The sequence below is a fragment of the Schistocerca americana genome, chromosome 2, assembly GCF_021461395.2.
Source record: "Schistocerca americana isolate TAMUIC-IGC-003095 chromosome 2, iqSchAmer2.1, whole genome shotgun sequence".
NCBI classification, from domain to species: Eukaryota; Metazoa; Arthropoda; class Insecta; order Orthoptera; family Acrididae; genus Schistocerca; species Schistocerca americana.
In genome coordinates this window covers 989,541,354-989,613,442 of record NC_060120.1, presented here as the reverse complement: position 1 = coordinate 989,613,442, position 72,089 = coordinate 989,541,354, and the positions used below count along the sequence as shown (strand labels likewise).

Genomic DNA, 72,089 nt, shown 5'->3' with positions numbered 1-72,089 from the left:
CAACTGCTAACTCCATTCGGCGATGGTATGCGCAGTTTAAAGCTTCTGGATGCCTCTGTAAGGGGAAATCAACGGGTCGGCCTGCAGTGAGCGAAGAAACGGTTAAACGCGTGCGGGCAAGTTTCACGCGTAGCCCGCGGAAGTCGACGAATAAAGCAAGCAGGGAGCTAAACGTACCACAGCCGACGGTTTGGAAAATCTTACGGAAAAGGCTAAAGCAGAAGCCTTACCGTTTACAACTGCTACAAGCCCTGACACCCGATGACAAAGTCAAATGCTTTGAATTTTCGGCGCGGTTGCAACAGCTCATGGAAGAGGATGCGTTCAGTGCGAAACTTGTTTTCAGTGATGAAGCAACATTTTTTCTTAATGGTGAAGTGAACAGACACAATGTGCGAATCTTGGCGGTAGAGAATCCTCACGCATTCGTGCGGCAAATTCGCAATTCACCAAAAGTTAACGTGTTTTGTGCAATCTCACAGTTTAAAGTTTACGGCCCCTTTTTCTACTGCGAAAAAAACGTTACAGGACACGTGTATCTGGACATGCTGGAAAATTGGCTCATGCCGCAACTGGAGACCGACAGCGCCGACTTCATCTTTCAACAGGATGGTGCTCCACCGCACTTCCATCATGATGTTCGGCATTTCTTAAACAGGAGATTGGAAGACCGATGGATCGGTCGTGGTGGAGATCATGATCAGCAATTCATGTCATGGCCTCCACGCTCTCCCGACTTAACCCCATGCCATTTCTTTCTGTGGGGTTAGGTGAAAGATTCAGTGTTTAAACTTCCTCTACCAAGAGACGTGCCTGAACTGCGAGCTCGCATCGACGATGCTTTCGAACTCATTGATGGGGACATGCTGCGCCGAGTGTGGGTGGAACTTGATTATCGGCTTGATGTCTGCCGAATCACTAAAGGGGCACATATCGAACGTTTGTGAATGCCTAAAAAAACTTTTTGAGTTTTTGTATGCGTGTGCAAAGCATTGTGAAAATATCTCAAATAATAAAGTTATTGTAGAGCTGTGAAATTGCTTCAATCATTTGTAATAACCCTGTAGATAAGACCTGCATGTTACCGTGTACATTGGTTTTGCTCAAGATTACGCGAGTCTTTATCGACTAGGGTGCCGTACATCACATCCAGCAAAATGACCACCTTACCGCCTTGATAGCCGATACCAATCATGCGTCTCACGGACTGTATGACTGAAGGAGCCAGAGACCTGCAGGTGAGCTGTTTGCTACATTTCTCACTACGTCGGGCCGGATACGGAGAACACACAGAATAGTTGCATGGGAACGTGTGTTTTTTTATGCATCATATGGGAACTCAACGAGAATCGAAAGAAACTAAGCACGTGTTGGTTGCACGTGTTCTCAAGTGCCAACTGCTAAGTGCCACCAAGTATTGTAAGGCTTGCTCACGAGATCGGAAACAACAGCATTACCACCAGTGTTCGGCACTTTTCAATAGACTGACAGACGTCACACTTTGTAACAGTATCGCCACTAGGAGATCTGACGTGGATGGAGCAAACCAGCATTTTCGGTGCCGTCTCCTCTAGTTCCCGCCGAGACTTCGCCACTATACTGCACTACCACACAATGACAGCTGCGAGAGTACGAGACGTCATTGCTGCTCCAGTTCGTACTGCCTTGCTGCGCGCACTGGAACTGGTAAGTGCAACTGTTTGCATCATGCTACCATCAGTCCGTTACCAATATGGATTCTATGAAGAGAACAAGACTGATCAACTGAAAGGTATCGTGAAGCCGCTCTGGCGCGATTAAGGAATTTTACGCGTGCTGTTCCTGCAGCCTTTTGCGATAGCTAAGCACTGATTACAATGAAATGCTTCCATTCATCCTGATTGATAAATAAAAAGCTCTTTGTACGCAGTAGCCTTCCTTAAAGAGAATTTTTACTTGCCGGAACTGAACGAGAATAGAAAGAAACTAAGCACATGTTGGTTGCACGTGTTCTCAAGGACCAACTTCTAAGTGCCACCAAGTATTGTAAGGCTTGCTCAGGATATTACCACCAGTGTTCGGAACTTTTTAATACGGTGACAGACATCGCGCTTTGTAACAATATCGCCACTAGCAGTTCTAACATTAGTGGAGCAAACCAACGTTTTCATTTAAATCGTAAAGTCATGTTAATAGTGCTGGCGTATAGTACTGGTGTGAACATCGGGATGTGATCTTCCTAATAAGAATTGTGCGGTCTCCTTGGTTGAGGAAAAATCTCGTTTATCTCTCGTCAAACACTTTTCCATATTCGAATTATGTGGTACTCTGCTTCTTTCTCGACTTGTTCGCAAGGTAATTAGTGTTTACTAAGCCGTCAGAACACAGACCGCACATTCCAACATCCACATGGAGCGTGCTTAGTTTCCGACGTCATAGCACCGAAAAGAAAAAGAAAAAAAAAGACGTTTGGGTGCCTTTCCTAGCGTGTAAAGCAACATGAAGCATGACAAACTCTGAACGTGAGTTTGAAAATAGACCATCGAGATGGACGAAAGCCACCCATTCTATCACATGCGCATCACCTGTTTTCAGTACTGAATTGAGAGACACAATGTAGACAGTCAGCTGAAGCCTATATTCGCTGGGTTCTATAACTTACATCCTATGACTATATGACGTTTAGAAGCATCAACGAACTGATCTCTCGAAATATAAGTGCAATTTGTTGTGATACAATGGCAGGAAACGACGTATTGGTTGTTCAAGAATTTTTGAATTATAGCTTGCGTGTCATGAAGATATTCCATTTGAAATTCCATTTGAAGGCAAATTCACTTTGAACGCCCATTAAAAACTCTTTTTATTGATATGATTTGCTTTAATTAAATGTCAGTTAATAAAATTTCTGCTATTAAAGCGTTTAGAAGGTATTAATATAAAGGACAAGATCGTATGTCGGTTGTTCAAGCATAGCGTAATGGGTAGAGATGAAGGTGAAGTGTTGCAAGTTTGCGTCTCATTCCAGCCAGTTATTCTATAACATTCAGTGTTACGCACTTTCTTGCCAATTTAATACATGTTTGTCCCATAATATTGGACGTTATGTACATATAAGTGCGCTCTCTCTCAGGATCGAGCTTTTGAACTGCCTTTATTAACAAGAGAGCTTGCACTACACTAATGAGCCAAAACATTGTGACCATCTGCTTAATAGCTTGTTTGTCCATCTCTGAAACGAAATACATCACTGATTGTGCATGTCAGTGATCCAACAGTTTGTCCTTTGGTTTTTGGATGTATGTGGCTTTAGATGTCTGCCCACAGATCATGTAATTCGCGTAAATGACGGGCCGCTGATTTGTGTTTGCGTTGATGGCACCCGACAGCGACCCAGATGGGTTCCATAGGATTTACATCAAGCATATATGGTCGCCGAGACATCAACGTGAGTTCATTATAATGCCCCTCAAACCACTGTAGTACAGTTATGGCTCCGAGACACGGACAATCACACTGCTGAAAGATGACATCGCCGTCGGGCAAGACATCCAGCATCAAGGGATGCAGGTAGTTAGCAGCTGTCAGCGTATCTTCGATTACTGCCACAGGTCCCATGCAAGCGCAGAAGATTGTCTCCTATAGCATAATACTACTTCCACTAACCCGCGCACGCGGCGGGCTGCACTCTTCAGCCGCGGTTCATCTCGAGGACGGTGTTGGTGGAGACCATCGACCTAGTGCAGCAAAAATATGGTTCATCCGAACAGCCGACCGTTTCCATTGATCGAAGGTCGAATCCCGATGGTCCCGTGCCCACTGCAATCATACTTGACGATGGGGCGTTGGGTCAACATCTGCACACGTAGCGGTGGTCTGCTGCAGAACTCCATGTTGAACAATGTACGATGAACGGTGTGGTCCGAGACATTTGTGCTTGCACCACCATTGTACTCTTTCGCCAGAGATGCCACAGATCACCATCTATCCTGCTTAACAGCGCATACAAGCCTTCGAGCCCCAAGTTCTGTGAAGAGTCGTGGGCGTCCAACCATTTAGCGTCTAGTGGTAGTTTCACTGTCTTTCTTACTCTTTCCATAGATGTTCACGACAGTAGCACGTGAACATTCCATCATGTCCACCCTTTACGGGATACTCGTTCAAAGGCTCTGCGTAACAATGATCTGCTCTTTGTCAAACTCGCTTACCTTAGCGGATTTCCCCACTTGCAGTCCATGTCTTCGCTAGTGTGATCCCTCGTCCGTGTATGCTCCTGTTACGTACAGCTGTTAGCTCATTAGGTGCAGTGGTCATAATGTGTTGACTGATCAGTATACGTGCAGAAAGACGTTTTGCATGTGCTTGCTTAGTCTTGTACTTCACATGTTCCAACGATTTTCCTAATAATACAAACAACGATCAAGTCAGAATGACCACAGAGTCCCACTAAAAAGTGAGAGTGGTGAAATAATTTTTATGTTAGGTGGATGACTGTTGTAAGTTCGTATCGTACTACATGTAATGGAACTTTTGTCAGCTGATGTCCCTAATGGCTGTACATGGAACTTTTCTTCCTAACTGAAATGAAATGTCGTGTGACGAGGGCTCCCCGTCGGGTAGACCGCTCGCCTGGTGCAAGTCTTTCGATTTGACGCCACTTCAGCGACTTACGCGTCGATGGGGATGAAATGATGATGATTAGGACAACACAAGATCCAGTCCCTGAGCGGAGAAAATCTCCGACCCAGCCGGGAATCGAACCCGGGCCCTTAGGATTGTCAGTCTGTCGCGCTGACCACACAGTTACCGGGGGCGGACTTCTTCCTAACTTATAACACGTTCGTGTATATTTATGTATAAAGTGACAATTATTGAACTATATGAAAAAAAACGTAAATTCGTAACAAACTACGGGGTGCACAACTTTATTCAACATGTAAACGACACTAAAGGTATTCGGAATTAGGTTACGACATGTTCGATATACCAGCTATAATTGGCGATGATGTGGCGCTGACGAATAGCGAAGTTCTGCAGGACCCTGTGTAGTGTCTGAACATTGATGCTGTCGATGACCTCCTCAGTGGCTACTTCCAGCTCAATACTGGTTTTGGCGTTATTGCTGCGCACCTTATCTTTAACGTAGCTCCACGAAAAGGAGTCGCATATGACCAGATCTGGAGAATATGGCGGACAATGGACGCCCATGCCAGTGGCCTCTGGATGCCCCGGAGACATAATGCAGTCCCCAAAGTACACCCTCTAGGACATCAAACAGTCTTCTTCTTCGATGAGATCGAGCTCAGTATTGCATGAACCACATCTTTTCGAAATTAGGGTCACATACCGTTGGATAGTCACCCTGCCATCAAGGAGTATCAGACCGATTATTCCGTGACTGCACATTGGACACCACACAGTCACCCGTTGAAGGTGAAGAGACTTCTGCATCGCGAAATGCGGATTCTCGGCCCTCCAAATGAGTTAATTTTGCTTTTTGACGAACCCATCAAAATGACAGCGCAAATTAATTCCCATTAAGCCCCGTGGCCAACCGTGCAGTTTGAACATCCTAACGCAAATCTTTCAGAAGTTATGACGATTTTATTTCATATAGTTCAATGATTGCCACCATGTACACGGTGAACAGAGCAACATCACTAGCATATGAGCAAGGGGGAAATCTGCGTTTTAATAAAGCCAACGTACGAATTTAACTGGCGTCCATTCAATAAACAAACTGTGTGATTTGCAGGCCATATACAGTCGGCAACCCCCGCTGGAGGGTGTTCCGATTGTGTACACGACAGTGAGACCCGCGTACATTATGCAAAAGTCGCAGCATTTCAGAGTATTCAGGAGCGCGATGAACTCGGCACCCTCAAAATTGGTGTTTAAATCCACGGTCCGTGTAACGACGATTTTAAACTAGACGGACAGCAGTTCTCTGCTGGCTCTTATCGTTTTCCAGGTTGTGGGAAAAACTTTCTTACCTGCCAATAGTCTCTGAAATCAGGAACTGAGTTCAATTACTAACAGGTGACATGTCCAAAACTGAAGATGATCCTTCTGATCACCTATCACATGGCATTAACCCAGAATATTTGCGCTCACTTGATCAACGGTAGCCCAGTACTTCATGGTTATGTAACTACGATTTGGAATGGAGCAATTTCCTCCACTTGCTGTAAAAGGTGCGCCAGAAAGATGGCGTATGTCGGAATCCTTACAGGATTTCGACCTGTGAACTGAGATCTCATAAAAACATTGGAGTGAAACAAACAAAACAAATGGGCCACTTATCCCATAATAATGCCAAAACGACATGTAAAGGGCCTTTGGCAGTGTATTGCATTGTCAGTATGGCAGTGAGATCTTTTCGTTAGAGGCTCGTTCCTTTCATTCAGCGTTTGGTTTATAAGCTGCCCTCCAATACTAAATTGGTGATCCCTTGATGCCTCAGAACATGTCCTACCAACCGATCGCTTCTTCTGGTCAAGTTGTGCCACAAACTTCTCTTCTCCCCAATCCTATACAATACTTCCCCATTAGTTATGTGATCTACCCATCTAATCTTCAGCATTCTTCTGTAGCACCACATTTCGAAAGCTTCTATTCTCTTCTTGTCCAAACTATTTATCGTCCATGTTTCACTTCCATACATGGCTACACTCCATACGAATACTTTCAGAAATGACTTCCTGACACTTAAATCAATACTGGATGTTAACAAATTTCTCTTCTTCAGAAACGCTTTCCTTGCCATTGCCAGCCTACATTTTATATCCTCTCTACTTCGACCATCATCAGTTATTTTGCTCCCCAAACAGCAAAACTCCTTTACTACTTTAAGTGCCTCATTTCCTAATCTAATTCCCTCAGCATCACCCGACTTAATTAGACTACATTCCATTATCCTTGTTTTGCTTTTGTTGATGTTCATCTTATATCCTCCTTTCAAGACACTGTCCATTCCATTCAACTGCTCTTCCAAGTCCTTTGCTGTCTCTGACAGAATTACAATGTCATCGGCGAACCTCAATGTTTTTATTTCTTCTCCATGAATTTTAATACCTACTCCGAATTTTTCTTTTGTTTCCTTTACTGCTTGCTCAATATACAGATTGAACAACATCGGGGAGAGGCTACAACCCTGTCTTACTCCCTTCCCAACCACTGCTTCCCTTTCATGTCCCTCGACTCTTATAACTGCCATCTGGTTTCTGTACAAATTGTAAATAGCCTTTCGCTCCCTGTATTTTACCCCTGCCACCTTTAGAATTTGAAAGAGAGTACTCCAGTCAACATTGTCAAAAGCTTTCTCTAAGTCTACAAATGCTAGAAACGTAGGTTTGCCTTTCCTTAATCTTTCTTCTAAGATAAGTCGTAAGGTCAGTATTGCCTCACGTGTTCCAGTGTTTCTACGGAATCCAAACTGATCTTCCCCGAGGTTGGCTTCTACTAGTTTTTCCATTCGTCTGTAAAGAATTCGTGTTAGTATTTTGCAGCTGTGACTTATTAAGCTGATAGTTCGGTAATTTTCACATCTGTCAACACCTGCTTTCTTTGGGATTGGAATTATTATATTCTTCTTGAAGTCTGAGGGTATTTCGCCTGTCTCATACATCTTCCTCACCAGATGGTAGAGTTTTGTCAGGACTGGCTCTCCCACGGCCGTCAGTAGTTCCAATGGAATATTGTCTACTCTGGGGGCCTTGTTTCGACTCAGGTCTTTCAGTGCTCTGTCAAACTCTTCACGCAGTATCATATCTCCCATTTCATCTTCATCTACATCCTCTTCCATTTCCATAATATTGTCCTCAAGTACATCGCCCTTGTATAGACGCTCTATATACTCCTTCCACCTTTCTGCTTTCCCTTCTTTGCTTAGAACTGGGTTTCCATCTGAGCTCTTGATATTCATACAAGTCGTTCTCTTATCTCCAAATGTCTCTTTAATTTTCCTGTAGGCGGTATCTATCTTACCCCTAGTGAGATAGGCCTCTACATCCTTACATTTGTCCTCTAGCCATCCCTGCTTAGCCATTTTGCACTTCCTGTCGATCTCATTTTTGAGACGTTTGTATTCCTTTTTGCCTGTTTCACTTACTGCATTTTTATATTTTCTCCTTTCATCAATTAAATTCAATATTTCTTCTGTTACCCAAGGATTTCTACTACCCCTCGTCTTTTTACCTACTTGATCCTCTGCTGCCTTCACTACTTCATCCCTCAAAGCTACCCATTCTTCTTCTACTGTATTTATTTCCCCCATTCCTGTCAATTGCTCCCTTATGCTCTCCCTGACTCTCTGTACAACCTCTGGTTCTTTTAGTTTATCCAGGTCCCATCTCCTTAAATTCCCACCTTTTTGCAGTTTCTTCAATTTTAATCTACAGGTCATAACCAATAGATTGTGGTCAGAGTCCACATCTGCCCCTGGAAATGTCTTACAATTTAAAACCTGGTCCCTAAATCTCTGTCTTATCATTATATAATCTATCTGATACCTTTTAGCACTTAGGAAACCTACTATCAGTAGGATATAAACAAAACACTTCTCCAAAGCTAAAATAAACATAAGCAAAGATGATCCTTTATAGATTCCACACACCAGCAGTTTGCCAATGTGAGCAATACATTTCAAAGACAACCAGTTTTCGAAAACTTTCCCAGTTCTTTTGTTAGATACTAGCAGAATGTATAGATGAAATAAAGGTGGCATGACAGCATACATGACAGTATCTCTAAAATTGACTATATAGCAGTTAATTTTCATTCTAAATGCAGAATTTAATAGCTGTAAGTATTTCTCCATCATTGAAAAGCATGCCAGCTGGTCCCGGTGGAGGTTCGAGTCCTCCCTCTGGCATGGGTGTGTGTCCTTAGGATAATTTAGGTTAAATAGTGTGTAAGCTTAGGGACTGATGACGTTGGCAGTTAAGTGCCATAAGATTTCACACACATTTGAACATTTGAAAAGCATACACTGCCCTTAATTTTCTTCTACATTGTTGGGGCCTTCCTTATGATAACATAATTGTCTTAGTCACTATCATCTGCTATTAAATAGTGTTCTTGAGAGTTTGATTAGAATGTTAACAAATCACTATATTTATAAATGTAATTTTGTTACACAATAGTATTTTACAACTGCATTTTCTGATTAGTTTTGGCTAGTTTAGACATATCTGAACTCATCAGCATTCTCATCTTTTTCTTTAAATGCATGCACAAACATAATATGTATTTTCTGGAACTTCACTCATAACTTACACTTTTTCACTTTACAAAACACTGTGTTTGTATTGCTACCATGTGTCCTGTCCTTGTTTAAGTTCTCTGTCCCTCATCACATCTGTGTGTGTATGTGTGTGTGTGTGTGTGTGTGTGTGTGTGTGTGTGTGTGTGACAGAGAGAGAGAGAGAGAGAGAGAGAGAGAGAGAGAGAGAGAGAGAGAGAGAGGGAATGGGTGGATGGGTGGGTAGGTCAGTTCACATGTGTGCACATGTGTATGTGTGTGTGGTTGGATGGGCCAGTGCATATGTATGTATATGTGAGTGTTTATCTGTTTGTATAGTCTTTTTGGTAGAGCTCCTTTAATGTGTTAGATAGTATGTCATGAGATAGTGTATCACAGTCATGTAGAACCTGTTTTCCTATTCCAAATGCCTTGCGAATGTGGAGATACTCTTCTATTTTGAATTTATATTACACACTGTGGCTAGAGTTTAGTATCTTTAAAACTGTATCTATTTTAGTTGGATGATGGTGGTCAGCAAATATACTATGGGAGATGTTACTTACCAGATCCCTGTGTTCTGAATATGTTTCTTTAAGGTTTCTGCAAGTTTACTCTATATATACTGACAGATAAGAATTGCATGTAAGTTCATATATCCCGTTCTACATAATTTATGTGAGTTTTCCCTATGTTCTGAGTTTTTCTCTGTTGTTTTGTCTATTCTTTATCCTACTTGAGATCTCTGTTTCTTCAGAATGTTGCCTATTCTGTAAATTTTTTTATGGAAGCTAGGTATGACACATTTAGTTTTGTGTGTCAGTTCTTGACCTGTTGGTCTTGACTATAGTCATTATATATGTGCTAGTTCTTCTGTTTTGCTGAGAACTGTCTTATGTGCAACTGGCCTGTTAATTCCCTGTTCAGTTACGTGCTATTTGTTTCTCTTTCGTGTGAATGTCATAAATATTCTCTACTACTATTTGTTTTATTGTATTTCATTCCAGAGTTTAGCTCTGTTTGTTTGTGGGTGTTCTGAAATCTGTGGAGCATGAATCTGAAGCTTGCTTGTTAGTGTGCCAAAGGGTAGTGATTGTGAATGGTGGTGCTAGTGGTTGTGGCTTTCCTGTGTATTGTGATCATGAGTGTGGTTTACTCTTTGTATGGAGAGATTCAGAAAATTTAGTTTTGTCTATTTCTGTCTGTTGTTTAGTTTACTTTTATGTGTGTGGTTCATCAAGTGGGCATATTATGTCATTGACACAACAGTACCAGCATACACCTCTTTAATGTTTGGTTTTACTGCGTGTCTGAAAAACTCATTCTCTAGGTTGTTTGTGGATATGTTGGCTAAGAGGTCACTAATCAGTTATCCCATTGGCAGTCTTTCATGTTGAATTATTAACTTGACAAGCAACCTTTCAGTACAGTAACATCATTTAACTGCACATGACATACTAACAGTATACAGTAATGCACAGAGAGTGATACTACCCAAAAAATGTAGAAAAAAGTTACTTTCTAATGACAACAGACAAAAACTGTTTTACGCCTTATTTTGTTAGGTTCATTACTTAAAACGAGTTGACAGTTCATAGAAAAGAATGAAAATGCCCACTGATGATGGCACAAATGTGCTGTCACACATTTGGAACAATATAGAGAATAGTTGTTTACACAACAAGTGGACAAGAAATCCAATAAACTAATTCTTGTTTTCCACATAATACCAGTTTAAGAAAGAGGATGTTAATGAATGATGACGTACCATCTTATGAGTGACAACCTATTATCACACCATGTAAGTATAACTTAAAAAAATCTCAGCTGTGAGCATGAAAATACGTCACATACCAGGTTTCGAATGATGCTTTACATGTGTCCAGAGGAGATTTCGGATTCACAAAGGGCGTAAAACAGGCAAATGAGCTAATGGAATATGTTTGTAATGCTTTATGTTCTAATTTCAGATTGCAGTTCAAATTCCAAAATGTAGCGTGAGCCAGTCTCGTCCTTACCAGTGCCATGAAGTGGACTATGCAGATCTTGTTTCTACACATCATAGCGGAAAATAAGGTTTCATGGCTGTCAGGGTCATGGACCTGAAGTTAGGTAGTTACTTAATTACTCGATACTGGCTGCCCTCGGGAGATTCCTTGCGGGAAAGGAAAGCCGACTCATTTACTGTGGGAATTGCACTGCTTTCGTAGATGCAAATAAAAAAATTCAACATTTTTTTCTGTAAGGATTTTACTGCTCCAAATGAGGCGAACAGTTCGATCTTTTCCAGCACCAGTTGGAATGTTATCTAATGCATACCCTTCACTTTGATGGACTGAGGGAAGTAGGAGTCAAATCAATGAGGTCATATCTCAAACACCTCACTAGCCATTGACAGATACGTACATGTTTACATATAAGGCCATTGAGCACTGCCTCTGATGACATAGATTCCCCTCTGCTCACAGTCAATGGTTTTTTCTCGTTGGGCAGCCCCTTTCTGCCCCTCTTGAACCACCTGTCCTTGGGATTCCCAGAAACAAGTGGGACAGGTGGCAACTTGTACAACAGCTCTAGTCAGTCCCTTTTCAAGGAGTTGACCCATGGAAACCAGCATCATACTTTCCTCTCATGGCATACAGGCTGAGTCTTATTGACCTTACTGTTAATGAGCACAATGAGAGGCATATAACAGAACTGTGTCCCTTCTGTAAGCAGATAAACAGTTATCTGTTCTCCCCCTATTTGTGTGGCAGTACTCAATGTACACATTTCCAAATTTCTATTAACAGCAAACAGATCTTAGCTCACTAATTTAACTTAAGAACTAGCTAATGTATTCTTGTGGACTGACTTATGTCAATAGGAATTATTTATCTACATTACAGTCCACCTTCATTGAAAGTACTTTTCTACTTTCATATGCATTAATATTGTGTACAGTAATATATTGATGGTTTGCTGTTTTTGTTGTCCATGGTTCTGAATTTACATATTTGGTGGGTTATTGTGTTTCACTTAATGCTCATGTCAACCTTCCAGCTGTTGGCAGTTACAGTGTTACATGATATTACTATTTCTATACTGAATTTTTCTCATATGCTGGTACTATTGATACTTGTGTAAATATTTTGTTGTTTTTGTCATATTACATCACCTTTATTTGTTGTTACACCAACTTTTCTGTAAAGGTTTCTGCAACTACCACTCATGAGCTGGCCTGTCTGTAAAATTAATTAGTTTCACTCATAATATTTACATTTAACTGAGGAAATGAGAAGATTCGTTTTAGAGTGAGAATATGTTCTCTCACTCCCCTTTTACCACTTCTAGTAACATCTAGTATTATATTTTGTAACTGGTCAGTTGGTACTGTCCACTATCAGTTGCTCCCCTAATTGTGTGCTACTACATGGAGCAGTCTGTCCTTTTGTTCAGCTAAGCCACATATTTCAGAGAGGCTGCAGTGAGCAGATGGGTGTCTCTGTGCAAGTAGCTTAGGACTATCACAGTGAGCAGATCTATTGTTTAGCACTGTCTTAGCACATTTATGGGCAAGCCGCAACTGTGATTCTTCTATAAATTACACCCCATTCTTTCAGATCATCTGAGTGGTAATAAGGGTATAGCTTTGTGTCCTCTCACTATATATACTCAGAATGTAAATGTACAACTGAAGGTGCCAAAGTTGTCTGGGAGAAAAGCTTGTGTTCAAACACATTAAGTCTGCTCAGTGGGAGCATATGTTTTACCATTACGAAAGCTGCTTAGTAAAGATTTTCATTGATTTACTAAGTAGCAATTTTCCATATGGTGCAGAACAGACCAGTTGTTCAAATTCTTCAGGATAACATGATGCCATTACAGCATTATTAAAATTAATATGCTATTAGGTGCAGTGAATAACAAGCAGCAAATGTACATTGTCAAACATACAAGATTTCACCTATCATGATACAATGCTTCCAGTTGTTGGTGACCAGTTTGTCAGTGTGTTAAATGGACCACATATATGGACAACTAGTAAAGTTTTACTCTGCATGGAAATCAAGGTACTACTGCACTGTGGCTTCACAACATGTAAGATATCCTTACAGTCACACTGCAATATTATTTTGTTTAATATCTTGTTCACAGACAAAGTCATGTATGATTTGTCCATTGGTAATTGGTTTCAAAACTATGGGTATGGTCATATATTATTATTGATCTCTGTTCTGCCTGCTGTCCTATGGCCAATATAAATGTGCAAAATTTGTCTTCTTTTGAGTTACTGTGTGTGTGTGTGTGTGTTTATCACATTAAAAAATACTCCATGCTACAGAGAAATGGATGATCTACTACTGCAGTAGAAAAAAATTCTTACACAGTTTCGTTTGTTTATGCATATTGCTGATTGTTTTATATCCATTACATAACAAAACCGCCAAGCAATTCTTATGATAAAAATCCAAACTTCAAGTATTTGACAGTAAATATAACTGTATTTATAAATGTAATCAAAAGTTTTAATTTACACCACCCATTATCTGGAAGTACGTAATTATGAGCAATAACTAATATTGCAACTCTGAGGATCTAATTTGGCCATTAATTTTTTTGACACTTCTGTTTCATCCAGACAACAGGAATAGTTACTGAAAGGAGTAGGTGTCATAAAGTAACCCTCTTAGGTACGTTGTTGAGGTGAATTGAAAAATCACATAAATACAGATTATTCTAAGTACAATAATTTAATAAATCCTTTTTGCCTTGCTTTGTACAGACTCATCTTACAACTTTATGTCAATGGCTTAATCTTACATATTACATATATCAAACTTTCACACAACTTCTACTGCAGAATTTTCATTTTTACTTCAGTTATTAACACAAACACCACTTTTTCAAAATATACTTCAGTCAGTCAGTTATCTTTACATGTTTGTGCAAACATAATTTTGACTAGCTCTGAATACTGTTCCATGACAGAATAAACATAAGCAGCTAAAAATTAAGCAATTTGTAATGTGGGATGCTAGAATGAAACCAGCTGTTACTAACAAGAAGGATAGAAATGTACTGTGCATAGAAATAGATTGTTAGATTAAATAAAATAATATTTCTAGTTCTTAAGTACTGGATGCAGCTACTCAGCATAAAATAACTGTACAAAAAAGTAGTTTTTACATACCCAATGCAGGTACCAGGCATAAAAGAATTTTGCAAAAAAAAAAAAAAAAAAAAAAAAAGAGAAATCTATTTCCTTAAGAAATAAGAGTCGAAAATAATACTTTCATGTTAGATTAAATGTTCAGCAATTTTTGTTTATATACTGTTGTTATATTGACCTTGAACAGTATTAATCACATGAAGATTTGCAGATCAGTAAATGAGGACTGGGGCTAACTGATTTTTGATAAAGTGATTAAAATTAATTCCAGCATACTTATAATGTTTTCATCTTAAGTAGTAATCTTTTAAAAGATGGCAAGGAATGTCTCTCATAAGCATATGTCTCTGTAAAGAGTCTGGCAGTATGGTTTGAAAGTGGTATAATCTCAAAAACTTACAGGTTAGCTAACATCATGTTGTGATGCTTACATCTACTCTTCACATTTATGATTTTAATTTCAAAATTTCTTTACTTTTAAAGACTATGTACATTGTTTATTTTCATTTTGCAACATGAGGTCTTTGTGAAATTGGAACTGTTGCATTCTGTACACTCAGCTAAAGAAATTTATCCTTGTAGTAATCAGTCATAGAAAGGAGCATCCATCATTGATATCCATTACACAAAAGTAAAATAATAAGCAAGGAATTAACAGAACAAAATAGTGGAATAATTCTGGATTGAAATCTAACATACTAGTCCTTCTCCTTTATAAGATAAATGTTGCATTGTTAGTTAAGGGGCATGATTATATCACTGTATCCACATCAGCCACAGAAAATTCTTAAATACACTAAGTACAACCATTATGGATCTGTACAGGAACTGGATGAATTCTTCTGATAGTATGTCCAATCAGTTTCATCAATACTCCATACCAACACATCTCAGAAAATTCTGTTTCTCTTTGTCAACTCTGTCACTGTGGTGCACATGAAATAAAATGAAAATCTGCCATGTGACTAGTTTCTATTGGGTTATACGCATCTACCGCACATGCACACACATACAAAATAACTGCCATCATTTCAGTTTTAATAGTAGAAAATATTTCAAACAACTATAATATTAGCAATGGGTATATATGTACGTCCCCTTAAAAAGTGAAAACAATTTCTCATCACTTTTCTACTTATACTTTATAAAAGGGGTATATAAGAATAAAAAAGTGAAAGAACAATTTTCCTCCACAATTTTTCATGATAAATAAATTCTACTGTATGATTAGAAATATCAAATCACTAGTAAATACCAGGTAGTCAATTATATCAAAATATGTATAAAAGATTTACTGGGAAGAGATAATTTAAGAAATATCTGTGATCATGCATTAAGCTCAAATACACATTCCTGTTGTGAGCAAATTTCATAGGTATCTTCAGAAATAAATGTCATTATTAGCAGCAATTGAAAACCACTACAAAAATATTAACATAACTTATTAAATTTTCGTGAAAATTACAAAATAATTCTTCAGTGGCTAATATCAAAAAACGTGCTGAACATATAAAAAATTATGTTACATTTCATTTACATGTTTCATAATATCAGTTTACCTGTACCTAGCTGAGGTAACATTACCTTCAAAAAAGGAAACTTTTCCCTGCAAAACCTTAGCAACTGCAAATAAACAAAATGTATATGAAATGCTGCAACACTGTCTGTTTCGAGTTAATGTGACAGTACGTGTGAACAGATTTTGGATTTTATATGCCCAGATTTATTCATTTTTGGTACTTCGTTTTTTGGCCATGTTATTTTTAAAATGGTATTTACCATTCTCAAATGCAAATCAACGAATGTAAAGCATACATTGGCAGTTTTAGAATATTCAAATGCCTTGAAAACAACAGAAATGTTTTTTTCTTTTATGGGTGAAAACATTAGTTGGAAGTGAATTCAGATTTTCGGTTAGGGTATAATAGAGACTACCTAGAATAGAAAGATAACCCATGTCGGTCACAGGTCATGACGGAAGGAGGACGCAGAGTAGCCTTCATGTTTATGGCTGAGTTGTTTCCCATTATTATAACTCGCGAAATGAAATCGGTAGCGTTCTGTAAATCAAGTAAGGTGTACATGATTTTGTAGTCTCTTTGTTGCCTACGTCCGTGGTCGACACATATCAAAAATGGTGCTACCTGATACCAACACCATTCAACTAAATTTGCCACAAGAATGGCTACTGTAGAACTATGACCGTTCTTTTATACTGTTACTTCTTACGCTCCCGAATGCAGTACACTTTTTGACATTAATTTGTTACATGTACACAGATAGGACCCCTGCAATAGGAGGAGAACGTATTTTGAAATGGTCTTTATGTTGGACAGGCGATGCACCTTGATACACAGTTCAAACTCTCAACAGCAGTCATCGAGGAGCTCCTTGCCTTCATCATACGATGTGACGAGCTCCAGTCAATGAGCCCAGGTTGCTGCTGAGCACACTCCTACAGGTACCGGACAATGGCTTCCATCGGCACTCGCTGACCCACGTCAGCCACAACGCAGAGGTGATGGTGCTCTACTTTGTTGCGAAGTTGTGCAAGATGAGAGGCTGGTCGTCCCGTTCCTGACCTGGAGAGCCGCTCATGTATCCAGGCGAGGGCGATTCGGACTTCTCTGGCACCGGGGTGATGTTGGCGTACTGCCCGCCGATGGTGCGAAGTGGGTGGCCAGCTTTATCGCCCTGCTGCAAACACACATCGAAGCTTAGTACCAGTGCATTTTCCGTATTAAGACGACACTAAAAACTTCAATAGGGTGACGATGGTAGTGGAAGTGGTGGTAATAGTAGCAGTGGTGATAATGAAAATGCTGGTGGCTATGGTATTTCTAACAGAGAATACAGTGGTATTTAGTCATGTTTGGTAAAATGTTGATGTATTATTAATTATTGTTACACAAAAAGGTTATTCGACTGCAATATGCAAATACACAATCGAAAAAAGTATGAAAACTCTCAACATAGCTGCTAAGGTTCAGTGACCGTGTCAGAATTATATTAGAACAAATAAGCCTTCGGTCACAAATATTAAGTCAAAATTGACCAGGTTTCGACGCTACTATGAGCGTCGTCTTCAGAATTAGACTAACTGTTCTAAAACATATTAAGTATATAATACATTAATAAAATTAAAGTTTGTACTGACTGGAAAAAGATGCAGTAGTTCCAAGTCACATATTAAAAAAGGCTAAGCCGGAAAGGCGACGTCATGAAAGTTGTAAGTAAGATGGCGAGCCACTAAGGGCTGCTCGTACTGTGAACAAGGGTTGCAACAAGACTGAGGTGCCCACGTTAGAAAGTGTGGGCATGGTGTTGCTACGAGCGCCATCTAGTAGCCGCAGGCGCTCGTAGCAACACCATGTTTACTAGCCCACACTATCTAACGTGGGCACCTCAGTCTTGTTGCAACCCTTGTTCACTAAAGTACGAGCAGCCCTTAGGGGCTCGCCATCTTTCTTACAACTATTCGTGACGTCGCCTTTCCGGCTTAGAATTTTTTTAATATGTGACTTGTAAGTACTGCATCTTTTTCCGGTCAGTACAAACTTTAATTTTATTAATGTATTATATACTTAGTATGTTTTAGAACAGTTAGTCTAATTCTCAAGACGACGCTCATAGTAGCGTCGAAACCTGGTCAATTTTGACTTAATAATTGTGACCGTGGGCTTATTTGTTCTAATACAAGTATGAAAGTTCACAATAATACAACAATTTACTAGGTGGTAGGTACATCAACACAAATTCTACCACACGCCCTGGCTGTTCACTATGATGAGAATGGGTAATCAGGCCACACTGCAAACGTACTGGAAGGGAGTAAGCTTATCCACTATGGATATCGTATAGTTCATGATAACTGCAGCCTGTCACTTTGTTTATTCGGATGAACTAGCTACAGAACCATTTCAGAGCCATCGTTAGATGACGTGTGCCTAAATTACGTCTCTATTTTCGTAGCGTAAAGCTAGATACTGGTTCCTTGACAAGACGATATGTAACGTTCTGAAGTGTCCACATCAGTGACAGTTATGTCACGTTATGTCGAAAAACGAATTTCTTCACTTACTGCAGCAATGAAAGCATGTGGATGCACATTAACTACTATAATATGAGAAAAAAAAGTTCAAATGGCTCTGAGCACTATGGAACTTAACATCTGAGGTCATCACTTCCCTAGACCTTAGAAGTACTTAAACCTAACTAACCTAAGGACATCACACACATCCATGCCCGAGGGAGGATTCTAACCTGCGACCGTAGCAGCCGCGCGGTTCTCGATTGAAGAGCCTAGAACCGCTCAGCCACAGCGGGCGCCTTCCAGTAATCCCTCGGGCAAGGGTGTGTGTGTGTTGTCCTTAGCGTAAGTTAAAGTTATATTAAGTAGTGTGTAAGCCTAGGGACCGATGACCTCAGCAGTTTGGTCCCATAGTAACTTACCACCAACCAACCAACAGAATTTCATTTCCGACACAGATTATCACGTAAATATCACACAAGGCGATATATTGAAATATTTCTCAAAGAGCCAGTACAAAGCACTTTTCTCCAAATGTAACTCCTGAAAGCCTATCTGAGTGTGAACGTGAAAAGTTTGGAAAACAAGTTTGTAGAAATAATTATCTGAAATGTGAATAGCCTCAATTCTTCAAACTTTTTGCTTTGCACGTTCTTCTTTGCTGATGAAAAGTCATCGCAGTCTGTCCTGTATTTTACAAGCTTAAATTCACATGTGTATCTATGGTGCATTACTTTTGGTCAAGATTTATTTCAATTTTGCCTTACCCCCAGTTATCCAGTTGAACTGAAATTCTGTTCCGTTAACTGTTGGAGACAGTGAAGTATCACAGTTACTTTCCGCGGAAATTTCAGGTCACAGCTCCATATTGTCGATGAACTATAATATTTGCTGTCAGATTTTACTAAAAATCGATATCCCACAGTTTTCAGAGCCACAGATAATGAACTACTAAGCGTGTGAAGATAAAAATTCATTACATATTATCTTTTCACAGTGTTGCATTGCGGTTTCCTTCGTTGATTTACTTGAAACTATTTGCAATCAGTTTACAGATATGTTATTAAGAGCTAAGCTATTAGGAGTAACCTTATTGCACACCCAATTATTTACATTTTTAACGAGAATTGCACAGCTACGCCGGCCATGGTGGCCGAGCGCTTCTAGGCACTACAGCCTGGAACCGCGAGATCTCTACGGTCGCAGGTTCGAATCCTGCCTCGGGCATGGATGTGTGTGATGTCCTTAGGTTAGTTAGGTTTAAGTAGTTCTAAGTTCTAGGAGACTGATGACCTCAGAAGTTAAGTCCCATAGTGCTCAGAGCCATTTGAACCATTTTGCACAGCTATGCCTCTCCATGGAAGGCCTTTGCGTCTCTGTGGTTTGAGCACCTCTGCACTAAATCATAGTATTTCATAGAATTTTAAAATTATGCATGTGGAGGGTTAAGCTTACACTCTCTTGCCATAAAATACAATGTACTATAGTTAGTGATAGATATCATTCCTGAAGTGCAAAGTTTCTAGTCACTGGAGAATGCGTTACACAGAGATAATTGAATGAAAGTCTAAGTAACTGTTAAAAGGTAGAACACTGACCGAAACCTCCTATCACTAAGCAAACGTGTAAGTCACTGTACCTCCCAGTGACACACGGCCTCCATGCAACAACAAAGTTGCTACCCCTGTGATTACGATATAATCTTACTCGCATCCTTCGAGTCCAATGTGTCATGGTATTCAATAGACTGCAACAAAATTCCGCCGATTTTTTTTTTTCAGAAAGATATGCAATATTGATTTCTCCAATTTTTTCCTTGTGGATCACAGCAGGAAAGCTAATTCTTTCCTCAGTAACACTGGATTGCTCCAAAAAAAGTTTCAGGGTTCCACAGAACTCTGCCTTATTACAGTAACTGATCTTGTGAAGAAGAAAGGAAGGAAGATTAGGAGTTATCGTCCTGCCAATTGATCTTGGAGGTAAATCTTATAAACACAGTAAAGGAGAACTGAGCTGCCCAGGAAGCACCTCCATCCCCGCCATCCCCCTGCCCACCACTGGGCAATCATAAAATGATAGCACTGAAGTTAGATTTGCATTGCATTCGCCTCCCGAAAAATTTCAGATGTGAAGCGTACAGACTTCCCTACGGACCAATAGTGAAGAAGGATTACTCAAGTTTTGGGGGTCACGACTTGTGGGGAGTAAATGGATGTTTGAACTACGACAAAATCTCAGAAGGTTATAGTACTATACGTAGCACACGAATGCATATCGACTTTACCTTCATGTCGCCGTCAAGTATCGACCGGTCGATTAGCTGATATTCCTTTCCAGACCTCGGCCTCAGCGTTGTTGTGGCTTGTCTTCCCAATCTAGAACAATAACAAAAGAATACATATATTTGCCAGCTGAAAAACGGCGGAATAGCAACTGATGAAGAGCAATGAAGTCATCATACGTACAGTAGAGCGTCCTGGACGTCAGAGGAGCTGTGAGAGGAGACCGACAGAGTCTCGATGTAGTCGGACATGTCAGATGTGCCGCTACTGGTACTGCGAGAGTCCATGTAGGGCGCAACCACGGCGCTCTCGCCGCCCGGACTCTGGAAGCCTGCACACAGAAGAGTTGCAACATTACATCTGCTGAACAACAACTGGTATAATTTACGTATTACTCAGTACAGTGATGTAAGGGCCATACAGTCGTTACGTAACTGATATGATTTCTTAAATTCGAGATTAATTCGTCACAAACTACAGCTGAAATCGTTAAAGTTTAAACTGTCACTTTCTGCAAGTGAAATGCACGAAAACGAATTTTATGCTGAATTTCGTACAATATTTTTGTTCTACATCTACATCTGCATGGATACTCTGCAAATCACATTTAAGTGCCTGGCAGAGGGTTCATCGAACCACCTTCCAAATCTTTATTATTCCAATCTCGTACACCGCGCGGAAAGAATGAACACCTATATCTTTCCGTACGAGCTCTGATTTCCCTTATTTTATCTTGGTGGTCATTCCTCCGTATGTAGGTCGGTGTCAACAAAATATTTTCGCATTCGGAGGAGAAAGTTGATGATTGGAATTTCGTGAGAAGATTCCGTAGCAACGAAAAACGTCTTTCTTTTAATGATGTCCAGCCCAAATCCTGTATCATTTCTGTGACACTCTCTCCCATATTCCGCGATAATACAAAACGTGCTGCCTTTCTTTGAACTTTTTCGATGTACTCCGTCAGTCCTATCTGGTAAGGATCCCACGCCGCGCAGTAGTATTCTAAAAGAGGACGCACAATTGTAGTGTAGGCATTCTCCTTAGTAGGTCTGTTACATTTTCTAAGTGTCCAGCCAATAAAACGCATTCTTTGGTTAGCCTTCCCCACAACATTTTCTGTGTGTTCCTTCCAATTTAAGTAGTTCGTAATTTAATAGCTAGGTATTTAGTTGAATTTACGACTTTTAGATTCCACTGATTTATCGTGTAACCGAAGTTTAACGAGTTCCTTTTAGCACTCATGTGGATGACCTCACACTGTTCGTTATTTAGTGCCAACTGCCACGTTTCGCACCATTCAGATATCTTTTCTAAATCGTTTTGCAATTTGTTTTGGTTTTCTGATGACTTTATTAGTCGATAAACGGCAGCGTCATCTGCAAGCAACCGAAGAGCGCTGCTCAGATTGTCTCAAAAATCGTTAATGTAGATGGAAATGAGCGTTTGGCGTCAGTGGCCGGGAGGCCCCTCGCGGGGCAGGTCCGGCCGCCATATCGCAGGTCTTATTACATTCGGCGCCACATTGGGCGACCTGCACGCCGGATGGGGATGAAATGATGATGAACACAACACAACACCCAGTCCCTGAGCGGAGAAAATCTCCGACCCAGCCGGGAATCGAACCCGGGCCCAGAGGACGGCAATCCGTCACGCTGACCACTCAGCTACTTTTTTTTTTTTTTTTTTTTTTTTTTTTTTTTTTTTTTTTTTTTTCTTTTTTTGTTTTTTTTTTTTTTTTTTTTTTTTTTTTTTTATTATTAAATTTAGGTCAGGGGGCAGAGTGGGCAGGGGTCGTACTTGGAGGCCTGGCCACGGTGTCCCCGTCTCCTGACAGGATAAGGGAGAGGCAGCAGGAAGGAAACATTGATATTGTAATTTTTTTTTTTTTTAGTAACAATAATATTTTATTTATTCATTTAATTTTAATGTCCCAAAAGAAAAATCATATATAAAAAAGAAGGGAAATAAATATAGGGCCGAAGTGACATCCTCGTCACTTCACTGGGAGTAAATCCTATCCCTCGATACAACGTAAACCTGGGACTCCCCACCGCTTCGGGGGGTTATGAAACATGCTGCCTAGAAAGTTCGCAAAATGCGTTTTATATTTAGAGTGGCGTCTGATGATTTCGTGTTGTTCTAGTAGATAATGCCAATAGTCCATGACCGATATCAAAGTCCGCGAGAGCACGTAGTGTGATGCGTGTCCTCCAATCCATCGGATTGCCGATGTTTTGTGTGAGGGGAAAAAGACAGGGTCAGGGAAAAATAAAGCGTCCGTCGTGATCGTGGATTCGTCGGTGCGTCGGAGGAGGGCCATGATGCGTTGCGTCAGCCGCCAAACATCCTTTGCCCCACCGCACTGCAGAGAATGTTCGTCGGTGTCCTGCATGCCACATATAAGGCAGAGCGGGGAATCTACCATGCGAATGTCGTACAATCGTTGGCGGTTGACTGTCTTGCGGTTGATTAGTGTATACCATGACGATCGCGCTGCTGTGGGGAGGAGAGGTGTGTGGACAGCTCGCCAAATCTGTCGCCAGTTTCGTGTTGGGTATTTAAGTTCGACAACATTCCTGCCATGATGACGCCGCAAGTATCGATATATCTCACGGGTAGTGGGGATTCTCGTTGAAGGTATCTGTGACTGAACATAACTGAAATCAACAAAAAATCGCGCGACATGAGAAAACGAGGGCGAGATGGTGCCTACTGCTACCGGTGGTTCAAAGGACGTGGGAAGAAGCACATCCAGGATGGCCGACGTGATGGCGTGTTGCCGCTGGTTCCAAGTTCGTAGCGTCGCTCGCAGGTATAGAGCTAGAGCCTTGTTCCGCACATCCGTGAGGTTAAGTCCTCCAGAGTGGTATGGGAGAGTTAAAGTCTCGTATTTGATCTTAAACAACATTCCTTGGCTGACATAGTATCCAAAGGCCGCCATTAATCTGTCAGCGAGACCATGTGGCATTGGCAGTACCTGTGCCAAGTGCGGCAGTCGCGAGGCCAGGTGAACATTAGTGTAGTCCACCCTTTGGAGCAGGTCGTGCGTTCGGAGTGAATTGTTGCGTATGTGCAGTCGTACGTTCTGGAGGAGACGTCGATAGCTCGCCGCCGCTGATTGCCGTAGCGATCGGGTGAACAAGACACCTAAGCATCGCAAGATGTCCACCGTCGTAAACGGACTTCGCAGAGCGTCCAGCCCTCGACCGATGTGCAGGATCTTGGTTTTATTCATGTTTACCTTGCTTCCCGCAGCAACTCCGTACGTAGTAAGAAGGGTAACCACCTTACTTACTTCGTTCTCCGACCGGACGAGTATCATCAAGTCGTCGGCATATGCACGACACGTGAAGGAGCTCGCACGGAGTCGGACGCCTGTTAGAGTCCGTCTAAGAGTCTGCATCAATGGTTCGAGCGCTATTGTAAACAGTATCATCGACAAGGGACATCCTTGCCTAACTGAGCTGCGAATATGAATCGTTCCTACCTCCCTGCCATTGACTCTCACCGTCGAAGAAGCGCCGCGAAGGAGGCGCATGAGGACGGTAATAAAATCCTGTGGTATCGCCATGCGTCGCATGGTCGAGTCAAGGAAATCATGGTTGATCCTGTCAAAGGCACGATCAAAATCCACCGATACGAACGCCGCTCGCATGCGACATGCTTCCGTCAGGGAAATTACGTCACGGTATTCGCCGAGGATAGAATGTATGTTGCTCCGAACCCCTAGACAAGCCTGGTCTGGTGCTATTGTTTTGGATATTACAATCTTGAGCCTTGCCGCCAACATGCGCGCAAAGATCTTATAGTCAGTATTGAGCATCGTGAGCGGTCTAAATTGATGGGCGCTGTCACTCGCTGTCGATTTCGGTATTGGTATAAGCAGTCCCGCCATGAACTGCGACGGAACATCCGTGTCAGGGCTCAATAACTCGTTATACATCAATACCAACTGGGACATCATTAAATCCGCAAATGCGCGGTAAAATTCGAGTGTCAACCCATCTGGCCCAGGGGATTTATGCACCGCACCCTTCGCGAGTGCGCCCCGGATGTCATCTTCCGTTATGGGTGCCAATAGCACCTCTGCATCCGGACCATCCACCTCCGTTTGCATCTGTCGCAAAATTTCTTCTTCTGTCCGATTGTCCGTCGGCGTCCCAGTGAAAAGGAGGCGGTAATGCTCCAGAAACTCAGCAGCAATGGCCTGTTGTGACGTCAAGGGCCGAGCATCGGCATCATGGAGGAATGTGATTAGGGATCGGCGATTACGCGCATGTCCCTTGGACACATGATGCATGCCAATACGTTCTCCATCGACGTTGTCCAAGCACCGAGCACGGATCGAAAGTCCCTCCAGTCGACGTCTCGTGATCGATAAAATGCAGGCCTGAATGCGATGGACTTCCGCTTGACGTTCGGGCGATGGGGCCCTGGAGGACAGGTCGCGGAGCACCATGTAGTAATAGTCAAGTGTATCTCGGACCCATTTCGCTTTTTCTTTGCCATACGTTATGAGAGCTCTTCGTATCGCCGGTTTTGCACACTGCAGCCACCACGAAAGAACCGTACGGTGCAGCGGCAGACGGCGAGTGCAAGTCTGCCATGTTTCTTCGATCCGCTGGCGACATTCGAGATCCGCCAATAAGGAGGAATTAAGTTTCCAGGAACTACGACTCCGCCAGACCCGCTGCCGTGGGAGGGTTAACGTGCATAAATACGCAAGGTGATCCGTAAAAGCTGTGGGCCAACGTTCAGCAGCCAACACGTGATCTCTTAATCCGTCAGAAACATAAATCCGATCCAGCCTGCTCGCCGAGTGGCTAGTAAAATACGTGTAGCCCTCTCGCTGCCCATGGATCTTTTCCCACGTGTCCATAAGGGCCATGTCCCGGCAGATCGTGTTCAATGCGTGGCAGGAGCTGAAATTAGGAGTTTGATCCTTCGGTGTGAGTACACAGTTAAAATCCCCCCCTACCAAGATGTGGTCATACCTCCCATGGAATAGGGGGGCAATCTCCTCCGAGTAGAATCGTGCACGCGCCTGTCGATTGTCAGATCCGGAGGGTGCATAGATGTTGACGATACGAATGCCGTTCACGGTCATAGCCAAACCCCGAGCCGAAGGAAGGTAATCGAGGTCACACATTGGAATCCCTTCCCGGACTAGTATCGCTGTGCCACGTCCTCCATCTGGAGTCGGCGCTAGATAAGTGTGGTATCCATGCACGTCGGGAAAAGCAGCATTGAAGGTTTCCTGCATCAGCAGAATATCAACGTCTGTGGCGTAAATCATGTCCCGGAGAAGTTGCATCTTTGCAAGCGAACGTGTGGTGTTAATGTTCACTGTGCCCACCTTATATGCTTGGTTCGTTGTCGTTGTCATGCTCGTGTCATGTCATTGAGAACTCCAAGGGCTTTAGTCTACTATTCGTGCTCAGAGGGGTGCCCGCCAACGGGCTGCCCTCCTTCGTTGTCGTTCTGTGGTGTGCATCCTGTAGGTGAGTGGTCATCATTTGGGGGTGGCAATTCCTGTAGGTCTTCGACTGGTTCCGCCCAGTCGCAGTGGTCATCCATCCGAGAAACGTCCTCTGATGTATTTCGACGTGGCTGCCGGGACATTGGTGTCCCTGACTCCTTCGTCGGCAGCGCTGGGTCAGTCGGTGTCAATGAAGAGGGACCATCTAAAAGGCAGGACATCCGGTCACCATCGGACGGAATCCTGTCAGCGTCCTCTGAAGACACGTGTTCTGTGTCAGACAGTTCTTCGGCTAGGATACCTTCCGTGTCCCCTAGGCTAGGGGGGGACGTGTCACCCGAACTATGGCGACGCTTTTTGCGACGCTTCGGCGATCGCTGTTTGCGTGCCCTGCCCTCTGCTGCCTCACTGTGATCGTCGGTCGTTCGTTGGTCCGTTGCCGGCGCCACCGTCTGGACCTCCACTTCCACGTCTCTTGCTACATGTGAGTTTTCGGAAGGTTCCTCCCTCAACTGTCGTGACATGGGTGCAGGGACATTCTCCGAGTCACCTCCATGCTCCCGTAACTCGGTCTGCCCTTGCATAAACACGTCCTTGTCACGCTCCGAACTTGGCAACACTTCCCGGCGGGCCACCGACACGTACGTCATCGGCAGTTGCGTGGGAACTTCTCGCTGTGACGCTTCTCCACGTGGCAGTTGCACGACGCGGCGTTGTATGCACTCCGAGCGGATATGTCCTTCTCCACCACAGCCAGAACAGGTGCGTGGCTGGCCATCGTAGATCACAATAGCTCGACATCCGCCAATGTATAAATAAGACGGGATATGTTTAGTAAGGACGATCCGCACCTGTCGCACGCCGTTTAGCACAGGATAGGTATTAAAACTAGCCCAGCGTTCAGGCGTATGACTAAGTACCGTTCCATATGGTCGCAGCGACTCAGTAACCATCGATTCTGGCACCTCAAACGGCAATTCAAAGATCCGAATGACCCTCACACCCAATCCTGAAGGAGCTACTGTTACATCGCTGATATGGCCATCAGAGTGTCGAAATTTAAATCCTCTTTGAGCAGCGGAGAGAGTTCTTTCACACGCAGCTTCATCGGTCATCTTTACGTACATTGTACTGCTTACAATGGACAGGTGTATTCCAATTATGTCTGCAGCAGGTAAACGAACTTCTTCCCTCAGAAAACGCTCTACTTCGAAAGCTTTGGGTCTGGCAAATTCGTTGTCGAACGTAAATTGGAGCGTAGTCTTTCGAAAATTGTGTGCCATGGCGATCGAGTCAGACAACAACACGCGCGAGTACCGGCGGTGTAAACACTTCCTCGTTCACGCGCGCCCGCGGCCGGGACAGCAGGTCCGTGCCGCGCCGCTGCCTAGAGCAGACTGCGTTACTGGGGCGGACGTTAATGTAGATAAGGAACAGCAAAGGGTCTATAACGCTACCTTGGGGAACGCCCGAAATCACTTCTGTTTTACTCGATGACTTTCCGTCAGTTACTACGAACTGTGACCTCTCTGACAGGAAATCACAAATCCAGTCATATAACTGGGACGATATTCCATAAGCACGCAATTTCACTACGAGCCGCTTGTGTGGTACAGTGTCAAAAGCCTTCCGGAAATCCAGAAATACGGAATCGATCTGAAATCCCTTGTCAATAGTACTCAACACTTCATGTGAATAAAGAGCTAGTTGTGTTTCACAGGAATGATGTTTTCTAAACCCATGTTGACTGTGTGTCAGTAGACCGTTTTCATCGAGGTAATTCATAATGTTCGAACACAATATATGTTCTAAAATCCTGCTTCATATCGATGTTAACGATATGGGCATGTAATTTAGTTGACTACTACTACTACCTTTCTTGAATATTGGTGTGACCTGTGCAACTTTCCAGTCTTTGGGTACGGATATTTCTTAGAGCGAACGGTTGTATATGATTGTTAAGTATGGAGCTGATGCATCAGCATACCCCGAAAGGAACCTAATTGGTGTACAGTCTGGACCAGAAGACTTGCTTTTATTAAGTGATTTAAGTTGCTTCACTACTCCGAGGATGTTTACTTTATGTTACTCATGTTGGCAGCTGGATTCGAATTCTGGAATATTTACTTCGTCTTCTTTTGTGAAGGCATTTCGGAAGGCTGTGTTTAGTAACTCTGCTTTGGCACCGCTGTCTTCGATAGTATCTCCATTGCTATCGTGCAGAGAAGGCATTCATTGTTTCTTGCCGCTAACATACTTCACATACGACCAGAATCTCTTTCGATTTTCTGCTAAGTTTCGAGACAAAGTTTCGTTGTGGAAACTGTTACAGGCATCTCGCATGGAAGTCCGCGCTAAATTTCGAGCTTCTGTAAAATATCGCCAATCTTGGGGATTTTGCGTCTGTTTGAATTTGGCATGTTTGTTTCGTTGTTTCTGCAAGAGTGTTCTAAACCGTTTTGTATACCAAGGAGGATCAGCTCCGTCAACTACATTACTACATAACTGTTAAAACTAATATTGGATACATTAATTAATTCTCGCTCTTTGTTCGACAGAAAACACACGTTTACTTTAATAGAGTGGTGTAAGGTAATTTTCTGCAAATAGTGTCCTTTGGCTTTTCGCACTTTCCGGTAACGGATGCTCCACTCATTTAGTCAGTTTTAGAGATCTTAAAAGATGTGTTGTTCAGAAAGGCCATGCTGCAGGGGCCGAAACAAATAACTGGAAGGGGCCTTGCCTGGTGAATATGGCGCGGGCGGGGTAAGACAACCAGTCTTGCGACCTGTGGTTTGGCATTGTCAAGAAGCGGAACTCCTTTGTCACGTCTCTGAGCTCATTGGAGGTGTTTGACTTTAACTGCACGATTGAAAGTGAAGAATTGTGCTTATAACCGTTCAGCATTCACGGTTGCAGCAGCTCACGGTACACCACACCGACTACGTCGCATTTTACCATTCACCTCAGAATTATCGCCTTTGAATCGTAGAAACAATGTCAGCACGTCGTTTCCGACAGAGCATGTTCTCCGTTAGCTTGCAGTAGCAAACGATGAATTTCCGCAGCAGATATCTCGAGACGAAAGCGGAAAAGTAATACATCCCAGACACACTATTCTGTAGGTTCAAAACATGACATGTTTGAGGCACTGAATAGGCATTTCCTTTTCAGTCCACTCTGAAGGTATATACTTTCTACTGTTAAAATTGGTCTAGTGTCCATGTCCGCTATGCTGAACTAAACGGCTATAGCCCATTCCTTGTCAACAGTGAGAATTAATTTAAGCTTCCAATAAATTAACATTCTTTCACTGCACCATTAATGTGCAACTACAAGACAAATATATACAGTACAATCAGATAAGAAATTATTTTGCGTACGTTTCTCCAGCAGAAACGCTATAACTTACTTAATGACACAGCACATTAGAAATGAACAAAGATTTAGTATCATCAAAACTATTCTACAGGAAGCTTTATTACCTTAAGCAGAGGAAAAGAAGAAGAATTATGCATTATTCGACAATATCTTAACCATCTTTGTTTTGCGCTGGACATTTTGTCGATACAACGATGAGCGGAAGATCGTGATAAAACACGTTTGATAGCAGAGATGGAAATCAGTTACAATAAGACTAAAGTATCGTGGATTAAATTTAATACCTCTCCGAAGTGCGTTATGAGGTAAGGACTAGGACACTGTTGATGGTCAGTTTTTTTTTTTTTTTTTTTTTTTTTTTGGCGTAATGTCAGTATTTCCTCAATGGAAAGCAGTTATTCCTACAGCTATGAACGATGCGAGTAAATAATACCTGCTGGATCTATCTAACGTTACTAGAGCTTTTCGAGTGGAGATCACAGCATATCCACAGGACACCTATGTGCAGCTATCGTCATCTTTCGGACTTCTGGAAACGTCTATTCATTGGTATGTGTCATATGGGAACAGATCTCTCAGACAGTGGTCTGTAGTACGTAGAGTGAATACGGAACGAGTGATGACGAGACAGACTCAGAACAACAGGCGTGGTAATAAAAATAGGCACTGATTATACTAGAAGCTCTACAGCACTATAGAATCGTAGCATTGTCAGACTGTCTCAGGTGAGACGGTGCAGGCAGACAGTCACCACGAACCATCGGCAACAGATTACTGGAAACTGGATTGAGATCTCGAGCTGCCATTCGTCGTTTACCACTGACACCACATCAAAGACTTGCATGGTGTAGAACCAGAGTCAACTGAGACACTGAATAACATTTCCTGGTATTCAGAGAAGACCCACCAACTTCAGCAGTCATGATGAGAGGAGCTATTAGATATTACAAAGGGACTGATTTGTTAATTGGTGAATGGGGACTGTCACCTGTTACCACACCTTTCATGAGCAGGATAAAAATGGTATTTTCCAGGAGTAGAATGCGAGACCCCACACTGCAGTTCTCACCAGAAACAGCGTGAAGAAAGTACACGTTCTTGACCACTCTGATAAGTTCCTTGATTTGTCACTCACAGATCATGTCTCGGATATGATTGTAAGACGCATATTTTCTTCTAGCGTCCAGCAAGCAAGGTGATAAAACATTTAGTTGAAGTATGGCAAGATATTTCTGAAGATGACGTATGGAGGCTGTTTATCCCAAACAACAAACATAGGAATGTAATTGCGTCCAGGGGTGTCAGACATACTGATTTTGATGATGATGGACATCAGTTCCGGATGAAAGTTTAATCATCTAAGAACAGTTATGAGCATCTATACAGAGTTTGATAAATACTGCAAAGTACTTCATTATTTAACTATTTTCATTTCCTGTAAAACAACGACGTTCCATTCCTGACACTGCATTTCCTCGATTTGATAAACATCACAGACTGACGAACAATACTAGAGACTTGGTTGAACGAAACATTCGTAATCTGTCCTCTGGGGAAGAATTACTTCCTCCTCAGTATTCTCTCAATGAAATTCAGCCTGTGATGTACCTTCCTAGTTTCATGTAGTTTCATGTGGTCGCTCGTTCCTTGATTGGAACTGGTAGAGATTTTACTATGTGGTAACACAAAAAAATTGTATAGTTTTATAGTGATATACAAACAATGGATTTGGATAAACTACTGTGCGAGGATTAGTTAATTTGATGACTACGGAAGGCATAGTTACCTCTAGCTTTCGGACATACTGGCACTTCAGCTTCCGCCGAAGAAGACTTGGCTGGAACTTTAATCTTTTGGAACTGGAAGGTGATGTCTCTGAGAGGATCCACTGACTTGGATCTCCTCGGTAACGAGGAGTGCAAGCAGTTGGTGACATAGCCAGGATGCCTAGCTAAGCTGTACTGGTGCTTCTTCGCTGACACGGACGTCGTCAGGGGCAGCTCAAATTCGGAAAAGTCACCTCCTCCTTGTTTCAGAGAACCGGTGGAGACGCCAGAATCATTGGAGCTGGACGAGTCGCGGTTATTTCCGGACTTGCAAGGGACGCTCGACGACCGACGAATGTGGACTGAAGCTGGTACCGCAGTGTGAGACCCCTTGGGTTGTTCCGATATTGGCAGCTCGCAGTTGTTAATGCTGGGTCGGCGAGAGCTGGGCACGGATTCATCGGAGCTCCCTGGCTGGCTTGCTGCAACTGCCTCTTCCTTTTGTCTGGATGAGACGCCATCAGGTTGCGGAGTTTCTTTGTGAACATCACATGCCGATGAGACTTCAGTCTCTGTAGTGGATATCATTTCAGTCTTTGGATCGCATTTATGGAACATAGCGTTCGCGCACACCCTCCTCACTGGAGCCGGTGACATCTTTGACTGAATAACGCTGTTCACGTCTTCTAGGGCCTCTGGGTTTCTCGAATCCGCGGAACTCGATCGTTTCCTGCAAACCACTTGGTGTGCCCGCTCGTCGGATTCGGCAAGCCGCTGCTTTAGGTACGGGCTCATCATCATGGCTGCGCCAGGTACTCTGTGGTACTCCAACTCCGACCTCTTACAGCATTTGTCCGCAGACTGAGTTATTGGGCTGGCCAGACTGGGGATGCTAGCGGACTTTTCACTGGACAAGTTGCACATGCCTCTATGGTGAGCGCGCTTGAGCAGATCATTCTTTGCAGCAGTGGATCCGCTAGGTACTGGAGACATCGGGAGATAACCCGGATGGTTTCTACCTGCTGATCCGGTGCTCGGTCCCGCTGAACCGTTCTTTGCAGGTTCCATCATCAGGTAATCGTCTTGCGCGTTAGCACTTGCTGCTTCTGCACTCTCGGTCAGTGCTGAAATACGGCAGTCTCCGTCACTTCCCGCACTCATTGGGCCAGACAGGAAAGCGTGACACTCGTGGCCACACTTACTGCACACCATGATCTCGTGAGTGCCGTAGTGTGTCGTGAATTCCCCCGAGGAGGGCTCTTCACACTTCTGTGAACATGTGGCGCCAGAAATTCCACTATCTGAGGCGTCCTGATTCATACCTGCCCTCATCAGCACGTCTTTGGCATTCTCGTAGTACTCCAGTGACTGGGCAAAGTCAATATTTTCATAATTCGTATCCATCTGGCAGAATTCGTCTCCAGCTGTCTGTTGCTCGCCAGCAGTAGAACACTTCGAACTCTCTCCCTCTATATCGACATTCACGTAGTTCGACTGGGAAGAATTCTGTTCTGCGTCTTCCGCTGTCACTCGGGGACATGTACAAGCCCCCTGGCTGCAGGATGGTAAGTGTTTCCTGCTCTTCTTGGACTTATCCACAGTCGCGTAGATAGCTATCTCTCCGCTCGTGTTGACAACTGGCATCTTGCCCTCGCCACTCAGTTTCACCTTCTGTATAGGAACGCCAGTGTTCTCAATGCCGTTGCCACGCCTGCAGTAGGGCAACATCATTAGGTTCTCCGCCCAACACATCACTTTCTGGCAAGGGCAGTTGGCAGGAGCGCTCTCTGACGGATCTTCGTGTTCCATGACGAGTTTGGTCGTCTCGACCAAAGACGTGACCAGGACAGACTTCTTGGACAACTTGATAACGCAACCACAGGGCTTCCGCAAAGTTTTCACACTGGGCGGCACGTCGTAGTTGCCGTACTGGTTCGTGGTAATCTCCATTTCAGTCGTCGAGGCCAGGGAATCTTTGATGCTCTTCGGAGTGTCGTAATATTCTTCTGTGGTACTTGTGCTTAGTGACGATCTGTTCAGGGTATCACTTTGTCTCGTGTCTTCTTTCGGCTCCTAGGAAAAACAAATAAAACAGAGCACGTTAAAAACTTACTCCTGTATATACATAAAGAATAGGAAATATTATAGTACAATATTGTTTTGTATACTAAAATATTTTCGACCAGAGGACGAACAACTGAGTAAACATTTTTTAGGTTCTGAGCTGTATCATAATTAATATTTTAATGTGTATCCGACTAAGTCATGGTCTGCAACCAGGACATTAGTTTCAAAACGAATACATGAACGATACGCATGTGCTAAAACATGGTGACGGCGTAGACAGAAACAAGTTAAAAAGATTATGTGTGATTATTAATAAAGTACAATAGCCTGATATCAGCGTTTCCATTTGTGCTGTGCTCTGTCGTCCTTTTAATTACTGCCCTATGGATTATCTCTCTATAGGTTTGAGGACGTTGATGGGTACTAAGAAGCGGGTAAGTGGAAAGCGATTAATAATTTTTAGTCCAGTGTTTGTGTCGAGGTTCGTCTAGTCGGTTAACGACTGATCTCAGAAATATGTTTCAGGGTGAAAGTAAGGCTGATGAGTCTTATGACAGCAACGTAAGTGGCTTATAAATGAAGAAAGGTCATCATGTTGGCCAACAAAATGTGGGGACGGTTACATGCGTCCTTCTTCGATCGTATGGAGGAAAGAAACTTGCATTATTTAGATGTAGCAAGGTTGTGCAACAAAGAATTTTGTTCTGTTCTTGATCTTAGGTACATCTTCCCGAAACCTGTACCATTAACTATCTGCAGGTTCTGTGATGTCTTACGCGAGGACTCTCGTAACAGCTTCCGTTCTAGGACGTTATTAAGCACTAGCCCAACACTCAGTGTTGCCAGATTACTTATTTGTCCTAATATTAATACTGGATAGGAAAATCAGGTCAGAAATCATCAGGACTATCACCAATCAGACTAACGACACAGTAAACTATGGATATGACGCGCATATCGTTCGTTTCTCTATTATTTTTCCGACACTCACTACCCCTAAGAAGGCTGCGCCCCAATAGTATATTTTATCATGCTTTAAGTGGTACATGTGCCAAGATCGTTAAAACTGATTCAGATGTTCCAGTTACGCATATATGTCACAAAGGCCTCACCACAACTCCCACAAATCGGGATGTTGGGGGTGTCCCACACAAATAGTGCATTTTCCTAGATGTGTGTACTAAGATTTGTTGAAATGTTACACAGTTATGCTTTTATATTACTTCTCTCCTCCACACATCTCAGTTCAAACGTCCAGTTTAGGGGCGGTAGGAATGTCCTACTCTGACAGCAGATTTTTCCCCCATTTAGTGTATCACATGTGTATCAAGTGGCGTTTGCATGTGTTCCAGAATTACAGAGTGACGCTTTAGATATACAGGACATATTCCTCACAGCCTTACTCTGTCCCTATAGATATTAGGGATATCTTACCCTAGGCAGTCAGATAGCAAACTTACGCGTACAAGGTTACTCATAAGCACATCTGGAGTATCGAAGGATCAACGCGCGAACTACGAGAGATAGAGAGAAATGACAGACAGCACTGAATAAAGCATCTTTTCACGTTTCGGTTTGTAATACACAGTTGCTCAGCGCACCACTCTGGGCAGGCGTGTCTAACGAGAGAGAAATCATCCGCTCCACATTGTTGCTTCGTATTACACTGCACAACACAACTAAAGGATGAGTTTTTAGATTCCCCATAACTGTGTCCAATTGCGACGTAGAAGTTTGAAATTTGGAACAAAGGTGCCTACAACCTATCCCTGTAATGGTGCAAAAGCATGGCGCCCTGCGACATTAACTTTTGGCGACGCTTAAAACAGCAAGATTTTGCCATATGAGAAAAAATACCAGAGTTCAAAAAAATCATGTGAAGTGTAAAAGAGTTAATTATGTCACATAGGCACCATATTTCACCACCTCTTACCAATAGTTCACCCCTGTTTTGAAGCTTCTGCGATGGAGATCAGAACTGCGACATCCAGAGCCCTGATGGAGTGGCATAAAGGGCGTCAATGCAACCACCCCTTTACATGGGACGTTGATTCCGACATATTTCCCTGTCGAGAACAACATTTCGAATTGTAGTGAGCAATAGAATGACGTTCTGGAGAACCTTTGACACTCCTCGAATGCTAAGGCCTTACTCTAAGGGCATCTTGGGGTAACAAACCCATTGACAGTGATCGCACCCCTCTGGAGTGCAGTGCGACCGCAATTTTTGCTCTGGTGTACCAGTAGGGACCGTTCAAAACTATTCGACGAAAGCTAAACGAGGCCCAAGGCAGCAGTTGACATTGAGGGTGTTGCCGAGCTATGGCACGGGGGAGGGGGTGTTAGGTGGACCCTTTGACATTTCGCCGGCCGGAGTGGCCGACCGGCTCTAGGCGCTTCAGTCTGGAACTGCGCGACTGATACGGTCGCAGGTTCGAATCCTGCCTCGGGCATGGATGTGCATGATGTCCTTAGGTAGGTTTAAGTAGTTCTAAGTTCTAGGGGACTGAAGACCTTAACAGTTAAGTCCCATAGTGCTCAGAGCCATTTGTAAAGTGATCACTCGAGGGAGGAGGGGGGTGGTGACACATTGACAGACATGTGAATGAATCGGCAAACACCAACCCCCTTCCCCGGTGCCATAGTTCGGCTACACCCTGGGTGTCAACCACCCGCTTTTGCTGAACATTTTAAAACGTCTGCAAGCACCTATGTCTCTGTTCCACAAAATTTCGGGCGAACTGCCGGATGTTTGCAACTTACTGCCACAATATTTCGGCACCGAGTCTTGTGGCCATCTCCAGGTGATTCAGTATCACCTGAAGATGGCCAGAAGGCTCTGCGCCGAAATATTGTGGCAAGAAGTTGCAAACATTCGGCAGTTCGCCCGAAATTTTGTGGATCAATATGTACGCCTAGAAAGTTTTAAATCTCATACCTATGTCTCTGTCATGGATACCTGTAAAAGTACATTTTTAAAGTATTCAGCGAAGGCGTGTGGTTGACACCAGGGGTGTTGCCAAACTATGGCGTAGGGGAGGGGGGAGGTGTTAGCCGGACACTTTGCCATTTTATTCACTCATTTGTAAATGCTGCACTTCAACGTGAGTATGCCATAGGAGAGTGCCAAACAGGAGGGCTGCAATGCTTAAGCATCCTTCGCTGCTTCCGATCACCTTCAGATTTCGTCGAATGGTTTTGAACAGTCCCTAGTGGTTATACTCTGCTCACCAGAGCAAAAATAGCGGTCGCACTGCATTTCAAAGGGGTGGAACCACTTTCAGTGGGGTAGCTGGCCCATGATGTCCTCAGCGTAGGGTTGAAGCACTCGGCGAGTGCCGGGAAAGACAAAGGTTGCCAATAACATCGTGCTGTTGCTCATCACTCTGTGAACTGTTGTACTCGACGGCGAAGTGGAGGAACCGACGCTCCAGGGAAAACGGTGGGTTCTCTACGCCCTCTATGCCGCCATATAAGGCCTTTCCGTGTCGATTCTGAGCGGCTGTGTTGCTGAAATGTTTTCCTCGGCCACCCAAAGGAAAATCGCGTGAGGCCATGCATTATTTCAGAGTTAAGTATTTCGTCTACTTAAAGCTATAGTAAAGTGATTTATTTGATTTATATCTTGTTTTCTTATGAAACACCATCAGCACTTACGAATAAACCTGTAACAAGTTCGATTGACCTTGTTCCAGACCTCCCATGTTTATGCTTACAGATCATCATTTTCCCACCCCAACCAAAATAACTAACAGTGATATATTATCACTATGTCTTATGTGTGTCAAGTTTGGTTGAAATTGCTCCATCCATTCCACACCTATCCCTAACATGTTGCATAGCTGTGCTTTTATGTTACTCCTTCCCTCGACATTTCTCCAACGAAATGCTCAATTTATGAGTTGTAGGAATGTCCTAGTAGGACAGTATATTTCTTTCCCAATTTGTATGTCATATGTGCTTCAAAAGACATGTCTGTGTATATACTGTAGAAGAGTGGTAAGAATGTCCTGCTCCGACAACATATTTCTTCCCGAGTTAATATACCATGCATGTATCAAGCGACCAGTTTGTGTGTGTACAGGGTCAAAAGTATTTAAACCGACAAACTCTGGGAGGTTGTACGGGACATCACAACAAATATTTTTCCCTTATGTCATTTTTTCCTATGAGGATTATTTAAACCCGTGGAGGCAGTATTACGCTCTTCAGTTGTTGGAGGCCGTATTACGATCTTCAGTTGTTAGAGGGTGTATTATGCTCTTCAGTTGTAGGCAACTGCTGTCCACCAGTGTAGTAGTGCATTGTCTCTGTTTACTAATGTAGCGATACACCTGGAGTGAGTACATTGATATGGTTGGTGCGTACTATGTAGCGCACCACAACGGACGAGCTGCACAGCGGGTTTATCAATAACAATATCCTAATCGCCGTATCCCGCTTCATACGACCTTTGCTGCTGTATACCAACGTCTGCATGAGACCGGGTCAGTTTGCATATTACCTGGACAGGGACGCCGTCGCACGGTAAGAACGCTGCAAGTTGAGGAAGCTGTCTTGCAGCATGTGGAGAGGGATCCTTCAATCAGCACTCGTGCAATTGAACGTAACATGGGGACGAATCAGACGAATGTAAGAACAGTCCCTCGAGAGCAACTGTTACGTTCATTTCACTTACAGCGTGTCCACAAACTGGAACCAGTTGATTATCCACCCAGAGCATAGTTTTCGCAGTGGTATCTGGAACAGTGTGAAATGCATCTTACATTTCCATCCTCTGTGTTGTTTACCGATGAAGCAACGTTCGGGAGTGATGGAGTCTTCAACATGCAGAATTCGCATGTTTTGAGTGAGGATAACCCACATGCCGCAGTTACTAGCGCTCATCAAGTGCGGTTCTTCGTTAATGCGTGGGTGCCGTCCGGAGTGGCCGAGTGGTTCTAGGCGCTACAGTCTGGAACCGCGCAACCGCTACGGTCGCAGCTTCGAATCCTGCCTCGGGCATGGATGTGTGTGATGTCCTTACGTTAGTTAGGTTTAAGCAGTTCTAAGTTCTAGGGGACTGATGACCTCAGAAGTTAAGTCCCATAGTGCTCAGAGCCAGTCAATGCGTGGGTGGTGTTGTTGGGAACTGTTTAATTGGGTCGTATTTGCTACCTAGGCCATTAAATGGCACGCAATATTACAATTTTCTCGTCAGAGCAATGCCAGAATTGCTGGAAGACCTCACGCTCTCTACAAGACAACGCATGTGGTTCCAACATGACGGGGCGCCGGCACATTTTAGTCGTCGTGTGCGTCGATTCCTAGACCGACGATTCCCAGAAAAGTGGATTGGCAGAGATGGTCCTGTACCATGGCCTGCTCGATCCCCAGATATGTCCCCTCTGTACTTTTTTGTGTGTGGAGAGATGCGCAACATTGTTTACGTAACTCCTGTTGCGTCAGAAGAGGATCTGGTTGCCCGAATAGTAGCAGCAGCAGGAACAATTCAGGATACTCCTGGGGTTGTTGCCACAGAACATGATCCGACGGTGTAACCTTTGTTTACGTGTCATTGGAGGAATTTTTGAAAATCTACTGCAATTGAAATGAGGTTGTGTTAATTTGTTGTGTCTTGGTCTTAAAAAATGGTAAAGTGTTTGTTGGTTTAATTAATTTGCCACCAGAGGAATCTTCCTCTACCGGTTTAAATACTCTTCATAGGAGAAAATGACATTAGGGGAAAATATTTGTTTTGATGTTCCCTACAACCTCCCAGAGTTTGTCGGTTTAAAAACTTTTCACCCTGTATATTGTAGGGGACTGGTAGGAATGTCCTGCTCCAACAGCATATTTCTTCCCGGGTTAGTAAACCATGCGTGTATCAAGCGACCGGTTTGTGTGTATAGAGGAGTGGCAGGAATGTCCTAGTCAGACTGTAAATTGCTTCCCCAGTTAATATGCCATACGTACATCAGGCGACGTGTCTCTGTATATAGAGCCTTACCTGCGTCTGCACGCTGCCCAGGAGGGACTTGGGCACGTCGTAGTTCTCATACGGGACGGGCTGGCCCGCAGCCTCGGACCTGTGCTGCTGCTTGAGTAGCGCCACTTTAGGGTGGTGCGGGCAGGCGCAGGCGGGACTGGATGCCGTCGGCTGCTCCGTCACCAGCGGCAGCGGCATCGGCGGCTTCTTGATCTTCTTCTTGCTGGGCGAGTCCGTCACCGGGGAGTGCGGAGGCGGCGTGGGCGTCGGCGACAGCTGCGGCGGCTTGGGCGGCCTCGACGGCGGGCAGCACTGGCAGCGGCAGGCCTCGAACGGCGGCACCCTGGCGGTGGGTGGGTGCGCGGGGTGGGCCACGCTGGGCGGCAGGCCGGCGTTGGTGGTGGGCTGCGCCTGCTGGAAGCCGTGCGCCATGGGCGGCGTCTTGGGGCTCTTGGGCGGCACCAAAGGCGGCAGCGACGCCGGCTGGTGGGCGAGGTGCGGCGACTGCGGCCGGTCGTACCAGGAGCGCGGCACGCAGTACTCGGAGGGCGCGCCCCCGGCCCCGCCGCCGCCACCGCTGCTGCCGTGCGAGGACAGCGACATGCAGTCGCAGCCGCTGCTGGCGGTGCTGCGCGCGCACGCGCAGTGCCGGTGGCACGGCGACGAGGAGGCGGCAGCCGCCGCGCCGTCCGCGCCCACCACGTCCATCGTCCAGGCGGGGTTGAACGGCACGCCGCCGACGGGGTAGCTGGTGGTCGAAGTGGAGGAGCGCGACATGGAGGCGGCACCCAGCTTGCTGATGCAGCTGGAGCAGCGCTCCATGGTGGCGGCCGAGGACGAGGGGGCACCGCGCCCCACCGGGCTGGACGAGACCATCGAGCTGGGCCACACCTCGCCGAGCTGGTGCGAGTGCTGGTGATGGTGGTGCAGCATGTGGTGCTGCTGGTGCTGCTGGTGGTAGTCGCTGATGGACATGGCGTCGCCGCAGCCGAAGTTGCTGTCCAGGTCCGCCCCGCTGTGTAGGCCCGTGGCTGACGTCTCCGTTGACAGCCAGAAGGGGGAGCTGCTGTCGCGGTGCAGCCGGCTGCGTGAAACGGGACAGAATACTGCATATCAGAGCGAGTACACTCCATTTATTCGAGCTACAAAATACAGTCTCAGAAAAATTGGTGGAAACTATAAGGAAAGACGGGTAACACACAGTACTTACATGAACGTAAATGGAAGACCAAGAATGAAGTGATGGATTTAAAACGAGTATAAGGTAGGAATGTAATCTATGGACACTGGAGATCAATTTATAAATCAAAGATACACGAAAAGTTCAAAATCTGATTTAAGCTCAGGGTGGAATGATGATAACGGTAAGACTCTTTCGTTTTTAAAGTTGGGAACAACTGAGAACTTAGCAATCTAATGATTGCAGATTTTGTATTGAGAGTAAACCAAACAGGGAGGGAACTAATGAGGAGCGGCAAAAATGAGATTGGAATCAGACTAAGAGTGACATCAGGACTGGTGATCACAAAGTAAACAAACCTAAGGAATCGAAATGATACACCATGGACGAAGCAAGGGGAGACTAGCGCAGGCAAAAGGGCATTTCCGATCAAAATAAGTCTATCTAGTATCAAATATAGTCTTGAGGAAGAACATTCTGAAAATGTACTTTTCGAGCACAGCATTTTATGGTAATGAATCACTGACATTGGCGAAATCGAAGAATTTAAGGTGTAGCGCTATAGAAGGATGCTGAGAATTAGGGCGACTAATAATATAAGACATCAGGAGTTTCTCCGCAGAGCTAGTGAGGAAAAGAACATACGGAAAACACTAACAAGAAATAAGGACAAGGTGATTGGACTTGTGTTAAGACATAAGGGAGAACTTCCATGGTGCTAGAGAGGAATCTAAAAACTATAGGGGAAGACTGAAATTTGAATATATCCAACAAATAATTGAGGGTGCTGTGTGCAAGTGCTTCTCCGAGGTGACGAGACTGTTGTGTAGGAGCGGAACTAAGAGGACAGTAACACACACAAGAATATCAAGTGGAAGTAATTGCTAACAAAAATATTAAAAGCAGTGAACACGTAGCTAAATTGTACATCTTATGATTACGATTTCTGTTGAAGAGCGTTTTCCGATATTAAAACGTTGCCTAACAGATTTCAGTTTAAGGGCTTACGTGTCTCACATATTAGTGTTTACCAAGCCCATATTTTAGAATTATTGCTTCCTTGAAAGAAAAATATAACTTATTTTTTATCATGGTAAATTTGTGTACAGATTACTACCAGAAACTTTTGCAAGAGAAAAGATATGAATATCAACGGTGAAGAGGCAGCTGTCTTTAGAAAGACCGAGAATTGGCAGAGGTAGAGGCAACTCAAAGAAGAGTACCTCTCAGCCTCGATGGCATTCCACTTGAGTTACTACAGAATAAATTGCTGACATAAACGCTTGAAAGAAATATGTATCAGAAAAATCAGGTCGCTGGCGTCTACGTTCCAAAAAAATGAAATGTTATACAGTGAGCTGACAATTCCGCCCCATCTTACTGCATTCAAACAAATAGGGAGCAATCAAGTAATAATTTATGATTATACATGGTACAAGAACAGAAAAAGAACATGAAAGTGGGGTTCGAAGATACGTAAAACAATAAATTACACCTAAAAATTAGAAGTGGGATCCGAGCCTGGATTCTACTCCAAATTCTTGCCTTTCGCGTGCAGTTATTTTATCGAAGGCCCTATTCAGGTCGTGACTTGCAACCTGCCTACACAATTCTAGATCTACCAGAACCTTTTTAATAACATTTTCAATTTCTAATAAGGTGCCCACTTTCGGATCCAGTAAGCTGTTTTCATAACAGTGCATGCTTTAAAGTGCAAAATTCATTTACAAATAACCTACAGGCTGCTGCTAAGCCACTTACCAAGACACTCTTTATTCTAGCAATGATATGCCAGAAAGCTTTTTGTAGTTTCGAAATCAGAAAATCGTTACTAGTAAAGGTGAAGCATCATGAGCAGTCGCCAGTTAGCACAGTCGGTGAGAAAAGTTTGTATAAATAGCAAGAATCCAGGTTCGAATCTCCAGTCATACAGTTTTATTCTATCAGGAAGTTTCACTAGAGCGCACCCTCTATTAATGTAATTCAAGATTCTTTCTTTAAGTAGTAATTGGATCTGATGAGTGTTTAGACACTCAAGTGCGTATTGTTCAGGAGATACTTGTTTCATAACCATCTTAGTTGCAAAAAGGACATGGAACATGGAATTAGCCAAGGATGGATTGCAAAACGTCTCGGTTATTATGGAGCATTGCATGGTATATCAAACAAGCCAGCTTTCCTAAACCAGTGTGCGTAACAATTGTGACGTCAACATGTACCAGATAGGAAATGACATGAAATACTGACTCTACGGTATTAATCCTATGGCCCATTGCGTCCACTACAGCGGACAGTTGTTAATGGTCGCATCTTTGGCGTTTGCAATCACTTCCGAGGCTGGAAATGCACATAGTCTGCTGCAGTGGGCACTCCCTACTGGTCTCGTGCCCTACATACATTTGCAGCCTCATGATTGACTGGAAGCACCAGAGAAATGACCATTAACCACATGGTTAATTTCAGTCTGTTCCCAATGAGCCCGAAAAACAAATCCCAGAATAAATGAAACATTTATCGTTATCCAGTGCACAAGATCTGAGCGTTATTTAGTATAGTCAACAGAGCCGGTCGCGGTGGTCTAGCGGTTCTGGCGCTCCAGTCCGGAACCGCGGGACTGCTACGGACGCAGGTTCGAATCCTGCCTCGGGCATGGGTGTGTGTGATGTCCTTAGGTTAGTTAGGTTTAAGTAGTTCTAAGTTCTAGGGGACTTATGACCTAAGATGTTGAGTCACATAGTGCTCAGAGCCATTTGAACCAAGTATAGTCAACAGAGGCAAAACTTTGTGAAGTCAGGCCAGGTTCGAAAATAGTAGGATACGACGTGACACTATGACTGCTATTCAGATAAAACTCAGAAGACTTGTACTTAATTTACACTACCTCTCCTAGCGGCGAGTATCTGTACTCTAATACCAACGCTACATTTACAAAGTACATGCTCATGGGAACAGACAGTCCAGATTTTCCAGAACTTATCAAGGAACCTGCTTAACAATTGGCATAGGGGTACAATTACCGGCAGCGAAGCGATTTGAGTAACTGCTTCCGCATGAATGTGTTCAAAGTTAATGTGGATAGGTACGCTGTAAATGTGGAAGCCAATCATCAAAGATAAGAATTTCTTATCAATTTGGGCCTCGTATGGATCAAGTAAATAACTACTTCTGTTTTATGTTCGGTTTTCACAATAATTTTTCATTCGATCAGAGTGCTGTTTTTCTCTGAATGCCTGACCACTTTGCTCCCGATTTCTTTTTTGATTTTTTTTTCTTGATATGGAAATGTATAATTCTTTTTTATGAAACGCCCCTCTCTTCAAAATTTCATGTTGTTCAGTCTTCCTCTCTTTCAGATCACTTCTGTTTTCTTGGAGTCACTTCCAGCAAGCCGGCCGCGGTGGTCTAGCGGTTCTAGGCGCTCAGTCAGGAACCGCGCGACTGCTACGGTCGCAGGTTCGAATCCTGCCTCGAGCATGGATGTGTGTGATGTCCTTAGGTTCGTTAGGTTTAATTAGTTCTAAGTTCTAGGTGACTTATGACCACAGATGTTGAGTCCCATAGTGCTCAGAGCCATTTGAACCATTTTTGAACTTCCAGCAAATATATTCTTTTCCGGCTCGCATGTTCAAAAATTCTCTTGTATGACTTTTTTTCATTAAATCGAACCATACGGCCGTGAATCATCATTCTACGTTTTGTGATCGTTTTCTTGTTCAGTTTCCTTGTACAGATCTTCATTACTTCTGTTCCTGTATTCATCGTTTTGTTTTATTGGCTCAATGTTTTTCTCAGAATTTTCTTCTCTTGGTGTTCCATTTCTCGTGTCCAGAAATGAAGTTCCATATATACATTCTGATTTTATTAATGTAACATACTGCTGCAACGTTCATTGGGGCACCATTTCCGTCTTCTTTGCACTGGGTTTATTAGTTTCTTCACTCACTGGCGTTATTCTGTATCAATTCATCGATATATTTAAATTTTTGAACATCTCATAAATTCACTGCAGCTCCATTCATTGACATATGGTCACGACACACTACAGATAGGTAGAAAAACTCATAAAGTTTTGTTCGGCTGAAGCCGCACTTCAGGTTTCCGCCGCCAGAGCGCTTGAGAGCGCAGTGAGACAAATTGGCGACAGGAGCCGAGAAAGCGTATGTCGTGCTTGAAATGCACTCACATAATAGTGCAACGACACTTCAGGACGAAGTTCAGCAAAGATCCACCAACTGCTAACTCCATTCGGCGATGGTATGCGTAGTTTAAAGCTTCTGGATGCGTCTGTAAGGGGAAATCAACGGGTCGGCCTGCAGTGAGCGAAGAAACGGTTGAACGCGTGCGGGCAAGTTTCACGCGTAGCCCGCGGAAGTCGACGAATAAAGCAAGCAGGGAGCTAAACGTACCACAGCCGACGGTTTGGAAAATCTTACGGAAAAGGCTAAAGCAGAAGCCTTACCGTTTACAATTGCTACAAGCCCAGACACCCGATGGAAATGAGCGTTTGGCGTCATTGGCCGGGAGGCCCCTCGCGGGGCAGGTCCGGCCGCCATATCGCAGGTCTTATTACACTCGGCGCCACATTGGGCGACCTGCACGCCGGATGGGGATGAAATGATGATGAACACAACACAACACCCAGTCCCTGAGCGGAGAAAATCTCCGACCCAGCCGGGAATCGAACCCGGGCCCAGAGGACGGCAATCCGTCACGCTGACCACTCAGCTACTGGGGCGGACCCAGACACCCGATGACAAAGCCAAACGCTTTGAATTTTCGGCGCGGTTGCAACAGCTCATGGAAGAGGATGCGTTCAGTGCGAAACTTGTTTTCAGTGATGAAGCAACATTTTTTCTTAATGGTGAAGTGAACAATGTGCGAATCTGGGCGGTAGAGAATCCTAACGCATTCATGCAGCAAATTCGCAATTCACCAAAAGTTAACGTGTTTTGTGCAATCTCACGGTTTAAAGTTTACGGCCCCTTTTTCTTCTGCGAAAAAAACGTTACAGGACACGTGTATCTGGACATGCCGGAAAATTGGCTCATGCCACAACTGGAGACCGACAGCGCCGACTTCATCTTTCAACAGGATGGTGCTCCACCGCACTTCCATTATGATGTTCGGCATTTCTTAAACAGGAGATTGGAAAACCGATGGATCAGTCGTGGTGGAGATCATGATCAGCAATTCATGTCATGACCTCCACGCTCTCCCGACTTAACCCCATGCGATGTCTTTCTGTGGGATTATGTGAAAGATTCAGTGTTTAAACCTCCTCTACAAAGAAACGTGCCAGAACTGCGAGCACGCATCAACGATGGTTTCGAACTCATTGATGGGGACGTGCTGCACCGAGTGTGGGAGGAACTTGATTATCGGCTTGATGTCTGCCGAATCACTAAAGGGGCACATATCGAACATTTGTGAATGCCTAAAAAATTTTTTTGAAGTTTTGTGTGTGTGTGCAAAGCATTGTGAAAATATCTCAAATAATAAAGTTATTGTAGAGCTGTGAAATCGCTTCAATCATTTGTAATAACCCTGTATATTTGTCATATATTCCTATTTTTATATTGCACTTAAAAGACCTGTTACACTACACGTAAAGTCCGGTCCTCCTTTCGTTTCTCTTCTGGTCACCTTTTTAGATACTGACGAGGCTGACTATAGAATTTTAGTTTTCGTAATTCCAGTATGCAATGAAACATTATTTAGTGCCGTGTTTCATGTCTGAACGCTTCCATCAGCTTACCAAAGTGTCTCACAATAACTTACCTGCAGGGACACGGGAAGTCGTCGCCGCTGAAGTCGCTGGACATTGTCTGGTTGTGAATGAAAGACTGCTGGAGGGAGTCCACGTCGGAAGCCCTGGAATGCACCTGTCTCCTCGGACTGTCGATAACTAAGGAAGAGAACCGCACAGTGAGCAATATTGTTTGCAGTTGGCAACACAAGAATGTGCACGAACAAGTGTGTGGCGTGAGGTACTGACCGGACATATTCCTGGTGACCGCTCGCCGCCGGTTGGTGATCTTGCCCTGGGCCGCCATCTGGAAGACCTTGGTGATCTCCTCGGCTTGGTCTGTGACGCACACGTGGACACCTTCGCCTTTCCCACAGCGGGATCCACCCTCGAACACGAACCGGCCTTCCACCACGCCATAGCGCCTGAAACATCCGGAACCCCGTGCAGATTTCCTGACAGGTATGTACTTTCCAGTGTGACCGATAGTTACCGCGTATGTACATAACGACAGGGAGCAGGAGGATCTGTGACTCAAATGAAGTAAGGATAAGATATGGTCTACACTCGAGAACCACTTGCAGAGAATTGGGTCATTCTGAAAATAGTCTTATACTACATATACACCAGTATGATGTTTAGTGTCAACAGTCAACCAATTATACGAGGGCTATCCACAAAGTACATTACGTTTTGGAATTAAAAATAAATAAAGTATTGTGAAATTCTTTTATTATATACAGATGAAAGCCACACTTCTATACTACTTTTCTACATAGTTGCCATTTAAATTAAGGCACTTATTTTAGCGATGGACGAGCTTGGAAATTCCTTCGTCGTAAAATGCGGCCGCCTGCGCCTTCAATACCACGTGGTTACCTCTTCTTCAAGCTGTGCGTCGTCATCAAAACGCTGCATAGCCAACCAGTTCTTCATTGCTGGGAATAAGTGGAAGTCGCTCGGTGCCAGGTCGGGACTGTACGGCGGATGAGGAAACAACTCCCACTTAAAAGATTCGAGAACTTCACGAGTGGCATTTGCCGTGTGGGCCCGGGCGTTGGCGTGAATCAGCAAGATCTTTGAGCCCAACTTTCCCCTGCGCTTGTTTTGTATTGCTGTTCTGAGGTTGTGCAGAGTTTGGCAATACCTTTGAGAGTTTATTGTAGTGCCTCTTTCCAGGAAATCCACAAAAATCGTATTTCTACCGGGTTACTGATTAACCATGTGGTTGAAGGCGCAGGCGGCCGAATTTTACGACGAAGGAATTTCCAAGCTCATCGATCGCTACGACAAGTGCCCTAATTTAAATGGCAACTATGTAGAAAAGTAGTATTTAAGTGTGGCTTTCATTTGTATATAATAAAAAAATTTCCAATACTTCATTTATTTTTAATTCCAAAATGTAATGTACTTTGTGGATAGCCCTCGTAAAAAACAATAACATTCACAAACATGATACTAGAGGGAAACCTGATTTACGTTATCCATCTCTCGTCCTTAGTGTGGGGCAGAAAGGACTGAGGAAACCAGCCATAAAAATCTTTGACGTCCTATGTAATGTTGTTAAGGGTTTAACAGATAATTAAATTAATATTAAACATAAAGTAAAATCATATCTGTTTGACAACTCCTCAAGCAACTATTCCATACAAGATTTTCTGAATTGGAGATGTTGCGTTGTCTCTCTCTCTGTGTGTGTGTGTGTGTGTGTGTGTGTGTGTGTGTGTGTGTGTGTGTGTGTGTGCCGGCCGGGGTGGCCGAGCGGTTCTAGGCGCTACAGTCTGGGACCGAGCAACCGCTACGGTCGCAGGTTCGAATCCTGCCTCGGGCATGGATGTTTGTGATGTCCTTAGGTTAGTTAGGTTTAAGTAGTTCTAAGTTGTAGGGGACTGATGACCTAAGAAGTTTAGTCCCATAGTGCTCAGAGCCATTTGAACCATTTGTGTGTGTGTATGTGTGTGGGTGGGTGGGTGTCTGCGCAATTTTTTTTCTCTTTCGGACAAGGAGAGAGAGACACTGAACACAGTTAAGTATAAATAACTGTGTGCACGGAAAAAATATAACTTAATAAATCATGTAAATGGCTAGCGTGCTGCATATTTTTAGCTGAAAACAGTAGTGTTGTTATAAAACTGACACTTTCAACATCATGCCGGGAAGTGGGGACAAGCCCAGTATTTGCCCCACAAGCGTGGGTAACCGCCTAAAAACCACACTCAGGCTGATTGGTGTCTCACCTTCCAGTCTCGCAAGCTACTGCGCTTCGCGTTACCCTTTCTTTTTTTGAGTCATCAGTCTTCCGGCTAGTTTGAAGCGGCTCACCATGTACTCCTCTCCCGTGCCAACGTTCTCGTCCACTTGCATCTTCTCCAATATTTTCTGGAATTACTACATCCTCTCTCTCTCTCTCTCGCTCTCTTTCTTTCTTTCTTTCTCTCTCTTTTCTTTACAAACCAATACAGCTTCCTCTATCACAGAAGTTATTCCCTGAAGTCTTGGAAAATGTCCTATCATCCTACCCCTTATTTCGTCAGTGTTTCCCATATGTTCCATTCCCCTATCATTCCTTACCTTAGCAGTGCACCTAATTTTCAAAATTCGTCAGCAGCACCACAATTCACATGCTTCAATTCTCTTCTTTTGCGGTTTTCCCACACTCATTGTTTCACTACCAAACAAAGCTGGGTTTCATGTAAATGGCGAGCGTGTTGCATATTTTTAGCTGAAAACAGTACTGTTTTTATAAAACTGACACTTTCAACATCATACCGAGAGGACGAAATTATGATCCGTGGCACATGTAAAAGTAGCCCTCGACCTTGGGCCTCCGCCAGAAAGATCAGAGCATCGAGTATCATACTTCTTGCGGGCTTTGCATGCAAGGTGGAGGGTGTGCGTGTCTGAGCGCGGGGGTGGGGTTTGACCGCACTGATCTAGAGAAGTTGATGAGGGGAAGGGAAGTAGCCATACAGTTGATTATGACGTCACTGCGACGATGATGTCCATCGTAGCACTGTGTGACCGTACGGTCACATTAAAGGAAGAAGTCGAATCACACACACACACACACACACACACACACACACACACACACACACACCTGCCAAATAACATTAGCAAGTCAACATGCACATGTCAGGAATTCCACCACTACTGCAATGTGCAAAACACAACTCATCCCAAGAAGATCGTCGTCTACGGATTGGGCATATGATAGGCGGTATCTGACGCGAATGATAAGGATGCGTTTCCATCTGGACACGTTGCGTAACTTCCTCCGAAAATGCGTTTGACTCACCAACTTATTCTCCTTACCCATCATCAGAAGGTGACTTGAGACATATTCTTTTCGTGTGGGCTGCATGCGATCAGCATGAAAGCCAACAAAACACCAGCTCCCTACCCACCACTACTGTCCTCGAGCCATAAAAAATACAAACACGTACGAAGTTACCACTGATCTTATACAGGTTGTAAACCGGCACATACCGGGTGTCCTAGGAGGAATAATCAGTATTCAGGCATATGACGGGAACGATCATTCGAAGCAAAAACAACGGTAAACATGGGCTCTAAAATGCATACCTTAAGAGCTATGAGCACTTCATGTTCAATAGTGTGAAACAAATCTCTTCTACTGTAAACTCTTTGCTTTCCGTGTTTTGTGGTAGAATGGACCAGGAGAACACTAGCTTATCTTCGCTACTATGAAACACATTCCTTCTACTGAACAAGTGCTCATAGCTCTTACGGTATGCGTTTTGGAGTCCTTGTTTATTGGAAATTTTTGCTTCAAATCATCATTCCAGTAATGTCCCAGAATATTGACACCGTACGAATTTATCAGCTAATATGTGCTCCAAATAGATTTTCAGACAAAAAAATGGTACACATACGGTCATGTAGTTTCGCTGCATGTATAATGGAGTTACCACTTCTATCAACCGAGGCGGTGAAGAAAGTATTTTTTAACGGGGCGATATACTTTATTAAAAAGACGATTACATTGACATAACGGTATTAAATGTTGGCATTGAAATATTTTGCAGAAATATCCAGAAAATAAACTGAAATTGAAAGGCAAGGTCACCGGAGTCAACTAGCCTACTTCAGTGTAAAAACCACTGGGTAGGGCACTCATGCAAGAAAGCGGTTTACTGAACATGAGTACGTAAACACATTTTAAATCGTGTTCCTTGACGTAGCTAATGTGTGTTTGTCGTTCAAAGTAGGGCCAAGAGGAATTACGTTCACGCCGGCCGGAGTGGCCGAGCGGTTCTAGGCGCTACAGTCTGGAACCGCGCGACTGCTACGGTCGCAGGTTCGAATCCTGCCTCGGGCATGGATGTGTGTGATGTCCTTAGGTTAGTTAGGTTTAAGTAGTTCTAAGTTCTAGGGGACTGATGACGTCAGAAGTTAAGTCCCATAGTGCTCAGAGCCATTTGAATTACGTTCACTCTTACAAGCGTAGGTATATTTTCTTGCTGTAAGTAATGACGAAGGCACGGATGACAGCCTCACTCGACAGCGTAAGTCGCTCAGTAGCTTATTCCAGCCACCTTGCCTCGGAGAAGAATATTTATGTATACAGCAAAACGTAATAAATGTTACTCTTCCTCTAGCGTTGTGAACATAGATTATTTATTATTTTCCAGGATGTTACACCAACAAGTTACAGTTATCTAAATAGAACGCAATTTTTTCTATCATATAAGTGTTGTGTTAGAAACAATGGTCTACAAACCAATTTAAATGAAATTGCTATCAATTTTAGTTAGGGAACTAGAAACGTCCAAAAGGTCTAGGTGTGAATGCAACGTTCTGTATATTATTAGTGGTGTTTTAGACGAATTTACTTGGGACAGAATGTTCATTTCAGTGAAGTGTGCAAACAAGTGTCCATTTTCCTCAACGCACAGCTCAATACGACTTCTGAACGATCTGCAGACTCCCGTCTGCTGGTGTTACGGAGCGGTAAACTTCCTCGATGAGCTGTTTGAAGTCATGTTCGGCTAGACAGTAGAATGTACCCGTACACTGCCGTATACAAGGCAGGTCGGAATGTGCAAATGAACCATGTTTGGTTTCCGTCTGAACACAGCCCATTAAGTACAACACGCATCCATCCCTGAAAGTCTGAACGTTTCTAGCTCCCTGAATAAAACTGGCAGAAATTTTGCTTGAATTTATTTGTCGACAGTTTGTTTAACTGTATCAGATACGGGATGGAAAAAAATGTTCTATTCAAATAAATCGTTGGTGAAATTTCCTGGAAAATAACCAAATAAACTACATTCGTAACTCCACAGAAATAGTAACGTCTCTCACGTTTACCTATTTAAATAAATATCCCTTGCCCTTATTTTTTTTGCCAACAGACTGGGCCGTTGAACACACTGGTGCTCGTCAGATCACCGAAGTTAAGCAACGTTGGACATGACCAGTACTTGGATGGGCAGCCGTCTGGTTACGCAGTGTAATTTTGGCTTCTTTCCCTTTGTCAATAAGGCAAAAGGGAAGAGGGGTGGTGACTTAAAATTCCTGATGACCAGACGTTGCCACCAATGTCTTGAATTAAATTCCAAACCTTTCTGCAATGTCTCATGAAGTGTTGGCATATGACACTGTAGGTGGTCATCAGTTCAACAGATGCTGACGCTGAGCTCAGTGGCTCTCCTGCTGCTATTCCAGAGCCGTAAGCTAAGTCGCGGCACCTTCACCTTTTTCTCATTATCATCATAATCCAATACAACAGGCACCCATTAGGGTGACCTCCACCTATCAGACACAAACTCACATCTCCCATACTTCGCGAAGGAAAGGTGCGCCAGTGCGCCAAGGACAGAAATTATTTCCAATTAGGCGGCCTAACGTACCATTCGACGACTCCCAGCCAACAACGTCACACATCTCATCGTTTTTTAAAACACCATTACTCTAAACTAAGTCTGATGCAAAGCCCGCAAAGTGGTTTCTCCAGATCATTTCCGAAGAACTCTAGTACGGCTCTTGGAACAAAGCTACGGTCAGTTTCTACCAACCCTCCCATCTCAGCTAAAGCTAAGTCTCTCTCTCCCTCCCTGCCTCCCTTGCTCTCTTTCTCTCTCCCTCCCTTTCTCTCTATCTCTCTCGCCTTCCTCCCTCCCTTTCTCTCTCTCTCTCTCTCCTCCCTCCATCCCTTTCTGTCTCTCTCTCCCTCCCTTTTCTCCCTCCCCCTCCCTCCCTCCCTTTCTCTCTCTCTCTCTCTCTCTCTCTCTCTCTCTCTCTTCTCTCTCTCCCTCCCTTTTCTCTCTCTCCCTGCCTCCCTCCCTTTCTCTCTCCCCCTCCCTTTTTCTCTCTCTTCCTCCCTCCTCCCTCCCTTTTCTCTCTCTCCCTCCCTCCCCCCTTTTTCTTTCTCCCCTCCCTCCCTCCCTCTCTCTCTCTCTCCCTCTTCTCTCTCGCTCTCTCCCTCCCTCCCTTCTCTCTCTCTCTCTCTCTCTCTCTCTCTCTCTCTCTCTCTCTCCCCCCCTCTTCTCTCTCTCTCTCTCCCTTTTTCTCTCTCTTCCTCCCTTCTCTCTCCCTTTTCTCTCTCTCCCTCCCTCCCCCCATTTTCTCTCCCTCCCTCCCTCCCTCCTTTTTCCTCTCCCTCCCTCCCTCCTTCCATCTCTCTCTCTCTCTCTCTCTCTCTCTCTCTCTCTTTCTGTCTCCCCCCCCTATCTCCCTCTCTGTCACACACAAACACACAAACACCTCCTTCCTTGCCATCATGCTGCCGTGTGGTCCAGACAGACAGACGGTTACAGCGCGGCCCGCAGATCTTACCTCAGCTGGCTGATGTCCCAGAAACCGAGAAGCCGCGGCGGCACCCCGGACGTGAGGCAGAATCGCTGCTCCTGGACGTGCAGGCGCGCGGGGCCGGGCGAGATCTTGGCTCGCGGCGGCGCCGACGTTATCTGGATCAGGAACGGCTGGTCTGAAACACCGAGTGCGCACTCAGCTGGCGGCACCAGGACGAGAGTCGGTGGCAAAAAATGACATATGAAATCAGTGGAGTCACTTCCTACAGAAAACTCTCAGATTCTGTAGTGACAACTCAAGAGTTTCCAGAATGAGATTTTCACTCTGCAGCGGAGTGTGCGCTGATAAGAAACTTCCGGACAGGTTAAAACTGTGTGCCGGAGTGACGCTCGAACTCGGGACCTTTGCCTTTCGCAGGCAAGTGCTCTACCATCTGAGCTACCCAAGCACGACTCACGACCCGTCCTCACAGCTTCAATTCTGCCAATACCTCGTCTCCTACCTTCCAAACTTCACAGAAGCTCTTCTGCAAAACTTGCAGAACTAGCACTCCTGGAAGAAAGGATGTTGCGGAGACATGGCTTAGCCACAGCTTAGGGGATGTTTCCAGAATGAGATTTTTCACTCTGCAGCGGAGTGTGCACTGATATGAAATTTCCTGACAGATTAAAACTGTGTGCCGGACCGAGAGTGGTAGAGCACTTGACCGCGAAAGGCAAAGGTCCCGAGGTCGAGTCTCGGTCCGACACACAGTTTTAATCTGTCAGGAAGTTTCAAATCAAGAGTTAATTGGTGCCACAGACATGCCTGAAATACCGCGTGTATTAAGTGCCTGAAACGAGCAAGGTTTGTCCTTGTCTTAAAATACTGACTTCGTGACAGGCACTCTTTCATTCAGGTGGGGGATTAATGTTCTCCTGTATAATTAAATTTTCTTCGAGACATTTGAGTCTCATCTTTATCTACGATAATGATGGAAGCTGAAGAACTGAATTAAAATTTGTACCGCAGTTGAAACTTGACACAATATCTCCTTGCTTACAAGGCTGGTATGCTAGTCATTACACCACCATAGCATTACAGCTAACCTAAGTGCACAGACTACCCAAGTCAAATGCCCTCCCCAGCACTAACTTCAATTCACATCTTCAGTTTATTTTCCCTTTTTAGATCGTCATTATGGCCAAGGCTCTCCGGTATTGGAGTAGCACTCCAGCATTGGATGTAATGGGGAAAATCCTGCAGAAACGATAAAAATGAGACTGAAATGTCTGGACGAAAATTTCACTATATCACTCTATAGATCACCTGTTCCTAAGGTACAAGCAGAATTTCCCCATTACCATGCGGTGTTATTCCAGTACTGGAGAGCCTCAGCAATAGTGACGACCTAAGAAGAGAAAATATGCTGAAAATGTCAATTGAAGGCTGTGTTACGGACGGCACTGGAATATCTTAGTCCGTGCAGTTATTGTAGCTGTAACGCTGTGGTGGTGTAATGTGTACCATACCTGCCTAGTAAGTAACGGAACCCAGGTTCAAGTCGCCGCCTCAGCACAAATTTTAAATCATTTCTTCAGCATTCATCATTCTCCTCTTTGTTTATTCAGATAGCTAATAACGCATTTTAGCAGCAACCCAATAAATCATACCTGAACATGATGCCTGTCTGTTCCACTGATTTACTTCTTTGCAGTTCACACTGCTGAAATTCGTGTCTCCGCTGTTAGCAGTACAACCTGGGATTCTTCCTCTTCTTCTCCTTCTTCTTTTCATTAGCACTTACCCGTTTGGATCCAGGCTCCGCTGCTCTCGAATTTTGTCAGATTTATTTTTATTTAACTCTGCGACTGGGTGCCCTTTTTGTCGCCTCAAGCGTCAGTTACGTAAGCGAGGAAAGTCCTGTGCACTACCTGTCTGTTATTAATGTAAGGTTCGTTCTGAGTGATTGTATTTTAACTACATACGTCCCATAATTATTTAAATAGGGGCGTGAGGACAAGCCCAGTATTTGCCTAAACGAGCGCGGGAAACCGCCTAAAAACCATACCCAGGCAGATTGTTGTCTCACCTTCCAGTCTAGTAAGCTACTGCCCTTCTCATTACACTTTCTTTTTTCTTTCTTTTTTGAGTCATTAGTCTTCCGGCTAGTTTGAAGTGGCTCGACATGAATTCCTCTCCCGTGCCAACCTTCTCGTCCACTTGCATCTTCTCCAGTATTTTCTGGAATTACTACTCTCTCTCTCTCTCTCTCTCTCTCTCTCTCTCTCTCTCTCTCTCTCTCTCTCTTTCTATTTCTCTCTTCCTTTACAAACCACTACGGCTTCCTCTAGTACCACAGAAGTTATTCCCTGAAGTCTTGGAAAATGTCCTATCATCCTGCCCCTTCTTTCCGTCAGTGTTTCCCATATGTTCCATGCCTGACCGATTCTGCGGAGAACCTCTTCATTCTTTACCTTATCAGTGCACCTAATTTTCAAAATTCGTCTGCAGCACCACAATTCACATGCTTAAATTCTCTTCTGCCGCGGTTTTCCCACAGTCCCTGTTTCACTACCATTCAAAGCTGTGCTTCAAATGTACATTCTCATAAATTTCTTCCTCTAATTAAGGCCTTTATTTGGTACTAGTATGTTTCTATTGGCTATTTCCTGTGATAGCCTGCTCTTTATATTCTCCCTGCTCGGTCCATCATAGGTTATTTTGTTGCGTACGTAGCTCTGTTCCTTAACTTCTTCTACTTCGTGATTGCCAGTTCTCATGTTCAGTTTCTAGTTGTTCCCATTTCTGCTGCTTCTCATTACTTTCGCCTTTCTTCGACTCACTCTCACTCCATATTCTATAATCACTAGACTGCTCATTCAATTCAACTGACCCCCTTTACCCGTCTTCATTTTCATCGAGGAAACTTAAATTTATTCCTGTCATTGTTTCTTCGATGTATAGTTTAAACAGTAGGGGCGACAGACTACATCTCTGTCTCACACTCTTTTTAATCCAAGCCCTTTGCTCTTGGTCTTATAATGTTATTGAACACCTTGCTCCTTTTCAATATAGTATATTATCCGCCTTTACACTGTACAAGCAGGTAACAATTAAGTTCCCCAAATAACAGACCTACCTAGAGAGTGCACGATAGCTCGCCATCAAACCTCATGTCTCAATCCCATATCTCCATTCCTACTAAACACAGCAATTTTGATAATCGGTTTTATATACTCCATTCTTTGTCCGACCTTGCAATTCTTTCAGTCTATGGCTCCTTTCAGTATTAAGTCTTTCTGTGTACTTTACAACATGTACAAATAACTCGTTCACGTCTTGCTCCTCTTCGTGTTTTTCCAGTAAGTCATTCACAATACCCATAATTTGTCTTCTGTTTGTTTCCTAGTTAACGTGTGTCATTCCTCATTCCTGTTGAAGGGTATGTTCCAGTCTTAATATTCTAAGAAGGTTCATCTGTTCAGTTGATAATGAACTGAGAAAGACGACAAAACTTAGTTGCTAGTGGGAAAAATTCTTACAGGGTTAATATATTAGCCAATTATAACAATCACACACATTTTCAAAATCTTTGCTCCTTCTTTTTATGCATATTTCGAGTATCTTACTTCACACCAGATTTATCTCAGCCTTCGGAACAATGGTTTTCATTTCGCACTACTGCCCTGGCAGAACATTTATACAGATCCTTCCAATTATTCTCTGCTGTGTCTTACAGAACTATAACATCTACTCTGCGCCATTAACCACCATGAACATCCCTCACATAATTACCTACATTCCAAGAATGGAATCCGTTTTTGATATTCGAGACATCAATTTATCCAATTTTTCACGTTTATTAAATATTAAATTTTTCATACTAAACAGTCTGTTGTGTACATAGTTCCGCGTAGTCAGCGCGTACACAACTTTCCCACTAGAGCGCGCCCCGCTAAGCACAACAGCGCAGGCGCAGCGCTCGTCCGTCTCGACACTACGAGATGGCGCTGCCTTACAGACGGACCAAATTCTGCTTCCGCCGATCCGCGTATTAATATGTAACGCAGCCAATGAGATTACTGCTAACGTAGAACATTTTCTCCTCGCGGATCACACTCGCGCAGTGATACCTGAACGCGCGAGGTATTATAACGAGTGTACAGACCTCCGATCAGTCAGTCTGCATTTGTATGCACCAGTCTGTACTAGTCTGCATTAGTCTGTACCAGTCTATAGTCAAGTTTCAGTCTGCACCTAATAAGATTATCATATTCCTGTACATAGCCATGAAGATAAATGTATAGACACTTTGTCAAGTATCAGAGATATGTGAGAATAAGATTAACGTACTAAGACCAAAGGAACTTCAGACTGTCAATTGGAAATAGCATCCACAATCAAGTTACGTAATATCTATGCTTTTTATTATTTTAATAAATGTGTGTGAAAATTAATCAAGTTCTGTTTAAAGTTGGTCACCGTCAATCTGCTACTCTGAGCGTGTAAGTGGCATTTCTATCGTCTGACCTAACGGCAGAAGATAAACACGCCACGATAAGACCACGAGACATATTGCTGACACTTGCCTACTTCGTTAGAGTGACAAGTGAAATAATCTGATGGTGTGTGTACCGAAGGTCTTACAGTACGCACACCACACAGTCAAAGTAAACTGTTAGGGTTGTACAAATATTAATGAAGATTTTCCTACATCTGCGTCGCTTTTTGTGGATAGCTGGATCTGTATGTTAACTAACGTGTTCTAACTTTTGTATAGATAAAAGTAGGACAATAACCGAGGAAAATGTGCAGTATTTAGAAATTTTGGTGAAAACTGAAACCGCGAAGGAACAGGAAACTTGCGAAATTAAACAATAGTTATGAGCGTAGAACTGAAGTACACTAGACTCTCGCTAATCCTGCCTTCAGTAGTGCGATCTCACAGTAATCCGGCGCACATCCAAAAACACGTGCACAATGAATATGTCCTGCGCAACAATCCTTAGTTAAACAACGCTTTATATACTGTATTTGAAACTGTAGCTTTCTTTACAGGTCGGAAACATGTCTTCTAAAAGGAAACACGTTACGCTAGACCTCAAGCTGAAACTCGAAATTTTAGATAACTTAAATCGAGGTTCATAGCAGAAAGCCACTGCTGCTGAGTTCAATGTTATACGAGCAACTATTTATGACATCAAAAAGAAAGAAGATGTTATTCGACAGTACTCAACATAAATGGATAGCGAGTTGGGAAAACGGAAGGTTATGCGAAAGACTGAGAATGAAGAACTGGACGCAGCTATTTATAGATAGTTCAGATAACAACCCAGTAAAGGAATTCCAGTCAGTGGCCCGATTATAAAGGTAAAAGCAGCTGCACTTAACAAACAGCTTCGTAGTAGTAACTTGTTTGCAGCGAGCGAAGGTTGACTATAAAACTAGAAAAAACGACATGGCATTCCGCAGGTGACTGTAACCGGGGAAAGACGCTCAGCTAACGGTATGGACGCTGATGAGTTTTTAAGCAAGATATGGAAGATAATATAATATAACGTTGATGGAACAGGACTCTTTTACAAGGTGCTTTCTTCAAAAACATTGTCTGCCAAGAACGAGCAGGAAGCTCGTTGTTACAAGCAACAGAAACAACGCGTAACATTAATGGCGTGTTTTAATGCAAATGGGAGTCATAAACTACCGCTTATGGTGACTGAAAAATCCCAACTCCACGTTGTTTTCAACACATTGACATAAATACTCTACAAGCGCAGTATTGCGCTTTCAAGAAAGCGTGGATGGACACACAAATATTCTCTCGGTGGTTCCATGAAACGTTTGTACCAGCAGTGAGAAAAGAGCTAAAGAAGAAAAAGCTTTATAATTGACAGTGCTCCCAGTCGTCCTTCAGATGTTCCTCCAAAGTCCGATGGTATACTAGCACTCTTTCTCCCACACAATGTGACAGCCCTAATTCAGCCCATGGATCACGGAATCTTGGAAGCAATTAAACGTCATTTTCGACATTCATTTCTCGCCTCCTTGCTGAACGAAAGTGAAAACGACTCCATCGAGAATATGCTGAAGGCGTGGAAAACAATTAACATACGTGATGTTGTTTTCCAAGCAGCTGAATCATGGGATAAATTGGAGAGCGGTGCCATAATGAAGAGCTGGAGAAAATTGTGACTATCCATTGATGCCGAGTTGGATCCAGTAGACAATGACAGCGATGAGTCAGTCAGTTCGGAATTATCAATAACTTTGTACACTGACATACTCCACAACCTTTCAGAACGAGAAGAAATTGATGATGAAGAGGTTACTAAGTGGCTGAATGAGGAAAACTGTGATCCGGACCAAACTTTAATACATGAAGAAATAATCAAAAGCGTGCAAGAAAGTAATGATGAAAGTGATGAAGAAGAGGACACAGGAGGAGAGAGCATGAAGGTTTCTCACGCTGCTGGTGCTGAAGCTGCCGAGGTCTTCTTGGAGTACCTTATGCACGAACCAGGTACATGCAGTACCGATGTAATGCTTGCAAAGCGGCTGCGTGATAAAGCATGCCACCGTCGCGTATCATCATTGTGAGAGTTAAAAATTAGGGACGTGTTTCATAGTGAGGGATACGACTCTATAATTATTTACAGTATACGCTTAAGGAGTACGTTTTCTTTGAAAAATAATATACACTACTGGCTACTAAAATTGCTACACCACGAAGATGACGTGCTACAGACGCGAAATTTTACCGACAGGAAAAAGATGCAGTGATATGCAAATGATTGCCTTTTCAGAGCATTCACACAAGGTTCGCGCCGGTGGCGACACCTACAACGTGCGGACATGAGGAAAGTTTCCAACTGATTTCTCATACACAAACAGCAATTGACCGGCGTTGCCTGGTGAAACGTTGCTGTGATGCCTCGTTAAGGAGGAGAAATGCGTACCATCACGTTTCCGACTTTGATAAAGGTCGGATTGTAGCCTATCGCGATTGCGGTTTATCGTATCGCGACATTGCTGCTCGAGTTGGTCGAGATCCAATAACTGTTAGCAGAATATGGAATCGGTGGGATCAGGAGGGTAATACGGAACGCCGTGCTGTATCCCAACTGCGTCCTATCACTAGCAGTCGAGATGACAGGCATCTTCTCCGTATGGCTGTAACGGATCGTGCAGCCACGTCTCGATCCCTGAGTCAACAGATGGGGACATTTGCAAGACAACAACCATCTGCACGAACAGTTCGACGACGTTTGCAGCAGCTCGGAGACCATGGCTGCGGTTACCCTTGACGCTGCATCGCAGACAGGAGCGCCTGCGATGGTGTACTCAGCGACGAACCTGGGTGCACGAATGGCAAAACGTAACTTTTTCGGATGAATCCAGGTTCTGTTTGCAGCATCATAATGGTCGCATCCGTGTTTGGAGACATCGCGGTGAACGCACATTGGAAGCGTGTATTCGTCATCGCCTTACTGGCGTATCATCCGGCGTGATGGTATGGGGTGTCATTGGTTACACGTCTCGGTCACCTCTTGTTCACATTGACGGCACTCTGAACAGTGGACGTTACATTTCAGATGTGTTACAACCCGTGGCTCTTCCCCTCATTCGATACCTGCGAAACCCTACATTTCAGCAGGATAATGCACGACCGCATGTTGCAGGTCCTGTACGGGCCTTTCTGGATGCAGAAAATGCTCTACTGCTGCCCTGGCCACCACATTCTCCAGATCTCTCACCAGCTGGAAACGTCTGGTCAATGGTGGCCGAGCAACTGGCTCGTCAAAATACGCCAGTAACTACTCTTGATGAACTGTGGTATAGTGTTGAAGCTGCATGGGCAGCTGTACCTGTACACGCCATCCAAGCTCTGTTTGACTCAATGCCCAGGCGTATCACTGCCGTTATTACGGCCAGAAGTGGTTGTTCTGGGTACTGATTTCTCAGGATCTATGCACCCAAATTGCGTGAAAATGTAATCACATGTCAGTTCTAGTATAATATATTTGTCCAATGAATACCCGTTTATCATCTGCATTTCATCTTGGTGTAGCAATTTTAATGGCCAGTAGTGTATTTTTGGATTTAATTAAGTATATCCTCTGTGTTTTAATATTTTTTCCTTCGGTTTAATAAAGTACAGTACACTATATCTCCTATGTTTTCAAAATAAATAGAAAACAAAATAAATGAATAAAATAAATTTCAGACACTCAATAATCCGGTACTTCCGCTAATCCGGCACCCACATATGTCAGGAATGGCCGGATTAGCGAGAGTCTAGTGTACTAAATTTCACGGAGAGGAAAGGTTTAGTGATCTGCAGACCTGTTAATATGTATTTGTGGTGCATGTAAGCAGGAGGCCCGGGTTCGAGTTCCAGTCTGGCAAAAATTTTCAACTTGCCCCGTTGAGATACATCAATGCCCACTGGTAGTTAATGTCTTATTTCCTTTGTATCTTATTTCAATATTTGTAAGAAAGTTGAGAGACATTGACTTACCTTCTCCTAAGTTGTTGACAATCTTAACCTGCCACTGCATCAGTCTCTCTCGGGTGTCGAAAGCGAGAATGACAGTCACATCTTGACAGATTATAGCTATCGTGTTCGATTCCTTGTCAAGAGTGAAACCTGAAACAAAGAAAGAAGTATAAAGGCTTATTATTAAATTCACTTTTATTACACGTTGTAAAATTTAGAAAACTCAATAGTGCTGTAGATTTATTAGCCACCCAAAATTGGAGAGGGATGTAAATAATGCGTTCTACAGAGAAAATGTGCGAGACCCTTTAAAAAGTGATACATACAATAAAAAAATTTGTAGCTATTGTTGCAAACAGTATCCCTAAAATTTGAATGAGTGTTGAAGACCAGACTTTTCGTAGGCGTTCAAGATGACACCTAATTTCTTGAAAGACATTTTACTATCTGCAGTACGCTGTAGGAATTCGGTATGGAAAATTTGTAACTGGAAATCTAAACATTACTAGTGCTATTAAATGTCTAAATTGTTTAAAGTGATAGTTATTAAATGTTATCAACCATCAATCTGATACGTAATAATTGAAATTAAAAAGTAGTTCATTCGCACAGGAATCAATGTTTTATTGAAAAGTAAATTCGTATCTGTAACAAAAGGGCACTTTCTGAATTATCCGAAAAGACTTTTAGCAACCTTTGGAAAACGGTATGTGACATAGCATATGGGCTACCGCTCCAATTGGTATGCTATCTAGTCTACAATGGTGGTAATCTCCAGGGTGAAGAAAAATTCGTGCACTCGGTCTTCGCAGCGTGATTCCTCACATATTGGCAGTACAAAAATGTCTCACATAATTTCGTCCTGCGCATATGTTCAAAAATGTGTGAAATCTTATGGGACTTAACTGCTGAGGTCATCAGTCCCTAAGCTTACACACTACTTAAGCTAAATTATCCTAATGACAAACATGCCCGAGGGAGGACTCGAACCTCCGCTGGGACCAGCCTCACAGTCCATGACTGCATTGCCCTAGACCGCTCGGCTAATCCCGCGCGGCTCCTGCGCATATCTCGGACAGTAAATGGACGTTAACAGATTGGCAAGGTTAGGTTGCAAGAAGTCGAGGGTTCGACTCTGGATCGAGTCTTGATTGTTTTTATTTGCTAAAAGTAGTCTGCGTGGTACGATATTTGGCGTCTTAATCGTCATATAGCTATTAAAGTGGGTCTTCTACAAAACGTTTGCAGTTACATACTACGAACACAGAAATGGAAGTACAATCGCTTTCATTAGGCAGCTTTAAAAGAAGCGAAATTTTTCGCACCACTACATCTACTAGATTCCAAACCTGTTTTCTGTGTACCGTCCTCGAATGGTCCCGTCGAAGCACATTGCTAGCTCTACTGGTGTCCTAAGGCCCTAACGAAATGAAACGGACCTAAACGTGGCAGTGTTAACAGTTCTTATTAATCAAGGGAACCATTGGTGGAGCGTGCACACAAAAAATTTGGAATCTGGTGGATGCGTGGTGCGAAACAATTAGCGTCCACGACGTGCAAATATTTTTTTTTAAACGCCCACTAATGAAATCGATTGTATTTCCATTTCTGTGTTCGTAGCACGTAACTGCAAATGTTTTGTAGAAGACCCATTGTATTCGCTGTACAGGGTGATTCAAAAAGAATACCACAACTTTAGGAATTTAAAACTCTGCAACGACAAAAGGCAGAGCTAAGCACTATCTGTCGGCGAATTAGGGGAGCTATAAAGTTTCATTTAGTTGTACATTTGTTCGCTTGAGGCGCTGTTGACTAGGCGTCAGCGTCAGTTGATGCTAAGATGGCGACCGCTCAACAGAAAGCTTTTTGTGTTATTGAGTACGGCAGAAGTGAATCGACGACAGTTGTTCAGCGTGCATTTCGAACGAAGTATGGTGTTAAACCTCCTGATAGGTGGTGTATTAAACGTTGGTATAAACAGTTTACAGAGAATGGGTGTTTGTGCAAAGGGAAAAGTTCTGGACGGCCGAGAACGAGTGATGAAAATGTAGCACGCATCCAGCAAGCATTTGTTCGCAGCCCAGGAAAATCGACTCGCAGAGCTAGCAGAGAGCTGCAAATTCCACAGTCAACTGTATGGAGAGTCCTACGAAAAAGGTTAGTTCTGAAACCTTATCGTCTGAATTGAACGTCAACTACCCGAGGCGATGCATCGGCCGCCAGGCAGCCCGTGACAGAGCACTTCATCACTGGCCTCCAAGAAGCCCTGATCTTACCCCCTGCGATTTTTTCTTATGGGGGTATGTTAAGGATATGGTGTTTCGGCCACCTCTCCCAGCCACCATTGATGATTTGAAACGAGAAATAACAGCAGCTATCCAAACTGTTACGCCTGAGATGCTACAGAGAGTGTGGAACGAGTTGGAGTCTCGGGTTGATATTGCTCGTGTGTCTGGAGGGGGCCATATTGAACATCTCTGTACTTGTTTTTGAGTGAAAAAAAACCTTTTTAAATACTCTTTGTAATGATGTATAACAGAAGGTTATGTTTCTTTCATTAAATACACATTTTTAAAGTTGTGGTATTCTTTTTGAATCACCCTGTATAACGATTAAAATGCCAGATATCGTACCACGCAGACTACTTTTAGCAAATAAAAACAAATAAGCCCCGACCTCAATCGAATCCTCGACCGCCTTCATCCTAACACAAAACACTACCACTGCACCAACTGCGCAGTCCTGCTGTTGTATTCTGACAGAGATAGTTGCCGTAAAAGTGATTACAGTGTTGCCACATTGACAGTATTTAACGTGCACTAGAAGAAATTTTGTGAGAGTCATTTCTGTATTGCTAGTAATTGAGGAATCGCATTGCGAAGTCCGAGTGCGCGAATTTTTATTCACCTTGTATACTGAAGTAGCTGTAATAGTACTTCTCTCATGATTGCAACGTTAAAGGCTTTTTACTTTGAAAAACTCACCAGTTTCGATGGCCAGGAAGTGTTGCAGGGAGAGCGATGCCTTTGTGTGTCCCTGCTTGTAGCGGTCTTTGCTGTCCCGGTACAGCTGAAGGTGCAGGCAGTCTGGAACAAAGAGAAAAGAGATTTTATGTTTTCTGTAGGTTACGGATTTCGCATTCCGTGGCCCTCAGAGTATACTTTAAATCCTGTTACATAGCTGCAACAACAAAATAATGCTAGGAAATCTGCATGCTATGATTTCAAAGAACGAGGAAATAGATGTATTATTACATCGTACATGATACTTCAAGACACCGTCACCGTATTAGAGAGGATAGAAAGAAATGGTTGAGTGACTGGCTGGAACGCTGAACCAAGGGTGCCATGACAGGTTTAATCATGTCAATATCCACTCCCGAAAGCATGTGGGAAAAATGAATACCTAAATCTTCACGTTAGAGCTCTGATTTCTTATATTCTATTACAATATTCATTTCTTCCTGTATGGTGAGGAATTGCCAAAATTTTTTGGCATTTGGGAGAAAAAGACGGTAATAGGAATTTCGGAAAAAACATCGCAGCGACGAAAAATGCCTATGTTTTGAAGACTACACCCTAACTCGCGTGTGATATAAAGTTCTTTCCCCTGTTTCACTACAGCACAAAACGAGCTGCCCTTCTTTGAACTTTTTCGGTGGCCTCCGTCAGTCTCATCAGGCAAAGATCCCATACCGCGCAGCAATACTACGCGAGAAGATACGTATATATTATCTGTGTATTTTGATGTTACTATTTTTAGTGTAGCTACAAAGACCTTGTGGCCATTAATTGCTGTATATATCATGAACTATTTGTTCAGTATTGTTCATTGCTGTGGGAACTAGTATGTATCAATTGTACTATGTATCATTTGCACTATGTATCGTTTGCTTTCGTGTAAGCTCCTGACCTAACCCGTCAAAATAATTTTTGGAGAAAGCATTTAGTACAATTTCGGACGATGTTTTATGCCTACCACCGAACTTAAAAATGTATTTATCCGAGGGAAGATAGAAGTCGCCACGAACCGCTGAGACGAGTTCCAATTGTAAATGAGCCCCAAACTTTCCTTCAACCTTTCAACAACTGTATCTTCTGCACCAGGGGGTCATTAAAAGGACAAATTGTTAATTTATTCCCGCTCATGAGTATACCGTCTACCCATAGTAACTCAAAGCATCAATCTGTTTCTTCATTACAAGATAAACTACTAACAGCAACAAACACGTCATTAACTACTGTATTTAGTCTATCCACATTGAAAACCGTTAGGCCTTTGGTAAAATCTTCGGCTGAACATATTTCCGGCCTTAGCGATGTTTCAGTACCTATACAGCATATTTCCGGCCTTAGCGATGTTTCAGTACCTATACAGCTTTCTACTTCAGTGCTCGCTTCGAGGTTTGGTTCGTTCCTAAGACAACTAGAATACCGTCGTTTCTTGGGTCTATACTCCCCTGGTGTACTCCCTTCGAGAGTTTAGCCTGCTTGTATTTTTTTAATCAATAATCCAGCCAATTACTGCTCGTTTTCGTTTACCATCTATTGGCATGGGTAACACCGTTTTCGTCACATTCATAATAACCTCTTCCACTCCAGTCTGTTAGCTGCCCCATTTGCTTATTTTCTGTCTTTCGTAGTAATTTCCAACGTATATGTCTCTGCTACGCACTGAGAAAATGTATGATCTTTGATAGCTGTTGTGTTCACAGTCAGTGATTCGCCATACGTAGAGTGGATCTGAGCGCGCTTTCCACATTTAAGTCTTCACATCTTCGGGTATAGGTGTCCTCTAATTCTTTTTTCTGCCAACCAGGAATTATTATTTGTTTCTCATCCTTTCAGTGCTCGTCTTCTTTTCTCCTTCTTATTGGGACATATGTTAAATTTCCTTCTGGCCAACGAGCGTCCTCCATTCCATTATATGTACATAACACAGTAATTACTTTTGCTTCAATCGGTAGATCATTGTAGCTTCATTCATATTCACAAGACTTCTCACTTCATCATCCCCAATTATTTGCGAACGAAATAACATACGTGCAAGTGTAAGAAAGTCAGACCCGTTTCCAGTGCTTCTAATATTTTTCTTATGTTGTTTGTTCACCAATGCTCTATTCTGCTCTACATGTGTTTATCTCTACACTGATTTTGATTTTATCTAAGCCAAGCAGAACAAGAAATGGATACTTTCAATACATTTCGTCTCTTGTTCATCTATTTTCTAGACTACTGTTCACTTCATCTTCTAACATAAAGCTTGCAAGTTATGTTCCAAAAGGCTAAAATTACAAATTCACTAAATCTATGTAGTTTTTAAATGAGAGAAGAAAGATGTAGAGAGGGAGTAAAACATGTAGAGAGAGATGGAAATGACATATTTTAATGAAACCTTCTTCTCATACATAAACAATGTTTCGCGCATAATTTCAGCTGCAGAAAAACACATTGCAAGCACTGTATAGTTTTCAAATACATACAGTAACTTATATTACGTATTTGTGCAGTTGTTGTGGGAGGGGTTATAGAATTCGATATTATCCGCTCATGGCTGAATGAGTAGTAAACCACACCAGAAAGCGCTTCAGTGACGAGGCGATAGGATTAAATGCATTGCATAGCGCCCAGCCACCATTCTCGTAAACAAAGCTTAGCACGCAAACAATAGAGGTATAGATTCAGAGCCCGATGCACCCGCACTGCTGAATTTGAAACCGAGATCCAACGCTTTCAAAATATGTGACTGACTGGCTCGACAACAACATTTGTTTTGTATCTATGAAATTCATTCGCCGTTGCATAATTAGCTGCATTGGATATGAAGATATAGCCATTGCTGACAAATGAAAAACTCTGCCTGACTGGGACTCGAAAGTCGAGTTCTTCCTCGTCGCGAGAGTTATCTTTGACTACTTCAAGTCAGAACTTCCGTATGTCATATTATCCACGGCCACACTGCTCGCAACTTTACTTACTTTTATATTTCACTCTGTAGTTCACTAAAAATAACACAGAAAGAAGACCCATTCTCACAAGCTTCAGAAGATAAGTATTTCTGAAACAACAATTTGCGAAATTGTGTGATAGACTCTATTGTCATCTTTCGATAGGTCACGGAAATTAGTCGACGGGTACCTCTTGTTTGTTTTCTAAGGCACGAAATCTAAATCATGGCATCTGGTCTTATACTTCTAGGGTCAGTGCACTCGCTTACGACAAAAGGAGGTCAATCACACCAATGGATCAAATCTGTCATCGTCGGATAATACTCGTATCCGAGTTTTCATTTTCGTCCCGTATTTCCTTTACTGTCCTTTACTGCATCGCAGTTCGAGACACTTGTTTAACGGCCATTTGCCTAGTATACCGACTACTCTCTCTGTGGTTTTAGGCGATTTTATGCAGTTCGTCTATGAGCAGCAATAATTGAGTTAATTTGCAGACTTTATCCCAGAAACAAGACACTCAGACACTTGAAATATGAATACCTACCTTCAAAAGTCTACACGATACTGAGACAGATGACACACATATTTTTTCTCTTACTATAAATGAACGTTGTAGATATTGGATGGGTAACTGCATCTGAACTAAAATACAAATCAATGTCATTCAGCGATCGTTTTGCATAGGAGGACGTATTGGCAACCGGTAATCATGTGCTAAAGTACTACAGCTCAAGTTTATTATCACGTTGAAATTATACCATTTTTCTTCGAATGTGAGACGGAAAGCGCACTAAAATTGTGCATTTCTCAACGAATGCATGCCATAAGGCAAATAAAACGGGCGAAAATACGTTTTGTAGCGCTGTCTCCGTGATAACCAGAGACCAGTGTCAACAGCGCAAAAGTCAAGTCAGAGAAGGGACGCAGCTGCTTATTTACGACTGTGCATTCTCTGATGTGACGCCTCTTTGCCGGCACTAAGGTTGCCACGGTGCTCTCGCAACCACGTCAGTATTTTTCGTTGAAAGTGCGTGACAATTGTTGAGGAAGCAACAAACCGCATTCCGTACATGGTCTGCTAAAGAGGCTCATTTGCAGTAGATCTTTGGAGGAGAAAGTGGGAGTCAAAGAGTTTGGCAGACCTATTCGAAATTTAAATCCAACAAGAGGAGGGTGTGGGATGAGGCTCATCAGTTTATCTTAAACTTTGTGAGTAGAAGCAGGTTGATGTCCTTTTACTGTTCCTGTAATATTTCACCTGAGTGGTCTGTAGGGAAAGTTGGAACGCTCCCTAAAGATCTACGAGTAGAGTGTGAGCGATTTTTGAGCAACACTGGATGAATCAGTGCCGTGCCACAGTGGTGAAGAGCACCTACTGGCCGTGAGTCACATGGGTTTGATTCTCACTGCTATCACCTTTTTCTCCATTTTATTTTATTCCTCACAATGTTAAATTACTAATAATACAAATTAAATACATTTCTACAGTTCAGTTTATATGCTTATGTAAACATAATACATTCAGTTTAGAGACGATTACTACCCTTGTAAGTCAAAAGGCATAGGTGGTGGTACGAAAGCGAGCATACGTGGAAATTTAGTATGAAAGAGTATCAAAAGAGCTTGAGCTGCATGTATGATGTTCGGATTGCACTTTTTTGCTTTCCATGTCAGTTGTTTGGGAAGAATGATGCGTCGGTACCGTGAGAGTGAAATATATAGAATATATTAACGTATTAATAAAGAAAAAGGACGGAAATCATAAACATATAAGGAACATACTGCTTCTTAGTACAGTATATGCATCTAATATTACAACAACATTGAGTCACGCGTTTATTTTTGTAATATTGTAGTATTTAGGCAAAATTTTGCAGGGAGCCGCCACAAGTGCAACATAACCAAGACAAAAAAAAAAAAAAACTGACGTGAAAATCAAAATTTAAACACGCATTCGGCGGTCTCTGCCCTTTTTTGGCCTGGAAGCCGGATCAGGCTAACCACTATGTTATTCTTCACAATGCCTATAGTGTCCTCGAACCTCATACCATCATTATCACTCCTGGTACGCCTTAGAAAATGGTGCCAATAACCGCTCCATCAGACGAAGTCGATATTGTCTTTAATGATACTTGGACATCTGATTTCACCCATAACTTTGATTGTGCCATGATGTGGTGGACGCACTTGTCGTTTAAAGTAACGGAATTTCAGTGGAATCTTTTATACACGTTACGAAGCCTTCACCTCTCAATGATGTGAGGAGTCGCGGGAACTGGCAGGTGGTTCAGATTCCAGATTAAACTGTAGGATCCCTTCTCCCAGTTGGGTTACCAGGGTAGATCAGGGAACACAAGTCACCGAAGGGGCGTTCAGTAGAAAGACTAGGACGAGATCACTGAGTCACACGATATTATGACTTGGAAATTAATTTGCGCTATGACTTTTGTCTAATATAAGCAAATGCGGCACATATTTTCACCAAACATTCTCATAGGTAATTCTAAATGAAAAAAAATGTACCACACTGCTTTTGCAACAAGCTCATGGTGACAGTTATTTGATACACCTTCAATATATGATACCAGCTTTACGCCCCGTTCGTGTTTTCAGCTGTTGGAGGTTTCAGGAATTCTTTGATATGAATCTTTTTCAAAATATGTATGACTTCTGAATTCAGTCTCCCATTTCATAACTGTTGAAAACGAAGGTTTTAAGCAACACAAGTGTGATTATCCCTTTCCCAAACTAACTATCCATGCGGTCTCAGTGTTTAAGAATCATCCGACACCACTTTTCTCTGTTGGTCCATCATGGCCAGGGGATATCGGCTCGTAAGTAGTTTTCAATGTCAATAAAATTCACCAACACCCATATACTTTAAGATATTTTATTATATTCTGAAAGCAACCATTTCCGGCATTTCATTTTGCTTTCATCAGGCCCCGTAGCCTTCTATCCAAATAAATGAACTTGTAACAAAGTGTTTGAAGTCACGCTGGTACGTTCTGTTGCTGTGTGTTTCCATTCCATGATTAATGTGATTTGAAGAGAAGTAATAAAATGAGCTCTAACATGGAAAGTAAGCGTTTCCGGACACATGTCCACATAACATATTTTCTTTCTTTGTGTGTGAGGAATGTTTCTTGAAAATTTGGCCGTACCTTCTTGTAACACCCTGTATGTCCATGTGAAGTTTTTTGTTCGGAATCACTAATACTATCACCCTTCAAAGCATGTACCTTTCCTCGTAACGCACCATGTGTATCTTGAGGTGACGTAACTCAACAGTGTTGAAGAATGCGAACACTCAGCTTGACAGTTCCAAGCATTTTTGAAACATTTTCCCGTTGACACCCCGCTCTCTCTCCCACAACACAGTAAAATTTGATTTGCATACTGTAGATCTTCAGTATATTTTAATCTGTTACCTCTTTACCAATAATTCTATTGGCAATAAATTTTGCAGATATTCTGCACAGTACCACTGAATGGACGTCGAAAATTATAGCATTATACGACACACAGTTAGCGAGACGCGACGTCGTAAACATTGAGAAACGTAAAAAACTAGCTTTTCTTAAAGGTTTTGTACGTGGGAGTTCCGTATGTTAAAGAATCGGCCTCTGGGCTGTTACTGCTAAGGTCTAATTGCTCACGCAGTGCTTGCACAATATTGTTATTAGAGTTAATTACCGAATAAAATTTTATTTCTGGATGACCTATCGCTCCCATCAGCTGTAATTATGGATTGGTCTATCATTTTCTGTTACGCGTCTGACATAGGCTGAGCAGTAGTTCTACCGTCGCACTGTCATACGTATTTACTGAGTCGACCTTATCTGCGGCATTAGCCAGATTTCATTACCTGTAACGACCGTGACTTCAACGCAGTCTGTGCGCGCTTGGAGGCATATCACGGTCATTACTCACCAACCAAGCATAGACTAAACACGCTGGAAGTTAGACGTCACTATGATTTTCGTCTACTTGTTTTTCATGCAGAGTGTACAGTGACCTTTATGTCTGGTGACTTCTAGAGGTGTTCTCACTGTGATGGAGATGGAACTCCTGACGTGCGTGAAGATGTATGTTTAATTCTCACGGCTCCAACCACGGGTGCTGTGCTCTTTGCAGAGAGAGAGAGAGAGAGAGAGGGCTAACCTTAACGACATTACGTTCGCACTGCGAGAGCTCGCCAAGTGCAATCATGGCCGGGGAGGTATGTTGGAGTCGCTGAGGCACTTTCTCTCTGCTAGAGTCCCGCATCCTTTTGTAGAGCAATTACCATGGACGACAGCATAATCAAGTGTCATCTCGCGGCACCTGTCTACAAACGGAATTCGTAACGTGTGTCAGAAGAGCTACACACATCCAGGCTTCCAGGCTCTCTTCAGTGGCCGAGCACACACGGAAATTCGTGCATATGTGTATGCTTGTGTGTGTGTGTGTGTGTGTGTGTGTGTGTGTGTGTGTGTGGAAGGGGAGGGAGGTTGAGAGAGAAATGCGAGGAAGTGGGAGGGGGTGGAGTTAGGCAGGCTGAGAGAGAAGGAACTCGCGAGTTATATATGGTAGCAGATTCTGAGTCCGACAACTCGCTCCTGCAATATGA

General features: G+C 43.2%; 1 protein-coding gene across 1 annotated transcript; it reads right to left on the bottom strand.

The window, feature by feature from the left end:
* Positions 1-14,476: 14,476 nt before the first annotated feature.
* On the bottom strand, positions 14,477-71,689 carry LOC124594590. The gene is made up of 11 exons (XM_047132963.1): positions 71,656-71,689; positions 64,512-64,613; positions 61,549-61,677; positions 53,073-53,223; positions 46,521-46,696; positions 46,304-46,430; positions 39,367-40,429; positions 31,331-33,383; positions 20,868-21,015; positions 20,687-20,777; positions 14,477-17,069 (listed from the first exon to the last, which is right to left on the bottom strand). The coding sequence occupies exons 1-11, from the start codon at positions 71,687-71,689 to the stop codon at positions 16,902-16,904; spliced, it is 4,242 nt and encodes a 1,413-aa protein (XP_046988919.1). The 3' UTR covers positions 14,477-16,901.
* Between the last annotated feature and the right edge of the window lie 400 nt (positions 71,690-72,089).

What these genes read in the sequence shown, in the direction of transcription:
- LOC124594590 (XM_047132963.1), bottom strand. Translation starts at nt 71,689, where the DNA reads ATGATTGCACTTGGCGAGCTCTCGCAGTGCGAAC. An exon ending in TGGGACATCAGCCAGCTGAG is followed by an intron (nt 46,697 to 53,072) that starts GTAAGATCTGCG and finishes CGGATGTTTCAG; the next exon opens with GCGCTATGGCGTGGTGGAAG. An exon ending in GGTCACCAGGAATATGTCCG is followed by an intron (nt 46,431 to 46,520) that starts GTCAGTACCTCA and finishes TCTCTTCCTTAG; the next exon opens with TTATCGACAGTCCGAGGAGA.